This window comes from Eurypyga helias, unplaced genomic scaffold (genome assembly GCF_000690775.1).
Source record: "Eurypyga helias isolate BGI_N326 unplaced genomic scaffold, ASM69077v1 scaffold32068, whole genome shotgun sequence".
Classification (NCBI taxonomy): Eukaryota; Metazoa; Chordata; class Aves; order Eurypygiformes; family Eurypygidae; genus Eurypyga; species Eurypyga helias.
The window spans coordinates 17,771-70,331 of NW_010268113.1; the positions used below are offsets into that span (position 1 = coordinate 17,771).

Sequence of the window (52,561 nt, forward strand, 5' to 3'; positions counted from 1 at the left end):
TGAACACCTGCTGTCACACATGAAAGCTCATTTACTGAAGAGGGCAAAGGCAACTGTAAATAAATAACGGTCAGTTATTTATTTAAGCCATTGCATACATAAAAATGTATGCATGTATTGCCTCATAAAAATGTAGGAAAATCTTGTTTAAGGATTTCTTTTAATGCTGTGCTTCCAAATTTCTGCGGGAGGCATTAAATACTTTTTTTAATGTTAAGTGATTTTTGTGTTCTAACAACAGAAGTAATTTTCTCACTAAGCCTATATTGTCTGACGACTACGTTTTTTTTTCTCGCCTGGTTATGTTTTCTGTAGTCAGGTTGTCTTGTGCAGAGACTGAGGAAAGTGGATCTCAAGGGGAATCCTTTTTTTTTTTTCTCTTTCAGTGGTTGCAAAATGGCAAATTAATGCAACTGGCATACGAGCTTTAGCCAAAAAAATGCTTTTGTGTGCTAAGTATAAAATACACTTAAGCAACATTAAATTTTCAGATTTGATCAAATTTGCAAATGTTATCCAAGAATAATTTTAGCTTGTTTGATTTTTGAGTAACACTGATGCTGAAGTTTATCAATAGTGAAATTTATGGTTTTATTGTGTGTTAGTAGCCCATAGCTGAATGCTATACGTTTTTAATGTCCGAGACTTGCTCCCAGTTTTGTGAATTCTTTTGCAGGCCATATGGAGATAGTTGGCTTCAAATTTGAAAGTGTAGTAGGAAACACGCTGTTGGTTGCACAAGTCTGTGTTTTAGTGGAAAACTTTACTCATTTTTGCATTCTTTGCAAACTGAATTCTATTGGTTGCACTCCCTTTGTGAATTTTAGTAAATCAGTCAAAAGGCATTGCTGGGCTTTAAATTTTGGCCTGAATTTGAAGCTTGTACAGCTTGGATGCGAGTAGGATGTGAGGAAATGAGTTCAGAAATACTGAAGTTGAATGCAGTTATTTCTCACCTATATGGGGAATGGGAAGAGGTGTTAAAGGAAAGAAATATCCTGATGAATCACAATAATCAATAATAAATTTGTTGTATATCTTCATGCTCTTATTTGAAATAAGACTCGTAAGAAATTCTTCATCACATCTATTTAAAATTCTGAAGGTAAATAATTATTGAAGCAAATCATGCTGGTGAATAACTTGTTTATTAGATGGACTTTAAATGTTTCTTTTTAATATAGGGAAGTGAAGTGGTTTACTATTACTGTTCTGGGGTTTACTTATAATAATCAACATCAGAGATTTATTTGAGATTTGTTTTTGTTCTGAAATCTCAACAGTATAAAGAAATACTCATGACGAGTCAAGAATGTCTCTTTAGATGCCTTTAATTAAAAAAAGTTTTGTGGTTATAATTTCATAGTCTGGTTTCTTTTAAAATGCAGTTGCTTAAAGCTTCACCTAATTAAGTCTATAATCTTAAAAAGGGACAGTGTTCATACTGCAAATCAAGTTAAAATTCTGCTTTAGTGCTTGAAATAGGCAACTGGCATGTCTACAGCTGTAGCTGATGCAAGATTCATGTAATGGCATGAATTCCAGGCAAGCAAACTTGCGTGAAGTAATTGATAATTTGTACCTTTTTTCTCTGACCATTCTGCACGCAGGGTTGTGCATGTTAGTATGCCTTACCTCCAAAGGGATGATTGTACCTCTTCACATCGTGCTTGCATCTCATTCTGTAGTTTTTCTAGTAACTGAAAACCTCAGTCTTAATCAAAGTTCATGCTTGATTGATGGGGCTTTGACATTTCAGTAAGATACGGTTTTGGATGTTTCGGTTAAAACTCTGTTGTGATAGCACCTTAAATATAGCAAGCTTCTGAGGCTCCCTAGTCAGCAAAATCAAGATGACAGTTATTAAAACTTGCTTGGAGATGTTGAGGTCTCTACAGTGCAAAAGAAATCTACCTTGAAGAAGGCTTTTTTCTTTCTTGATTGTCTAGGAGTTGTAGACATTACTAAGTGCTCTGAAATGGCAAAGCACAAGATCATCAGTGGATTTTTTTAGAACTCTTTATTAGGGGAAGATGTGTAGCAAGGAGCTAATGCCTTTCAGTTCCTATGAAACAGGAGGAATGAAGTTGACATTTCTATCAATTATGTGTTTTCTACTTTAAGTTCATTGTGTGTCAGTCTTTTAATAGTAAACATTACATATATTTGAAATATCTGATCACTCTTCTGCTAGAAAGGAGTTTTTGGGGTTTTGTTGTTTCTTACTTTACACAATGAAATTTCTGGGTTGGCTTGAAAAAAACCCAAAAGGCAATGGGAAGGGGAAAAATCTAATAAGACTAAAGAGCAGTTTTTTAATTTGGCCATATTAAATATCTGATCTGTTCTTAACTCGCAGTGATATGATTGATAATTCTTAAATTGGCAGAAGTTATTAATGCAAAAAGATCTATTACCCATTATACCTTTAATACCAGGTATGCATTCCTATATCTAGACTTGCGTAATGAGAACAGTGGACAGCACAAAGGGGAAAATTAATGTGTTTCATTTTCTTGGGATGTGTTTATTTTCTTTTGTTCACTGCTTGAATTATCTTGCTTCTAATCTTTCATAGAAGTGACTTTCCTAAATTATTTTGTTGTTGTGGACCTAAAATAGGCTATATGCAGGAAAAGTAATGAACATCTCATCCATTTTTGCAAGGAACCCTGGTTTTGAGTGGAAATATGAATTTTAGTTAAAACCAGTTTTATGTAAAATAAAGAGCCAGCCGAGTAATTTCCCATCTTGATCCCCATAACTCACTATTTATTTTTATCTAATTGAATATATGAGTATTACTATAAGAAAATAATCTCGGACTTGTTTTAAATTTTCATGTTTCAGTGTATTCTGAAATAGTGTTTGTCTGACTGTTTTCTGATAGCTTAAATAATTCAATTTTCTGCAAGGGGGGGTATCAGGAGAGACATACTTATATCAACTGTGTTAGCCTGAAACAGCAATAATTATTGTTTCAGCTGTCAGAGCTAGTAAATTAATTTGGGCATAAGGCAATGGAGGTGTAGGTGTACAATTTATTTCTTCTCAAGCACCAGTGTTTCAGGTCTTGGTAGCATAAGTTAATAGTTGAGTAAGGTGTATTTCTTGTCTCCATGAAAATTGTTGTTAAAGAGGATCTCATTAAACGTATACCTGTTCTTTTTAATTTGGGTTATTAGCTGAAGATCAAAAAAGATGTATTTTTTCAGTAAGATTCACAGAGTGGTAGGGGTTGGAAGTGACCTCTAGAGACCATCTAGTCCAACCCCCTGCCAGAGCAGGATCACATAGAGCAGATCACACAGGAACAAGTCCAGGCGGCTTTTGAAAGTCTCCAGGGAAGGAGACTCCACCACCTCTCTGGACAACCCGTTCCAGTGCTCTGTCACCCTCACAGTGAAGAAGGGTTTCCTCATGTTCAGGTTGAACCTTTTGGTTCCCAGTTTATGCCCATTGCCCTTAGTCCTGTCACTGGACACCACTGAGAAGAGCCTGGCTCCATCTTTCTGACACCCACCCTTTAGATATTGATAAGCACTGATAAGATCCCCCCGCAGCCTCCTCTTCTACAAGCAAAATAGACCCAGCTCTCTCAGCCTTTCCTCATATGGAAGCTGCTCCAGGCCCTTCATCATCTTAGTGGCCCTGTACTGGGCCCTCGCCAGTAGCTCCTTGTCCTTCTTGAGCTGAGGAGCCCAGAACTGGACACAGCACTCCAGGTGAGGCCTCACCAGCGCAGAGTAGAGGGGGAGGATCACTTCCCAAGGCCTGCTGGCCACGATTTTCGTAATGCATCCCAGGATGCCATTGGCCTTCTTGGCAGTGAGGGCACACTGTTGGCTCATGGTCATCGTGTTAGAAAAATGGTGAGGAAAAGACTTTGTTCAGCAGTTGGAGTTTCAGCTTTTTAGGCTATTTCTTAACTAAGAAAGAACATGCTGTATCAGCTGCCATCTTCTGTTTTTATGGTGGTGGTCTAGTTTTATTCCAGGCGTAAGTAATTTCAGTTGCACTCCCCCAGTACAATGCAGTTAGAAAATCAAGGGGGGAAGGGTTTCTGGGACAACCGTAACAAGCTCATATAGAACAAAGAACATCACTCATTTGAAAGATTATTTGGTAAGAGATGAACTGCACAGTTAGAGAAGTCTAAGTAGACAAAACAGTATTTATCAGCCCGATTGGCAGCACTTCTCAGCATATTGACAGCTTACTGGTGTCTAACGGATTTTGTAGCCAGAACAGCAAAGGAAGGTCTTCAGGGAAAATAATGAGGTTGGTTTGCAGGTGAATATAAGGCGTGATGAACAACACAGAAGAAGGCATAAAACACCTGTTTAGCACAGGGATAATAGAAGCTGGTGTAAAGGACTGATTTGGCATCAATTTCTTGATACAGAGTATAAAATGATAGGGAAGAAGATTCCACATCATGATGGGGAAGTGAAGACCAATAAATGGTGCTTATCAGGACTGATAAAGGCAACATGGTGAAAGCCTTAGGCATGAAGGATGATTTTTGTTGTGAAAGGCACCATGAATAAAACCGGCACACCAGTGAGAAGTTGGGAATCTTATGGGCAAGTTCGCAAACTCTGAGAGTATTGGCAAGACCAGCTGATAGGAAAGTCTGTCTTATATATTGTGCAGGAAAACTAGAGATGGATCCAAGACACAAGACAGAAGATTCTTGATATCAAAGATGCCTGGATTACAGCTCATAGAACCTGTGTGTTATGATGAGCGTGAAATGTAAGAAGTCCTTGGAGAAAAATTGCCAAGGACTGTCGTACAGCCATATGGAACTTGAATTTATAGCTAGGCGTTCACAAGAGATCGTGGAAGATTGTCAACATTTCAGTTTCCTTAGCATGAGATCAGGTCTAGAAGGATAAAACTGTGTCATCTCTCTGGATGATGCCTATTGAAATTTTTGTAGGTGACATTATCCAGCTGTGGAAGGCAGTGACACAGTAAGTGAGGATAAAAGATTTTGTGGATTTATCCCTCTTTCCTGCCTCCTTGAGAAACTGCAGGAATGATTGTATCCTTTAAATAACACAGGAAATACAGTTGGAAGAGGAGAATTGGGCCAAGAATTGAGAAAGGGGAGACAACATACTAGGAGGAACAACTACAACTATCTGACAAGCATCTGTTGGGCAGAGATTTGGGTAGAGTACTGATTCTAAGGCTTTCCTACGAGGTGGTCATCTGTAAGGTGAGAAATGGGTGAGATGACAGAGTAGGAAGTTAGGCTGTGATGTTTTATATACCTTCTCTGCTACAGAAAAGGCCTGAACCGTGAAGGGATACACTAGAGGTTGGGAGAAAGTTACAAAGAAGAGAAAAAGAGATGAGAATTGATGAAAGTTGGAATAAAGCCATCGGTTTGGTAGCAGGAGCAGTAGAGGAGAGTCACAGGTAACATCCGTGACTGGGTTGAGGAGGAGGAAAGTGTAAGATCTGGGGCTTGGTATTCGTTGTGGAAGCAATATATGATTTAGAAGCACTGAGGTGAGTTGCTCATGAGTGTTGGGTTAATGCTGTTGAGTGACACTGTGTCCATATGTTAGAAGTTTTGAATGAGAGAATTGGGAGATGATTGAATAAATGCTACAGTGGTTGTGATTGCATTTTAAAGAATATGGGTTTTAACAAAATGGGCTTTTATAGTTGTTTCTAGTTAGGAATCCATTTAAAATGAAAACTCAAAGGATTTATCAGTTCTCCTGTGTCCTAATCTTTGGCTAAGAACATTTTTTTCATACAGCTGATTTACTGCAGTGGGTGGACTGTATTTCATGTGTATGTTTCACTCGTGTACTTCAGTAGCAAATTTCTAGGCTGCATCAGTGCTTCTTTCTATTTTATCACTATGAAATACCTCTGATTCTTATTCCACCCCCACCACAAATAGGGACAGCTATGGCACTGTCATGAAAATCTAATTAATATTGCAATGTATTAATAATGTTCAATATTTTGAGTCTTTCTTTGTATGTTTCAGGACATCTGTTTTGCAGCACATGTTTCAGTTCCTTTGGTGTTACTCAGACAACCTGTTAAAAATAAATCCTTACTTAACCAAGTTTTCTTGAGGAGTAGTATGGCAGTAGTTGGCTGCAGCAGCTTGCCTTCTCGTGAGATACCTTTCCCTCCAATGTCTAGCAGATGATACTGTGAGTGACACCCAGCTTCGGAGAAGACAGTACTGGTGCAGTTTGAGCTGAGGAAAGAAAGTGATGTGCTTGAGGTACATCAGATTTTGGCCTGGTCTTGCAGAGGGGGCTGTGAGTTCACGTAGTGATTGAGGCCTGAATATAGGGATAATTGACTGAAATGTATGGGATAGCTCACAACTCCAAGGCTTTTCTTTCTTTTTCAGCCTGTCTGCAGGTACAGACAGGTGACCTTGAATGCATGAAACAATTTTTCTGGGCCAGTGTTTACAGCAATAAAAAATTTAACTTGGAAACCATGTAAAACCACAAGATGTTAAGCCATTCTATTTATACTTAAATAAAAAGATAACAGGTCTTTCAGACAAATGATGACAGAGGCAGTATGCATCATCTCATGACTTCAGTAAAGCCAGGGTCTCTTGCCTTTTTCACGGTTTGGGAAACTTGGGGTTTATTTTGAAATAACTATTGTGTGTAATGAGAAAACTGTATTTAGAACACTGGCATTAATAATTCTCTGTCAAAATTGTGTTGTTTAATTTAACTCAGTTTACTTACTTATCATATATTCCTTAAACTTAACTGCAGAGAGAGGAAAAAAATTGTTTTCTACCCCCCTGTGCCTTGGAGAACTAGTAGATTTAAATAGTGGTAAGGAAAGCTCTCACTAGACTTCAAGAAACTTCTTGCAACAGGAATCCTGGATTTCTGGGGTGGATGGTTCAGGGAAGTGGTGGAATTTCCACCATGAAAGGCTTTTCAGAACAGGCTGAACAAGCACCTGTGCAGAATAATGTAGTTATAGTTGAATCTGCCTGAGGCCAAGAGACTGCATTAGATGACCTCTTAAAGTTTCTTCTTTCTTCTTAAATATGAGGTCAAATTCCAATACTAGATTCCACATCAGATATTTATTCTGGAAAAGATTCCACAGCCACTGAATAATGAGACTATGTCTGAATCTTCTATGGGAGAAAAAAATAACACTCTGAGCTGTTTACAGTAGGTGTTTACACACACTTTCATTATTATCCATGGCTGCATCTTGTAGCTTCCTCCTGGCTTCTGCTTTAGCTTTTACTGTAACTTTTTAATGCTGCTGTTGGAGAAACTGAGGGGTGCATACTGGTATGTTTACAGCCCTGGGTGACTGCTGCTTGCATTGAAGTGTAGTTACTTGAAAACTTTGGGATACAGCGCACAAATCTTACAGGCTGAGGGAGAGTAGAAACATGGACTAAAACAGCCTGGAGGACTGACAAGGAGACTGAGAGCTTGGAGCCTGGGCTTTCTTGGAATTTGTCCTGTGCCTCCTTCTGAAGTAGACAGACTGCTCAGTATCTAGCTGTTAGTAATGCAAATCTCCAGTTTGATATATGTATGTATCCCACAGATAAAAGTGTTATGAATGTTTTTAGGAATTGCCTATGCAAATTGAAACACAACTCTGTGTAAGTGGAGAGTGCTCATTTAATGAAGAGCTTTTAAATAATTAGGTTTAATCTTTGTGGTTCAATATATGATGCCACATTTTATTTACTGTAAAGATCTGAAAGAACTTTCTCTGCAGACTATAATTACTGATTTTGTCACATGCTTTAGGGACATCTATTATTACGGTATATTTGTCTTTTAAACATCATGTTATCTCTCTTCCATCCCCATGAGTTTATAGAACAGTATTGTGCCTACAGATGGGAAATTAAGGTGCAGAGGGATAAAATGGTTGAAAGCATCTGTTTAAGAAGGAGCTTAGGGTCAGGTATCTTTCAGAGGGTTTAGTGTAACGCTTTGAATACAACCTTTAGTGGTCCTCAACCAGTCTCCCTCAGGAAGAAATGAATCACTTCACTGTCATTGTATTAGGACTTTGTTTCTTGGTAGAATGTTTTTTATCCTTTCCTCTTTACAAGCCCCTCAGCTGTTAACTATACACTTTCAGGTTTTGCAGTAAATTACACAAGGGCCTACAGAACAAATCCACGGAGACTACTGTATAAGGCAGAGGCCATTAACAGGGGTGAATGTAGCAAATGAACATACTATGAGTGATCATATATCGTAATACGTATGCACCAAGGGGTGAGGTGGGTTAATGTGCACAGTTTTTGAGTGTTTAACTTTGCAGCAAGTTATACCTGCTCACATGAAGAGGAATGGGAGTATTTCTGGATATGTGTATTTGTGCACACATTTATTTAAGGTGGAGCAAAGAATTTGAACAGAAGCTTACATCGACCCAGATTAGTAGTAGCTCTTAGTGCTAGCTTTTTCCTTTAGTGATTTCATCCCACTTTTTCTTCTTTCTGTTTTCCTTGATGTTAAGTCACCTTGAATGTTGTTAGGGCGGGGAGCTATTTGCTTTGTTTTGTGGCTACTTTCCAAATGGAATATCTGGGAGCAGTTACTAGAGGAAAAGTAGTCTTTTGATGTTGAAACTTTGAGTGAAGAGAACCCACTTAGTACTGCGGTGGGAAGGTTGCATGTATGGTCTGATCAAGGCAGCAAGTCAGGGGGTGGGGCTAAGGTAGTACAGAAAGAACCAACTTTTCAGAGGCTTTTATCTTTAGCAAGTATACTAAAAAAATGCAATCCCTTGAAAAAGTGTGACTTTTTTCCTTTTTTTTTTTTTGAAGTGAGATTTACAGTTCAACCAAATATAACTGTGATTTCAGACATGTTGCGAAAATTACGTCCATCATGCAAAGGGCTGCCCACCTGTGAAGCTTCAGGTTACTTTGCCAAAGTATGCATTTATTTGCAACGCTTAAATGCTATGAATTCAAGCATGTAACATAGCCAAAACCCATTCCGTCCCTCCCAACCTTACTTTCAGACAGAGCTGAACTCTTTCAACTGAAGCTTAAAAAAAAAAGTCAATTCAATGCACTGTCAAAAAAATCAACACAAAGGACTAAAGCTTTGGCAGAGTTACAGAAAACTGGAAACTGCTTTGATGGATTGTGGTGACCAACCATAAGCATACATTTCCATTTGCAGGGGGATTATAAATCTCACCCATAATCTTATTCTTGTCCTTTTTTTAATATTCTGCTACTTTTTTTTTTCTTTCAGATGATATTAACTGTGTTTTTGAGCAACAATGAACAGATTTTGACAGAAGTTCCAATTACACCAGAAACAACCTGTCGCGATGTAGTAGAGTTCTGCAAAGAGCCTGGTGAAGGAAGCTGCCATCTGGCTGAAGTATGGCGTGGGAATGGTAAGTGAAACATTCAGTGGGAATTGATTTAAATATGTGTACCAATTATAAAAAAGGTAGGACTGATTTCTCAATATTAATGATTTCAAACTGTACTTTGTTTTTCCCTAGCAAACTTTGATGCAAAGCATGGTAATTTGATATCTGTAGAGATTAATGCAAGTCTTGACTTCTTTTTCCTTCTCTGTTTTCTTCTTCAGTGTGGAGTATTTGATAAAATGTGTGTGTAAGACACGTTAGTGTTCTGTATTTCAGTTTTTCAAATTATGTAAACAAAGTATTCAGTATCTTCATCTTAAAAGAAAAAAAATGGGGGGGTATTTTCACTTCTAGAAGCCATTTATTTCCAGTAGGCAGACGTATGTAGGGTGGAGGGTATTTGAATGACAATACGGAATCTCTGTGATCTTCTCTTACAGTAAATGGGTACAGATCACCACCTGCATTCTTTCCAATCCAGTTTCCTCACTATTAGGCATGTGAACACAACCTGAAACTTAAGAATAGATATAGTTGGGTTTTTTTTCCCTTTTTTATCATGAGTAGCAGATGTTCTGCAGACAGAATTGTGTCAGGATTGTACATAGTATCTCCAGCTACTTCATGAGCATTTCCTCTCAAAGATTTGACAACCTCCCTTGGGGCAGGTTAGTAGTGCCCGTATCCTGTTGGTGTTGCAATTGTTATTTCACAGAATAATGAGGTCGCAGTTCTTTTCAGGGTGTGTCAAAACAGCCCTATTATGGATTCTGTTTCTAGACGGATTCTTGCAATTGGGTGTCGTGCAAGCCCCCAGGTTATAGTATATCAGTGTATGGATATGAGTACAATCAGTGGATGCTGAGGATAACAGGCAGGTTCTTATCCCTCAGTTACTAAGGTCACCCCTGTTCAGGCTGTTTCATTCATCCATTTTATATAAAGACCTATGAGATCATAACTTAATCTTGAATTCTTAGATTTTGCATTGAGGAGTTTTATTTTGGTCAGGGGCTTTTTGTCAAACAGACAAAATTGGCATTATTGAGATGCCTTTGGAGATTTTAAGTATTAGTAATATAGAATATTTTCCTCCTGGAGAAACTATTCCTCCTTTTCTCTAAACTGTTGGAAGACTTTGTAGGGGGAAAAGGTGTTTCAAGATGTCGTTTCCTAACCAGATGGGAACCCACGGAGTTCAGGCAAGAATGAGCAGGGGAGAGGTGAAACAAGTCTTCAGCTGTAGGAGGAGAAATTCAGTTCATACTTAGGAAACTGTCTTTAAGGATAAAACTTACAGGAGGGTTAAAACTTTTTTCAAACTGGAAGTTTAGATTACAGAGGGTCTGCGATGCCAGTGCATCACATAAATTTCTGAAACAGATCTGCAGACTGTGTTTAAGAGCACTCAGATATCCCTAGTATATTCCAATCACTCGCCTCTGAAAGTGTTAACATACATGGTATTATTTGTTCTTCTGCTTTCACAATACTTTGAGGATATACTTCTTGAAAAATGCAGAGAATGTTGTCATTGGCTTCAAAGGGTGACTGGGAACCGTAGCCAGTGATCCACATCATCTTTCTGGGACGCTTAAAATCTCACAAACCTGGCAAGCGCAAGCATGCATTTTCTATAATAACTTCTAAGAATGAGAATATACTTTATCTGTGGATTTAATACATTATTTCTCAAAGTGTTAGACATCTAATGCTAAAAGTTTCTGTGAAGTGGGAAATAAAACTTATCCAGGAAGCTGTGATGGAGAGACTAAGTTTGGGTATCTGCCCTATGAATTATGCATCTTTGATCCCATTATAGTTGATGTCATAGAACATTTTGAACCACGTTGTGCTTTGTCAGTTTGAAGCTTCCTGTTTTTGCACGTATTTCTCATGCTTTAACAGGAGGAAAAAAAACCCACAGAATATTCTTCTTCATTCCTCAGCTATTGCTAATAGCAGTTGGTAAGGAGCTTGAAAGACAGGTGTGATACCAGGAACTTGTGGTATGTTTCAAGAGAGAATGGGTTTCAACCTTTAAATCCACCTGGTACTTAATTACTCACTTCACTTACATCTGGAATGCCCTTCAGCATTTGGTGTTAATTGATCTTCCTGAATTTAGTGGTAACATAGAGGCAAGTGACTGTGAAAAAAGTGGTTATTTACTACAAGTGTACTTCTGCAAACCTGAGGGGCCGAAGATGGGTTCCTGATGTTGCAGTGAATTTCCCCACCACCAGCACAACCCTCTTCAGACATACAGTTTCTTGCTACCTTCTTACCAAGAAGTGAGAAGGTGCCTGCTAGACTTACCTAGCAATTTTTCTATTTGGGAAAAATTCTGGAAGATTATCTTCTGTCCCCTAAAGTCTCTGAACTAAACCATTTAAATATTTTTACACTCTGTGATCTTTAAAAGACTCATGCTGCAGTTTTAGCGGTAATGCTTCTAAACACTTGAAAACTGACCTTACTTTAGGAGTTGAAAAACCTGAAATTCATGTTTTTAAAGTTCCTTTTCAAGAACTGAGTTGAAATAAGCCACTGACCTTATTCTTCTGTGCATAAACACTATTAATGCTTTTTGGAGTTCACTTGAGCGAGGAACATGGAAAAAGGAAAGAAAAGCATCTATTTCTTTAAATCCAGGTGGTGCTGGGTTTTTTGTTGTTGTTGGGGGGTGGTAGTGTTAGGGACATAGGTCAGCTGATGAATATAATTAGCTTGTGGTTTAAATGACCCTTCCCCATGGAAATGAGTTAGATCTAATGGTGGCTAAACTGTTAATCACTATGCCTATTTGACATGACAGATTTTGACAAGGCGCTTAGTTCTATTAAATGCATTGTGAATCAAGCAATGAAAATGTGTTGTTCTTTAAATACTGCCATTAAATATCCCAAGATTATGAAGACATGTATACATTTATGTAGTTCATAAGGCATATAAATCTAGGTAATTTTCATTATAAAAGGTGTATTTGTGATGTGGTTTTCCCAAGCTTTCCCCAAGATATCTGTTACATGTTTAAACCATTTTGTCTTCTCATGTCAAATGGGTTACGTATGAAGTGGATAACAAATTGTTAGCTGCTCTGCATTGTAGGAGATACTGTTGTTTGGGGTTTGGAGGCAGAGAGCATTTTGCTTTTGAAAATAAAGAATGCAAACTCCACTTTTCAGTTTGCATCCAAGCCTGATTTTCTGTAGTAATATTGGTTTGACATGGTAGTGCATGAAGGAAACCTAATTAACTCTCTTCTAGTATAATTTTATTCTGATTGGAAGATATCTTCTAATACTAATAATTGGATCTTAAAAGATCTTAACAAGGAGATTTTCTTACGTTAATGAAAATATTGAAAAATACATACAAGTATAATTATGGAAACAGTGAAAACTGCTTTTGGAATGTATTTTCTTTTTAAATTACTAAATATATAGTGTGCAGCCTCTTAGTAGTAATTGGTTTGGAAGAAATTACTACACTAAGAGAATGTTTTACATTTGTTTGGGAAAAACAAAGAGGCTGCATAGAACTTAGCCTTTGTTCGTTCAAAGAATTGCCAGTAATTCCACATATACTGGAAGTTCAGTCTGGCATAGTGTATTGGAGTGGGACAACCGCCGAAGTTCGTAGGAGATGAAATGTCAATATAATGAAAAGGCTTTTAGTCTGAGTGGAACCCTGGAGGTTCAGGTTGAATGAATTATTTTAATAACAGAACAAAATACCCATCTGGTGTGGGGGGGAGGGGGCAAAGGTGCAAAGACCAGCATTGGGAAAAGGTTGTGATGAAGAATCCTAAATTAAGGTTTCTAAGTGCTGGTATTTTTGGTGTGGTTTTGCAAACCAGTTATGAGCCGCTGTTCAGTGGTGAGCTATGCTATAGTAGCAGGCTAGCTTTTAGGACACTGCAACTATTGTCTGTTGGGGCCTGTTTCTTTAACTTTGCATAAAATATATTGGCTAGATTGAATTGCTACCAAAAAAAGACATTCTGATTCTTAATGAGAGTTTTGTAAAACTTTGCTTAATTTAAAATAGTGGTAATAAATTATTTTTTTTCTTGTACTTTCAGAGCGTCCCATACCCTTTGATCACATGATGTATGACCACCTACAGAAATGGGGTCCCCGCAGGGAAGAGGTGAAATTTTTTCTTCGGCATGAGGAGTCACCAACCGAAAGTAATGAACAGAGTAAGTACACTTATCCTGTAGTCTTGTTACCTAAACATGTTTAAAACATTTCTGAAGCCAGTTGGGTTATCAGTTCTTTCAGTGAACTTCAGTAGATACATGCAATACAACTTATACCAAAGCCATTTTGAACCTTCCTCAGAGGCACATGAATGTCCTCAAATTCCTTTCTCTAGAATAATTTCTACCAGTCTCTTGAGTAATATTTTTGTGGTAAGATCAGTTTCTGTTCTGCTTAATATTGATCCAAATATGTTGGTAGGTATGAGAGGCTTAATGCATTTTTTTTCTTGCTGAGAGAAAATCCCTACATTTTGAGAGGGTGAGATTGTTCTTTTTGACCTTCTGTTTTCTTTCAGTTACCCCAGAGAAAAGACTCAGTAAAACTACTTTATCTCTTGTAGAAACTAAAATCTAGTTTACAGACATCATTGGCAGAGGTGTCAGTGGCTGTACTTTCTCAGTTCTTCATGTAGGTATGTTTAATAGTGGTGATAATTTGCACACTGAAAAATGACTGGTCTGCTTGGTTCTACAGGAAGAAAAAAAAATATTAAGTGGGGCTCTCTTAAAAGACCAGAACAAAAAAAGAAGAATTTCAGTTTTCTGATCTAGCCAGTATAGACTGTACTTAATTTGAGAAGACTTTTGAGCCTGTGCACTACATACTTAATGGCTGTCAGACTCTCTGGAGGATAGGAAAGGTGTCTCAAAGTCAGATGTATATTTGCATGCGCAGATTATCCTTACTCATTCAACTAATCTGACTGCTTCTGACAACCAAGTTTCAAGTCTTGGCTGAGTCCTTACTGCTTTGAGCTGGGATTTCTTTTCGTGTTTCTAAGTGGTTCATGGTTGCTTTGAATGCCAGTAGTAGCAGACCAAATAATGTATGAAGGGTTTTTGTATTAGTCAGATACTTTAAATTTGTATTGCCCAAAAGATGAGTATTTTACAGAGTATGTCAAGAAATTTAAGGTACACCTGAAGCCATGGAGTTTCATTTACAAGGAAAATGTCACTTCTGAACCATGCATGCAAGGCTTTTTAATTAATCATTAACCTATTAATCGATCTGTAGATTAAATTTGTTTATAAGGCATCAGAAAAGCTTCCTCTACTATATTCATTTGTCATGTATTCAACCGAAACTACTGCTTCTTGTGGACACAGAAACACGAAACTTCAGTGGTCACACTCAGTACATTCCCTTTCGTGACATCATTGCCTAAACACAAGACAGAAAAGTAGAGCTGCATGCCTGTACTTCTAACAGATGTAGTCTGTGAAGTGAATACTTTATTACTCCTGACTCCACTGCATACAAAGAATAACCTAATGAGTTGGAAGTAGCAGAATAAAAATTCACAGGTAACAGATTTATATAGAGTTCATGAAAAGAACAGATTCAAGGGTGAAAATCATTTCTGTTGAAAGCTGAACTTTGCACTAAGAGTGACACTTTACTTTCAGGTGGACGTCAAGCACAAAATCAAAGAAATGGCATAAATATACCTGTGGAGAAACGTACAGAGAATGGGGTATGTAATAAATCCTCAAGGTTTTGGATCATATTCCACTGAAATATTTGGTATTTTTAAAAGTTTTGTTTTTCAAGACCTATTACAGTGGGAGTTGTTGGAAAATGTATAGATCTTGTTTGGTTTGGATTTTTTGTTTGTTTCTTTGATATAAAATTGAATGGCAGAATATGTTGGTTTTTTTTTTTCCAGACTACTGTAAATTTTCTGTCTAGAAAGAAATTTACCTTTGTGATGTGAGAAGCCCCAGGACTCTTATTAATTACTGCATTTTCTAATTAGTCTTCCTCTGTCTTATTCATCCTATGTGGAAAAACAAAACAAAACAAAAACCCAGCTATGTTATTCTTTCATGCAAGTATTGTCTGTCCAGACATCTTTTCTTGTTTGATTTGACTTACTGCTATTGATTCATGACATAGCCTGGTATGTTAAAACATGAGAATGTATCTGTGGATTGGGATGCTTTCAGTTGATGGTAGAAAAGGTTGCATGCACCTCAGAGACACCTCTTCGTACGTTTTTTATGCACTTAGTCCATTTCTATGTCTGGTTTTTTCGTTTTGGTTTTTTTTTTTTTCTTTAATAAAATATTACTATGTTTGATAGGACAAGTGGTAATGGGCTTACATTGAAAGCAGGAAGATTTAGATTAGACATCAGGAAGAAGTTCTTCCGAGAGAGGGTGGTGAGGCACTGGAACAGGTTGCCCAGAGAAGCTGTGGATGCCCCATCCCTGGAAGTGTTCAAGGCCAGGCTGGATGAGGCTTTGAGCAACCTGGTCTAGTGGAAGGTGTCCCTGCCCATGGCAGGGGGGGTGGAACTAGATGGTCTTTAAGGGCCCTTCCAACCCAAACCATTCTGTGATTCTATGAGAAGTTTCTAATTTAAAATACATATTACAGAAAATGGTGGTGGCATTCAGTGAACCTTGACTTGAACATTTTCTTTTTTACAAGTGAAAAGTAGTACATCTTTTTCAAAATTACCATGACTTAAAAACCTTCTACTCCTGAGCTGAACCTCACTTTACTTTCTTCTCTCTCTTTTCATCCTCAATACTAACGAGGGCTCTGCAGAGCATATTCAGCTCTTTGCTCAGGGCCATTCTGCTGCCTTCACTGAGGCACTATAGCTATAACTGACTATTTTAAACAATTTTAAATTTCAATAAAAATACTTGAGCTCACCAATTCATGGTTGTATTGTCTCTTAGGAAGCCTGAGAGTTTCTACATATGCATAGGGCTCTTCTTGGGTAAAATATTGCTTAAAAAGTTTAAAAGCAAACAAATTGGGTTTTCAAACTGAGATGTCTTAAAGAAATACAGAACTAAAATGTTAATAATTGTGCAAATTAAACAATTCTGTGTTTGTATATTGCTTTATAATTGGCATTTAAAATTCACTTGCACACACACACACACACTTAAATATGCAGCAACAAAGTTGTCCAGTCAGTTTGCAGCTCTTCACAGCTTGCTTTGTGAATGGCATGTCGGCTCAGTGGAAGGAATGTTTTTCCCTATTCAAAACAGTTAATCGTGTATTGCTTTCTGCGTTCCTTTTTCTGTAGAGAACACTAGCCGATATCCTCTGCTGCACGGCTCTGTTTATCCTGCTTCCATTGTCATATTGACAATGTAGTGAGATCATAGTGCTGTAATGTGCTAGGGGAATGTAACTCTTTCATGACCTCTTCTCATCTATTCCTCCATGTACATAAGTAGCACATAAACTAATTTTGAGACATAGTATCCTTGGAAATTAGGACTGGCATGTGCAGTATACATTACAATCTCACTTCTTGGCAACACTCAGGTTTGTGATAGCATGGCTTTGTATTTCATTCAGTTTGCTGTTAATTTTTATGGGTAAAGCTCAGATACGTTAACTTTATTAACACTGCTACCTGTGTGCCATTCAGTATATTTTTTTTTTTTTAAAAAAAACAATAGCTTGGCCACAAAATCAAAATTTATTAGGGAACTGATCACTTTAAGATGGGCTTTTACCAGGTTTAGGAAGTTACTAAAACACAAAAAAGACTAAAACCTGAAGGGGTTGTAGTACTGTAATTATGGTGGGTTTTATGCCAGAAATGGTACAAATTAGGTTTTGAAAGTGTATTAAATGAAGATATTATTGTTTTTTCAGTTGTACCAAGTTTTAAATCAGAGGGGGAGGGGGAAAAAGAGGTGGCTTCAGGATCAAGGGTTTAATCAGCTTACACTTACGTAATGCATTAGGCTTAATCATTGTTAGTGGCATACCGAACGTTAGACTAGCCCTAAAATTAATACAAACCAATGGAACACTGAAGACCACTCAAGTCTTACCAAATCTGCTGCATTCAGGTATATTTTTATTATGTGCACTGCTTTAATGATGAAATAATAGATTTTTTTACTTAATCTCTGGGTAGAGCTGAAAGTGTGACATGCATAGAAAACTTTAAGATGAATGTTTGCTTGTATGTTTGAATCAGTGTTCTTGGAAAAATAATGGGCAGTCTCTCTGGAGTTCAATTTGAGTAATTCCATTAATTGGTATTTTGTCATCAGCAGTAGGATTTTTTTTTTTTTGTCTTTGAAACTGTATGTTCTTGATCAGCAGTTGTTTAAATAATGGTTAGCTTAAAATCACATTATATAAATGCTTAAGTTTCATTAGATTATCTTCCAAATAAAGATTTAATGTTAAAAATAGGATAGGCTAGGTCTCTTCAACCAGTGAAACGAGCATTGTTGTGAGAAGAGAGCTTACCTGAGAGCCTTGAGTTCTTCATACAAAGTCTAAAGGAAAAACTGTGTGAGATTTTGTAAACTGGCTATTTCTCTTAGTCTGATGTGACCTTTCAGTGAAGTTTTGTTAACTTCCATGAAGGAAAGTTGTTATGCTGTAACTGGGACCTGGTCTCTTTCCACCTCTGCGTTCAGGTAAGTGGAAATAAGACTTACGTAACTCCTCCATACTGCCCTTTGCCAGGGAGATGGGACACACTGTTGAGACCCTTCTCTGAGAATAGCTGCCTCTTCATCCTCTTCCTTTTTTTTTACCTGTGTAACTGAGCCACTTTGGTTTAAACGCAAATTGTAACAAGGGAAATGCTCATTAAATATTGGCAAAAATGATTTCTCCATGAGAGTAACAGACAGTGGGACAGACTGCCCGGAGTCTGTGCAATTTCTAGCTAGCTGAGTAAAGCTCTGACCAATCTGAACTGCTCCGAGCAAGGGATGTTGAACCGGGTGACTTCCAGAGGCTCCTTTCTACCTAAATTATTCTTCGATTCTGTGATCAGTGACCATGAAACAGCGGTCATACAATGCTGGGTCTGTTTGCTTCCGGCTGTTTCAGCATGATCCAAGCTTCGTTCTGTAGAAGCAGCAGCGGTCTGAGCACAGTGGTACAGAGCAAATACAGCCGTAACCACTGGGGGTCAGTGGTAGGCAGCAGAGGGACTGGGAGCCGCCCGTCGTGGAGCAGCTACCAGTCATCAACGGGAAAAGTGGGTCAGAGAGGTACCTCAAGGAAGACCTTGAGAAGAAAGACAGACCTTGAGAAGGAAGACAGAGGACTGACCGGGTGAGAGTTGTCCAAATGAAAACGTAATCAGATAGCAAGAAACTTCTTGGACATGAGAAAACAAGAAAGCAGATGCAGCTGAGGAGGAAAAAAGGATGGGCTACAGGAACGTGATGGGAGTAAAATGTATTGGACTGAATAGAAGTAGAATAGTGTAACGAAGACAGTACTCGTTTGCTGTAGTTGCTTGGTGGTTCTACTTGGTAATTTACTTAGGGAGAATAAAATTTCAGTTTTTGGTCTCCTGAGAGACCTTTCTCTCTTTAACTTACTTTTGCTTTTTCTAGTATGAAATTTGCTCCCCCAGTTTAGAGAGACAAATATCAATAAGCTATTTTCTTGATGTTGACTGACACCATTGCTAAGAAATACAAAGTGGAATCTGATTTTATCTCTCATATTGGAACTCGTGTTAGCTTTAGTGTAAGAGGGACTCCTGTAGAGGAGGAAAACTTCACCATCATCCCAAACTGGAGAATCACACTCCTATAAATTTTCTTAGTCTTGAAGCTGCAACCAGTAGATAAGTTGAGCATTAAAATTTTGTGCTGATTAGACAACAGAACTGACCTTCACTATTACTGTTACAGTGGCTCAATTCAGGCCTTTAGTAAACATTTTACAGCAAGTAGTCCAACTGTTTCAGCTTCAGGAGACTCATACTTTCATTCTGGGGGATTCCTTGGGGAAGTTCCATTAACAGATAGGTTAAAACTTCTACATGTAAGTACATGCAAAGCAGGTTTTAATAGTACTGATTTAACATAGGAGAGCATGTAGTTGCTGACAGAGAGTGGATAGCCATCTGATGCAGTCAGTCTTTATAATGCATTCCATAGTGGCAGTGGTAAAGCTACACTACTTTTGAGTTCCTGTGTATGGCTTGTCAAATTTCAGACTTCAGAAAGATTTACAGGTGGTGCCAAAATCCTTGAGTAGAATTGTATGTTGTTCATTAGTGTTAATCATTTGGTCCATACAAGTGCAATTAGATAAAAAGGCATTAAACATCTAATATACGTTTTGTCATATATTTGTTATGATATGACAATTAAAACAAGTTAAATTTTTAACAGAAGTAGTAACCTTAGGAGAAGAGAAACAAATTATATGTACTTGCTTGAAATTTCTCTTTTGAAAGTTGAAGGATAAAGAGCTTAGAATGGAACAGGAGTTCTTCTTCAAGCCTAAGCTGCAAATTTAATTTAATATAAGCTTGTATTAAGTACTTTCTGTTTGGAACATTTAACAACGTACTTGGATGAGACTGCCATTCATATAAGACTTGTTTAAAATGAACAAGTAACTATGTCAGTCTTGGAAATCTAGATTCTTTCAGGGGTCTCATAGCAGAGTCTAGACAAATAATTCCATTAAAGGCTGACATAAAGAAATTGAAGCAAAAGGAATTCTGCCAGTTTGCAGATACTTTTTGTTTGTTTGTGGGTTTTTTGGTTTGTTTTCCTGAAGAAATTTTCTTGCAGGCTTCCTGGAACATTCTGACCATGTAAAAAAAATGGTAATTAAATAAGATCCAAGTTTTCCTAATTTTCTGCTGCAATTTTGTCTGTTGCTTTTGTTAAGGAGCCAAAAGAGATTGTATCTTCCATTTTTACAGTCAAAGGTGTCCCCTTGTTTAAGACATACATACCTAAAACAGTTTTTACCTGTCAGAGACAGGAGCCCTGCTGCTTCTACAGCAGCCTTCTGCACCGTCAGACTTGTAGCTCAAGCCCTGGCTCAGCTTAATGGAGTTTGGATTCTTCTCAGACTGATTCAGTTCTTCGTTAAGTCTCTCTGAAGCATTTTCCAGACAGCTGGCAGTATCTTGCTCTTCAAAGAATAGAAAAACTAATCCAACTAAAGGATTTAGGGGGGGGAAAAAGAAAAAAAGTAATTAGAAAAATACAGTCTAAAGCTAATTGTAATGCATACAAATAGCTTTTGAATTCTTGATGGACCAGAAATCCCAGTCTCTTCACGCCTCGGTAAAGGATAGTTATGTGGGATAACATCTCTACAAGACTAATTACTATGTGATCTCTTAGACAGGGCTTCTCCAAAACTGTAGGGAATTGGAATGGTCCTGACCTCATGCCTCGCTCTGAGGCCTCCTGTGAACTGTTTATGCAGATTCACATCATTCTTGGATGTGGAATTTCATGAACAGTGTTTTGACATGTCCTGTGCAATCTCAAATATATTTTAATCCGTAATGGGCGAAGTTACTAGACACTTAACATTCTATGAGAATAATTTGATAGGTTTCATCACACTTAGTCTGTGATCATTTTCCTGCTATAATTTTAATTATGATAGCATTAGTTTGATTAACACTAGCTCTTAATATCTGACTTCATTTGTTTTGAGGAGTCTAGAGACAGTTTGTCTAATTGGGAACAGGAAACACTCTTGGAACCCACTTGGAACATTGCGAAAGGACTGTTTTCCTCCACATATTCTCCATGTATTTATATAGTTTTTAATCTCTGTCACTCTAAATCCCAAATATCTATCTAGATGGGTATGGATATGAGAGATACAGTATACAGACTTCTAGTATCGCAGACACACACACACTCACTTGTAGTATACAGACTTTGTAGTTCTGCTGCTCTTCTGGGCATCAAAGATAGTTCTGCTCAACAAGTTAAGGGAACAGAGATGCGCTCTTCTAGTCCATAAGAGCAAACAGGTGGCTTCCCACTTTGCAGAGGAGGAAAGAATTAAACTGCATCATTTACTTAATCTACATCTTTAGTTCCCACTTGTACAGGTCTGACTTTGCTTTTCCTCAGGCACGGCTTTGCAGTTTTTCAGCAATATTTAGTTGCAGGTGTCCATGGAAGGAGGAGGATGAGAATTCCTGTCTGCTTGTTTGTTTAACCCCTAACTAAGGTACTTATTTCATATACTTGTTTTGTGACCATGGAGCGATGCAATCCGATCTTTTCCCTAGGTTTCTAACTAACTGGAGCATGTGGAGAATCGCCTCCAGTTGTCACTGCACATAGAGAACCCGAGTTGCTTGGGTCTGCTGTAAAGGTAGCATAGTTCAGAATAAATCAGTGCTTCAGCTGAGGTACAACATTATACACATTAGCTCATGAAGTAAACGTTACTTAAAGGATTCATTTGTTATTTTTCATGCAGTGTTGCTGTGCTTTCCCGGTCCTTACACAGGCACTGTAAACTTCAGTGCCAGTGTCACAGTTGGATCCTTTTGCAGTCATATTAATATCGTTTTTTGTTAAGCCAAATATTTTAATATTAAGTTGTTGTAAGGAAGATGGGACTTGTCCTGTACTTTGTTTCTGTAGTTCCTTACAGGAGACGGATTAGGAAATGCACTGTGTCAGTGCAGAGCTCTGAGAGCTTAACTGTGGAAGCTTGAGAGTTTAGACAGCTCCTCTGTCTCTCTGAGCAGCTTTCAGTTCTGAGCAGGAGACTTTTCTGGTACTTACAAGGTCTACTATTCCTTTTCAGGCCACCCTTAGAGTTTTCTTTTATGTAGCTGTGTCATTTAAAGATTAGTTTCCTCTCACCTTTTCCACAGTCTCTGTGGTTTTTCTTGTGCAGTATGGCTGTGGCCTCCTTTCTCTGACACACCTTTCCGTGTTCACTGACTTGGTTCATTAAGTTTCGTGTCCATCTAGCCTGTGGCCACTCTGCATACTTATTTCCCACCCGTATGTTTTTCCCAGGCAAGCAAACCTTTCCATTTCTCTATTGTCTCTGCAGCTGCCTCCAGATCCAATTGTTGTTAGGTTTGTTCCCCCTGCAGTCTTCCTCAGATCAAAGCAGAGAAAATGAAAGTCCCTCTGGCTAATTTAGGAGCAAGGGAGTTGAACTTGTTTTTCTTCTCTTATTCCTACTGGATGATCTTACTGTACAGCTCATACCTTTTCTTGCTTGCTCAAAATAAGCCTGTTCTTTATGCAGCCGGAATATTCACTGTATTATGCTTGGACATACAGTTCTTCAGTGTCCTTATGGAGACCCATTTGGCTGGATCTCTTGTGTAAGTGCACTGAATCATGCTTGAATTACTTTCTTGAAAGAACGAAGAGAGGGTGAACTTGCATGTCATACGTGAGTTTGATAAGGTAAATTACAGCTCTTTGGTTTTTTTATCTTCCACAATACCATAATTTTCAGATACATAAAAAATTATTAATGGGGTTGAATATTTTCTTTAATGTTTAATACTTAAAAATCCTTGTGTCTAGGTTTTGGCTTGCTGCAGTATTCTCTGACTTGCAGCTTCTCGATTTGTGCTATTACATGTTTTAGCTTTATTGCTGGCTCATATATTCATCTTACTGCATGCAAGATTTAAGAAAAAGCTGAAATACATAGGGAAAAGCCTATAGCAAACACTGGGAAGGTTATTTGCATAGAATTGTGGTATCTCTTCTGACTGTACTGTTTGCTTTTTATCTTTGGCAGTCTGTGTTAAAAAAAATGCTTTCTTAAATTTCATGTGGTAGGGATTTCTGTCACTTTAAACAGTAAAATTAAATACAAAAAGTAATGATTTTACTGATGGGTTTGGTATTCAGTTTTTGCACTGAGTTGGTTATAATGCAAAAATACAAATGGAACAAATATTTTATATGTTTTGAAAGCTAAACTGTCTGTATTCTTATATTTTCAGTTTAACTGTGAAAGAAGCATGTATTGCTCAACGTTTTCCATTGAATATGAAAAGTGCAATGAATCAAGCTGATTGTAGTTGACAGCTGGCTTGATCTTGCCGTGATTAGGTCTTTTACTGCTGGCGAAATCCACTAGCCCTTTCCGTTAGCTGATTGTTGATGAATGCAGACAGACAGACTTTCATATTGATAGAAGAATCTGGGGAACCCTTTATTTCACAATAAGATTAAAAATATCCTACCTCCTATTGATTGCACTGAGCCAAAGAGCCATGCAGGAGCTCCTAAGGTGTGTACAGTTGTTGATTTGTCTTGTTCACAGCAAACAGTTAAACAATTAGTGTAGGCAGAATATAACCGAAATATGGAGTTGAAGTGTGTTGAAGCAAGGCGAGTGTTTACAGCTGATGGGCAGTGCTGCAAAATAAAGATGTGCTCTCTTACAATTACATGGGAAAATAGTCAACAGGTAATCAATTACTTTTAAAAATTTGTTAGTTTTGCACTTTGGTGGATGTGTTAAGAGCTGTATAGGTTTTGCACTTTAAATGATTGTGGGTTTCGTTGTCATATGACAGGAATGCAGACCACTTTAGATTTTGTAACTACTACTATGAATTGAAATTCTTAGTTAATCAGGTTTTGTTAGATGCATTTGCTAGCATTTGTAAGTTTTAAGACCTTATCAGAAGCTCATTACTTCAAAATGTCACGGTCAACTTTTGCTTGTAACAACTTAGATTTTATGAGAATTGCAAGTCCTGTGCTGAGTTTTACAACATATCTTTCAATAACAGGATACTTATTTTTAGTACTTCTGTGTTTTGGAAATGTTTTATTATCCTGTTCTCATGCAGACAATATTACATCACCACAGAAAAACTTCATATTGAAACAATTACTTAAGGGAAAAGGAAACGCACATTTGAGGCTAAACATGTTATTCAGGCTAATAAGTGCATCTTAGGCTAGCTAAGTCTGGCTATCAGAATAAGATTTTGCTATTATACAAGACCCAGAAAAATACAGGTCCAAGATTTTTTTTTTTAAAGGAACTTGGACGGGATGTTTTCCACATGTATTGTAACATGTCTATTACTCAAAATTACTCTGGGTATAAGGATTGCTGTTGTAAACAGGACTGAAGTTTGCACAACTGATCTGTTGTTTCTATAAGAATGCGTAATTTCTTCTAAGGTAATTTACTTTTGTTAGGAGAATGAGGTTGACGTTTTGATTCAAATCAGCTACTGGGTGTTTTAGCCCACACCAAAATTAATATAAACATGCTTAAGATTTCTGTGGCTGTTCAGTGTCTGCAAGGACAAGGAAGAAAGTCATATTAAATAAACAAGTTCCAGATACGACTTTCCTATATTGTAGCAGTGATTTATAAGCAGTTTATTTCACATGTAGCAGATGTTCAATATATGCTTAAATCCATTTCTAATTTTAAAAATCTATTTTAACATTGTTTTGATTTTTTTAAGTTTTGCCTTTTCTTAGCTGTTCTGTGCAAAATAGAGGACAGTCTCACTTGTGAGATTTCTAAGAACCCAATAAGGGAAAACAGAAAATCTGGAGTCTGTCACTTATGCTGAATAGACTTTAAACATTTTATTATATAGAGTGATGTATTAGCATCGGCAGTTTGGAGGAATTGCTAACAAGGTATTGTAGTTTATGAGAGATGGTACAATTTTATCAAGTAGAGATAATATGAGATGTTTCAGTAAGTTGTGATACAGCTGAAGCACATTTATTCTAAGAAAGAGTTACTGTATTTGCACAAATAAACCAACACTTTCATTATAAATTTCTGAGTAAAGTTACCAGATTCTGTTTGTAATACTAATTTAAAGATTATTTGATTATCAGGAGATAGCACAGACAATGTATATTTTCCCTCAATTCCCAGTATTCTGGCTGCCTTTTTCTGGGGTTAATTAGCTTGTTCATTGCTATTAAGCTAAATTTAAAATGGATTTCTGCTATTGGCATACTTCTGACCCAATTAAAAAAAGTGTAAAGCAGAGCTGTGGATGAAGCCATTAAACTGGAAATTGTGTCATCCATGTCAAGATCAGCAAAACCTCTTACTTTAGTTTAAATAAACCCAGATATTTTCCTTTGTCTTTTTATAGTCTTATATATGAGTTTTCACACAACATTTTCAAGTTGTTTTTGTTGTGCATGGCACTGGGATCAGGTTTTATGGAAAATGTGGTCGAAAACTCTGAAATTAGGTGATATGTAGGGTTAATATGTTTCAGACATGTGAGTAAGTAAGAATTAATAATCTTCAGTACATGCTCTATCCTGTGTTGTCAGCTCATGGTCCTCAGGTAGCACAAGGAGGGCACATACATTTCTTACAAGACCTATTTGATACAGAACTGGTATAATGAACTCCCATACCTTCCATCTGTTTTCCCCATCACTGCTGTTGTGCTGAGGGCAAGTACCCAAAGTGTGTGCTGGCTATTCTTAACCAGCAACCTTTAGAGCTTTGTTGCCATCTGGGCTAGTTAGAGCATCCCCTAAACTCTAACTTTGAATGAGGCTTAAGGCAGGAAAGTGTGAGTGATGGGTTTCTGCTGCTCATGTCCCAGTTCACTTGGGAGAATTAGGACATCTTTTGCTAGATTCAGCAGGCAAAGAAAGCTGTTCTTTCTTTCCTGCTCTGGCGGTTTGGTAGGTGTGCAGTCACAGCTGTCGCCCTTCCTTAGCTGTCAGTGTGGCAGAGGAGGAAATTGCAGGGATAACCCACTGTGGTGAGACCTCCTGGGTTTCAGGAGGCTGAGAATTGTCAGAGCCCTGATCCCAGTCTAAAATTCACTGGCTGGGGAGTGCTCTGACCTACCCCTGTTTGTTTCATGGTTGTCAGTCTGCTTTGTTGTGGGAAAATGCTTGTTCATATAATATGCTTCATTTGTCCACATACTTGAATACCTAGTCCCAGGCCTGTCAGTTCAGCGTTTGACATGTAACTATCTAGATTTCTGGGGTTTTGACAGCTCTACAAAGGTAAATTTTTAGTCTGGAGGTAAGTTTCATATTCCCTCATTTTCCCTAGAAAGGAACAGCAGCTTAAAACTGCTATAGATTATGGAAACCATGTGTCTTTTAGTACGTGCAATGAAACCAAAATATTTACTTTGTGTTTCCATGTAGGTATTTTAAGTCTCAGGAGCGACTTGCAGTACCTTTTTGGCCTTTGCTGTCCTCCCCTATTAGGCTGATGAAGATGATGTGTTTTCTTTTTGCCATGGCAGAGTTGCGTGCTTCGTTGAGGACTCCCATGTGGAGGAGTAAATTCTTTAAATCATGGCCCCAAAGGAGTTGTTTTCTTCGATCCCTCTCCCCCTCTCTCTCCCCCCTCCTCTAATTCAGTACTGATGGTGTCCTCCTCCTGTGTTCTTTGGGCGGGTTGTGCTTTTGTTCCTGTGGTGGGTGTGTGCCCCGTTGTCTCTAGCCTTTGATATGCTAGTGTTTTTTCAACCCTGGTAAAGAGTTTTTTCTTTTTTTTTTTTTTTTTTTTTTCCCACCTTTATTCTGGCTGAAGATATGGTTACCTTTAGCATCACAGATGTTTTTGGGAGGGGAGGTACGGAGGACTTTAGAGAAGGTTTGCCTTTTTTTTTGAAGCTAAAATGGCCATTTAGCTAAAACATTCCTGATGTGTACTACGGTTTTAGAGTGGCAGCCTATGTCAAGAACAAGCAGCATAGCCAGGTTGCGGGTGGGATATATGCTGCATTATCTTCAGTAGCTGCTCTGTATTGGCCTGTCAGTAAATTAATAGGTCATTGAAAGTAATGGGACACAAGCAGAAAACCTTTCTGGGTAGTCTGTTCGGCCAGGGTCAGAACCAGCCGTTCTGGGTTCCAGGGCAGAAGCCAAGAGGCAGACTTTCTCACCTGCCTGCGTGCTGGTTGACTGCATTTTATCTAGGATGTGTTGAACCTTGGCAGTTGGTGGTTGAACCTCCGAATCATCTCTGCCTGTGACGAGAGGGAAGGGTGGACCCAAGTCCTTAAAGAGAAGTAGTAAATGAGGAATTAAGGATAGCGGTGATGGAGGTGAGTGATAGGAAAAAGACTAAAAAACATGTGAGAGAGACTTCACTGAACATGATTCATACATGCATAGGAGAAGGTGGAGCTTGGCTAGTTTCAGGAGGCTTGAGGTGCCTGAGCCCTACACTTCCTAGTGCAGGGCATTGGGAAGGGAGCTGAAGGATTGTGTGGGAGCTGGGTGTGAACACCTATCTTAAAAAGAGGGAAGGAATAGATAAGGGAAGTTAATGACATGGTGGCTCTTGCAAACCTAGAAAAAGATCCGAAGAGATAACGTGCAGGAAATGATTGGTAAATTCCTGTACTGCTCTGGTTTTCATTTTCAATTAATTGGTTACATTATGCTTTACACGGGCTGTTTGAGCAGCTGGGCGTTGCCAAGCCTCAACATGAGGTTGCCAGTCATTAGGGTGGCCTGTAAAGTTTTTGAATATTTGTGTTGCTTTGAAGGTCTTATTTCTGGAATCGGTGTGGGTTTGCTATAGGTTTCATTGTTGTTTTCAAAGTAACCTTCTGTTCTTACTAGTGCAGACTTACAACCCGATCCAAAATAAGTGTCTTCGTGGCTTAGACATGGAGGCAAAGAAATGCATAAAACCAAACCACATCCTAATTATCATCTTTTAAAATATAATCTATTTCAAAAGGTCAGTCTCGTGGGGTTTTCATTTTAATGTTGACATAATTAGATTCCTCTCAAAAGATAGTTTTTGATGGGAGTAAAGGCAAAAAACCACTGGAATCTGTCCTTATTGTTTAGATGTCTTGACTACAATACATTCTGCTTGACGAAGAAATATTTTGAGTTCAGGTGAAATTTTTCATTTATTATTGTGGGTTGCCAATGAGTAAGGAATTTCATAATAACTCAGAAGCATGTAGACTGAGGAGTTTGATGGTAGGCAGAACAGCATAGTGTGAGGGTAGAAAGGAAGGAAGGAGGAACAAGAAAATGAATTTTCAGAGTGACAAGACTAATGTGTAGAATAAAATATTAAAGGAGGTTCCTTGTCTAAATTAAATGCCTAAGGTATGACTTGTTTTGAGGTAGCTTGTAAACTGGTTCCCAAACTATTTAATTATTACTGTACCATTCATCTTGCCTGCCTCAAAAATATTAATCATTAAATGGTAAAATACTAGTCTGTAGTGGTAGGGTAACGTCAGAAGCGGAAACTGCAGTTCGTAACAAATTCAGTCTCTCATCATGACCTTGATTTTGTTTAGCACTCAATTTAAATCTTTTTTTTTTTTAAGATTCTTGTCGATGTTAAGAAATTGGGAATATAGGTGTTAAGTATTCTCATCTGTATGAGACATACATAATACTTCCTTAGTGCCTAGTAATGCAGTGTTTGCTCTATAGCATTTTATTTAGGAGTTCATCTTGCGGTGTAAATGCTTCTGTGAATCAATGAAAAGAAATTTACAATTCAGCAAAACTGTCTGCTTTGATGTATCACCTTACAGCAAATGAATCTCTGGAATCTGGAGGAGTAGGTATTTGTAGTGGCTTTTTAGTACCGCCTTCAGAAGGCAGTTCTACAGGAGGCAGGTTTCTCTGGCTGCAGGAGAAAGGAGGAGGTCTGGACCTTAAATGTGATAGGCTCGGGTTTGTTATGAGAGTTGAGTGACTTCATGGACAAAATTAATAACTACTATGAACAGCACAAACTCCAGAATCTGAGAAACCAACAACCTCATTAAAGAACTGAGAAAATGCAGCGCTGTCTTTGTCTTGCTTAACCTGAGGTTCGGAAGAAGGACAGAGACTTGACTTTCCTCGGTGGTACCTACAGCTTATTACAAGCAGACTCAACTAACACGAAATGCTCTAACTGAATTGATTCAGCTGCATCTTGGCAAGAGAAAGATTCGGTGTTTTTCATACGGTTTCATGAATGATGCTGTCCTGTTTTGGAGACCTGAAATAAGCAACAGTCTGTTTGAAAATAATTGATTTGATGTCAGAGAGGAATTGTGCTTGATCTGGTCACTGCTTTTGCCATGTGGATGAAAAAGAACAAACTGCGAGTGAAGTTACAGGTTTAAAACTTTGTTTCATCAGCTGCCTCTTCTTTCCTAAGTATAGTGTAGTTACTTTAAGTGAAAGGGGAACTTACTGGTGTTCAGGGAGGTAAATGTTAAAAGATTTCTCATAGAGCATTTATATTTAAATGGTTAATTATCACTGTTTCCCATGTTGTTGTGCTTCGCCATGTACAAAAGGTTTTTAGACATTACACCTTCTAAATGTAACGTTTTACAATAGTTATAGCTTCTTCAAGGAGCAGCTAATATTTGCATTCATCTTATAATTAATCTTCTATACTCTACATAATGCAAAATAATGCAGTTCTTTTTCCAGGCATTATAAGGTACACTTTCAAATATGCTTATTTAAAGCAGTAAAAGTTCTGAGCTTTTGGATCAGACTGTTTTTATTTTGTTTCTGGTGCTTTTACAACCAGTTTCTTATTGTCATTGTGCATTCTAGGTTACATACTTAATTTAGAAAATCTGCGATTTTCACTCAGTGAAATTTTTTTTGTTTGTTGCTTGTTTGTTTGTGGTAGATTTTTTAGTTGGGGTTTTGTTCATTTGTTTGTTTGGGTTTTTTTACCTTGAAGTATGCACAGCCATACCACTTGTTGCATCTTGGATATATTTTTGACAAGATTTCTTAGCAGAATAAAACATCTCTTTCTTGGACAGCGTTACACTGAAATTTACTGATGGAAAGAGAATGAGCTGTTAGTGCTGTTAACTTAAACTGACGATCAAAGCAGAAAGGAGGGAAGCCTTGGGAAGACTTTGCATGGTCTGATTAGAGTTGTAGATTTTTGAAACAGAGCGTATGTGTGTTGAGAAAATAATTCACACACGTGCCAAGTCTTTTTACTTTTACCACCAGTGATCCAGAGGGAACCCTCCAAGCCTTTTAAGAATTACCTACAGAATCCAGCAGAAGCAGATATAGACGTTTAGGTTTTTCTGGCAGAAGGACATGCCAGAGGAAGTCAGCAGAGCCTGAACATGTTCTGGGAGCAGCATCTGGTTTCTCTGTGTTATTTTCTTGTGTCCACTGAGCACATTTTGGTTTGTGGGTGGCACTTGGAAAAGCTTCCTTACTTTCTTACCCAATTAATGCCTTTCAGTCTGTACTTAATAATAAGATGTCTCTCTGACTTGTATGCACTTGTGGCCAACAGCTAATAAGTTATTTGGCCTTAAAGAATACCGTGAAGTACTCTTGTCTGTCGTAAGTCATACTAATAAAAAAAGCACACGCTACTAAGTTCAATCTTTTTTTTAATTAGTGTATTCACTAACAAAGTGTTGAAATAGAGAATTAGTGTTTTGGGTGGATTTTGCCTTTTATTCTAGTTCCACTATTTTATATAGCTATAACTGTAAATAAATATATAGACTTTTTTTTTTAACTAACTTCTCTACCATAAATAGTTTTCATTATGGTTGACTAGTAAGAGGAGTTTCAGCTGTTGTATCAAGTAAGAATTATCCTTTCGCTCCATGATCTGTTCAGTAGGAAGCATTCAAAAGGGGACAATAAATTTGTCTAAAAATTTTAGTCTTAAATGTCTGTATTATACATCAAAAGTGCAGCAACTTTAGAAGTTAGTTTTCCCAATCTGGCTTATTTTAATGATGGGCCTTGAGGTGTGTATCTTACCTGAATAATTGTGTGCAGAGACATGAAATATTAATTGGAGTTCGAGGTGGGGGGGCGAGAAATCGGTTATTTTATAACAAATATTATTTTCCTTTCCTGACTGAAGCCTAAAGAAACAGTTCTGTATTATGCATTGATTGGAGAACTGACACCTAATTAGGAATTTGATGTAGGAATATGAAACAGGCTATTCACAGTGACTGAGTTACTTCGGTATCAACAAGATGTTAGCGGAGAATTTTACTTTATTCTTAGAATGAAGTACAAGTGTTGCAGGGGACACGCTGTCAGACAGGATCACTGCAGAACTGCTTTGGAAGTCAGCAGTCTGGGCCCAGAAAAGCAAAGCAGCTATGTCTGCTTTCCTCTGGGATCAGGTTTGATCGCATCCACAATCTGATGCTTGACTGATTGGGGTGGGGAGGTGTTTGGTTTGGGGGTTGGTTTTTTGTGTGTGTCTGTAAAACGTTCAGACCTCGTTCAATTTTGTAAGCATTAATTTGAAACAGAATTTTATTTATCAATATATCCAGAACATTTAATTATCTTTTCTTTTTCAGCAGTATTGACTATATTTGGGATAGGAAATGATGTAATTTTAATTTGTTCTACTGCTAGTGTGGTCATTTGGTTTGGTAAAAATACTACATTGTTTATTTAATTATTACAGTGTAGTAATCCACCTTCTACATTGATCCAATAAATTGACAGAATTACACTTAAATACCTTGAAACAGATGTTGGGCCATTCTGGACTTTGCAGCATAATTTTTCTAAGGCTGGTATTCTCTTTCTGTGCAAATTCTGAGGTTGTGGGTTCTGGTTTTCTGAGTCACAAAGCAGGTATTGGGCAAAGTGTCAGCCTCTGGAATTTGTCTTGCTACATGGCACTGGTTCCTATGATTACATAGTAAAAAATGTGATTTAAGTAATTAAATGTGTAGATTAAATTATATTTGTTGATAGAACTATGAATATACTGAAACAATGCATTAATTTAAAAACACACAATACTTAGTCACACAGGGTCAGAGCATCATATAAATTTAAATAATCTTCAGCAGTTGCCTCTCTACCCCAGTTCTGTAAATTATCTGTTAGTTTTGGAATGTAAAAGCCCCACTAATATCTTGTCTTTTAATTCAAAGTTTGCTCAGTAATAGCCACTTACTTATCCAAAGGGATCAAGTTAACTTTGCTTCACTTTGTACTGGCTGTTTTTCACTGATTCTTACTTTAAATGCTCCAATCTGCTAGGAAATTTCACCGTCTTCGGATGTGAGCTTAGCGACAGCCTTTATCTAAGGGTTTTCCTGTGGCCTTGTCCTGTGCTAGGTAAATAATGCCAATTGCCAGCTGAGGCTGCCGAGCCAGTTACACTGAAAGTGTTAGGAAAGGAAAGAAGCTTCAGATTCCAATTACTGCTTAAAATACCCTGCAGTTAAAATTACTGTTTAAAATAGCCTGTGTTAAAAAACATTGCATGCGTGTTATCACATGTGGCATACCAGCGCTGTGTACCAGTTCTGCAGAACGTGGTCGCGGAGCAGTGTTAAATGAAGTATTGAGGGCTTTTTAAAATCTCATTTGTTTTGTCTCTCTGGTGTTTTCCTTCCATCAGCTTTTCCCCCGTTTGCTTTTTCTGTCCCCAGTATGTGCATGGTCTGTGTCCTTTCTTTCTGCACTGAGGTTCCTTACTCTTCCATAAGTATCTATCGTTGTTATTCCCCTTGAGGACTGGGGAAGAGGCTTTAGCCTTCCTCTGGGAGCAGGGATTTAGCTTCTCCAGTCAGAACACTTCATCCACGTCAACGCATTCATGTAACGTTTTGTGTTCTGCAGGTTGGAAATCCACGTGTTGAGCTCACTCTTTCTGAACTTCAAGATATGGCTGCCCGACAACAGCAGCAGATTGAAAATCAACAGCAAATGTTGGTTGCGAAGGTAATAATTATATACAGATCATAATAAACTCAAATTTCCTTCAGCGTATACAAATATGTTTCATGGATACAGAAAAACAGGCTAATTCATTCTAGATAATCTCAGGAAAGAGTTTGAGAAATCCATTGTTTTGCCAAGTTAATCTGGGTAATACCCAACATTTCAGTGTAAAAGATACTACAGCAACCTATGTCAAGCCAAGTGATGTGTCTTTATAAAAATGCTGCTGGGTTTTGTTTGTCTCTCTTGAGAGGCCCACTGCATGATCTGTGATAGACCATGCTTGACTCTGCTCTCCTTTAGAAGCTCGTTCACTCCGGTATAGTCACAGTGATGTGAGATGAGAATCTGCCCACTTCGTATATATTCATGTATTACATTTCCAAAGTCTCTGAGATATAAGTAACCAAGTAGGTTTTCAAAATGTGGAGTGGGTTTGGTGTTTTTGACATTGCTGTAGGTGTTGTAACGTACAGTATGCTTTGGATGCTTGGAGTACCTAGGAATCAACCTATCAATTCTGTTGTTCTCTTAATGGAAATAATGGAGAAAAATAAATAAAAAAAAAACCTTTCCTTGTGTGCCCAGAGGAAGGACTGTAATTTAGAACTGGAACGTTATCTTACAGTAAAATGGTGCATTGGACAGATTTTGTGGTTTTTGGAAAGCTGGATATAACAGCATTGGAAGTGCATTTTGCAACAGCAGGAGAAGTGTTAATAGCAGCAGAAAGCAAATGCCAGAGGATCCTTCACAGATCTGTTTGAATGAGTGTTCAGGCTAGGCTTGTGTTTGCACATGCATGTAAGTGTGGTATTTGGTCTAAAAGAATCTCTGCTCTAAAACAGAGTCATTCAATTAATGTTAAGAGTTTTTCTGGGAGAACTGATACATATTTTAACTAGATACAGTTTTTTCTGATTTCTAGAAATAAAACAAACCCACTGATCATAGTGATGGGATTTTCTAAGTTAGTTGGGTTTTTTAAAGCAAATGGGTAACCGGTACTTATTGTCTAAAACCTCATTTTGTCAGGAGCAACGTTTGCGTTATCTGAAGCAGCAAGAACGTCGTCAGCAGCAGTCTGTTTCTGAGAGTGAAAAGCTTCAAAAACTTAAAGAACGTGTTGAAACCCAGGAGACAAAGCTGAAAAAAATCCGTGCCATGAGAGGACAAGTGGACTACAGCAAGATCATGAATGGCAATCTGTGTAAGTGGAATTTTAAAGTAAATTCAATTTATTTTACTATTCACTGCATGACTAGCAAATAAATAAGCAAGATTTAAGATAGAATGGTTTTTATCTTACAGAGGATTCTGTATTTCTAGAAATTTTGTGCATGACGTAGCTTTTCCCTTGTTCTATACAGTCAGTCAGAATATTTATAACTATTAGGATATACTATGACTGTTAGCAAATTCCCAACACATAAATATTTTATATGTGTATGCATAGACTAGGTTTAAAACTAGTGTGTTGTGTTTATAGATACCTGTAGAATTAAAAAATTAACAACTTCTGCTTTACTTACTATTTTTTGTTATTTTTATCTTGTTAATTTTAGCAACTGAAATTGAGCATATAAGTGCCATGTTCCAGGAGAAGCAGCAGGAGCTACAGGCTGCAGTGTTAAAAGTGGATCAGCTTACTCAGCAACTGGAGGATTTAAGGAAAGGGAAACTGAATGGCTTTCAGTCTTACAACGGACAGATGACGGGACCTGCAGCACTAGAATTAAAAAAGTTGTATCAAGAGCTACAGGTAAGTAATGGAGACATGCTGTTTGGATGATAGCTGTAGATTTTAAAAAGCTCTGTGATGCTCTTAGGGGTGGCCACATGGTTCAGTGTGTGGTTCAATTCTTATAAAGTTGGTGGAGTGGAATGCTGTTAATGTGTGATGTAGTTAGCATATACCCCTCTGCAAAACAGAATTTCATTAGCTTTAAAAACTATTTTTATTGTTGTTCATAACTCATAGTAATACAAAGCGTGCAAGTGTCCTGAAGGGCATTTCTCAGCCCCTGGTACTGCAGTACTGTGAAATACTGAATATGGACATCTCAAGTGTAGTGCTCACAAGGGTCATTCAATGTTCCATTTAAACTGACGTTTTGTCCTGTTGTTATGTTTAGAAGTTATGGAATACTTAATTGTGTGCCAGTGTGGCAGGATTTGAGGGTTTTTTATTTTTTCATGTACTTTATTGTGATCAAGGCAACACCTCTAATATATATTTAATATGTCAAAATTATTTAAAATTTCAAGTTTAATCTCACTTATTTCTTTATATGAGCAAATGCAACGTACAGATTAATCCATCACATGAATTCATGTTTCCGTGACTTAAGGATAAAGATCTCTTCTCCCTCTTTTTCCCTTTTCCCTGCTGATAACAAGGCTTACAGAATCGTAGAGTGGTTTGGAAGTGACCTTTAAAGGTCATCTAGTCCAACCCCACCCTGCAACAAGCAGGGACATCTTCCACCTGATCAAGTATCTTTCGAGTATTTGTAAGTGTAAAGATGCTCAGTAGATTAAGATTTTGCTCTTGTGCTTCACAGTGATCCCAGACATGTTAATCAAGACTTAAATTTGCCTCAGTTTTTTTCTGTATGTAACATTACCGTGAAAATTGGAACACTGAGACAATACAGTCAGAGTTATTGAAGATATGAGCAAATGCCAGAGGGAAAGCAAGAGAAATAATTATAAAGAGTGTCATGGTTGATTTAAACCATGAAGGCAGTCCGTCCCCTCATCTTACTGGAAACCTGCTGTGAAGGTTTCAGTTTAATTCCCATGTAGAGGAAAACCAGTGCCCAGTCCCTGCACCCCCCATCCAGACATCAAGAAGTATATCATGTGGAACTGAAAACAGAATCAATAGCATGATTTCTGTTACAAGTTTTACATCACTTAATTTTCATGATATTCAAACTGTTTTGGTGGTTAAACGTAACTTTTAACAAACATTTTCTGTGACAGTTTGTCACTGTGTGATTCAGTTCTGCAATGTCTTTATGCCTAATTCTTCAACCCATTTGCTATAAATGGGTTGCAGTCTATCTGTATTTAATAGGTATCCACTACTTTATTAGGACATTCTTTTGCTGCTTTCTTTCAAGGGTTGTTCATGGTTGCAAATGCTTACTTGAGAGGCTGTGTGGAAGTGTAACATTAGAGACATCAGAACGCAGCCGAATCAAGTCGCTTTGGGTTTTTTAACACTGTTAAAAAACAACTTGACAACAGACAAAATGAAGTAACTGTCCTAACAAGGGCCTTTTCTTTTTTAGATCCGTAACAGGCTTAACCAGGAGCAGAACTCCAAGCTTCAGCAGCAGAAAGAACTCTTAAACAAACGTAATATGGAGGTGGCTATGATGGACAAGAGAATCAGTGAGCTGCGTGAACGACTTTACAAGAAAAAAGTTGAGGCACGTCAAAAAGAAAACATTCCTGTAAGATAAACTGTTAAAAGGGCCACGTTTTAGTTTATCAAGAGCCTATAAAAGCTACATAGAGTCTCACTTTTTCCCAGCTGAGTGGGAAAATACAATTACATCTAAAAAACCTATTTGAAAAGTGGCAGGCTTCTTAAAACTATTTTAAGGTTTTGCATAGATATCAGAAAACTGTTAGAGAGAATGTGTTTCCTTTTTATTTTTTCCTTTATGGCAGAGACCATACTGTATTAAAAACTACCGTAGTTTATATTTCTGGGAAGGAAAGTGTGATTATAGGCTGTTTTTCAAAATGTGAAAGCTCAAAAAGTTTGGGTTTTATAAAATATTGATCTTCTGGCATGGAAAATTGATAAGAATATAGATGGTCTGATAAAGTTAGTCTTAATAGTTGTCTGGAATTTTGAAAATCAGCTGCACAGTAGAGCATTTGTCTAAGGATTATAGGGATTAGTTCTGGATTCCCATTTGTATTCCTAGCTGGAAATATTCTTTTAAAAAATCCAAAACATATATTTGATCAGTTAAGAACTCATTTTAGTCCATTTGCCTAACAAAAGCACAGTGAAAGAGACCTTATACGGATTAATTTCTACAAGTTTCTACAAGTTTCTACAAGAAATTTATGTGCTATGGCTGAGGAATTTAATTTTTGAGGTGTTGATGCTAGGAAGTACAAATTTTATTCCCTACTGTTTTGTTGTTGTTGGTAGAACCATGCAGTATGGCAACTTAATTATTAAGGATTCTTAGCAACAGTGCAAGGTTCTAGGTAATGAAATCTAGATCTCCTATTCATGCACAAATACCTAGGTTAAATGGAAGTTCACATTTCAATGTGTCTGATGTTTTTTTAGTTGAATCGTATTAATGGAACTTCATCACCCCAGTCATCCTTGAGTGCTTCGGGAAGGGTGGCAGCAGTAGGACCTTACATCCAAGTTCCGAGTGCTGGCACTTACACTGTACCAGTAGATCCAGTTAAACCACAGTCTCTCACGATTGCTTCTAGCTCAACGCATGGAAGATCAAAGTCTGGTAAGCACTGAAGTGTGTTTATTAAGACACATGTTTTGAAAAGGCGTAATCTCTGGAGACCCAGTGCTGGCATAATCTCTGTAGTGGAAGGGGCAGGTTTTAGATGTATTGATACTGTTCTGTGAAGTGGACATTAGTCATTTGATATGAAGCATTTTTGCTTCTTTTCATGAATTTCTCTTAGGGGACTGAGTGTTCTCCTAGAAATTTTACTATCTGGTACACTGTTAAAAGGAGCACATATTCCTTCACAGATTCTGTTCTGTCTTTAATCGCTTTTCAGTTACGTTCTGTTCTGAATATAATAATGAAATCAACTTTGCAGCAAACTGTATTATAAACAACTATTTACGGTATGTTGCTTTTGGTCAAGTAAGTCAAAGCTTGTCAACAAGTAAAAATAATATCGCTTCTGCAAAAGAGACTACATGGGAAAATAGTATAGAACTGTGGGAGGGTTTTGCTCCAACTGTGGTATGAGAATTTGTAGTGCTTGAAGCATTCCTGAAATGGAATAACCCTAGCTTTCATGCTCTTTACTTGTTTCTACCTTCATTAGTGAAGGAGTTGCCCCTTCAGAGTATTCCCCAGAACTTGATGTCCCAAATTGGCTCCCATGTCTCCCATAATTAATAATACCATCTACACTGGAAAATAGCTGGTTTTTTTAAATTTACTTTGGAAGCTGAAGGAAGTAGGTCATGACATTTGTGCCTCAAGTTCTCATTCTGGCAAAGCTCACCTCTGCTCGCACCGTAATGAAATCGGAATTCTGAAGAAATGGGTAGCTAGGAAAAGATGCATAATACAAATAAAAATGCACGATCCCCTGGGTCTGCCCACAGGATGTAGCTTACCTGGTCCCAGGAGAGATCTAAAAATGATAAGCAGTGACCATTGGAGCAAAGGTTCTGCAGTATTCTCGTATGTTCCAGTACTTAAAACTGAATATGCCAGCAAAGCTTGCAGCATGCTTCCATATGGAGAGGAAGAGATGGAGGGAAGACAGTATTAACATCTCTGTAGGAAAGAATTGCACGAATGCTCCCCAAAAAGTCCCCATGGTCAGGAGGTGAAACTATCCAAAGAGAACTTAAAAAAAGACCCAGTCTTTTCCATTGGTAATAGTGATTTAACAATACCTTTAGTTCAGTTCAAAGCTGGACAAACCCCATCACTGTGGTTTTATGGAAAAGCCTTAAGAATATGGAATGACTGAATTGCAGGGTGAGCTGACAGATTTCCAACAGTTTTGTCTTCAGACATATGGATTCCTCTTCGACATATGGGCAGTGGCAGCTCATAACTTTAAAGTTCACCAACCAGAAGTAATTCACTGTTTTGTAAATACCACCCTGGGGAGCTATATGCACCCGCTCCTAGATCTACCTCCGGAGGTTACAGGATCTCTGAATGCTAACTTCTTGATTTTATGAAAGTAATTATTCTACCTTAGGCCTGACTTGTGTTTATTACTCTGACTGTATTCGGATAAAGTCCTGTAAGATAGATTTATGTAGGCAGAAGCTCATATACTCCCAGGAAGAAAAGAAGTTGATAATTTTTTTTCAACTGTCGTGCTTTTATTTCTCATTATCTGAGTGTTCCTGTTCTAATTCCTCCATTGTCATTGTTACAATTTTTCCACCACTTTTTTTTTTTTTTTTCCTTCTTTCTTTTTCTGTGTAACTGGATCTGCCTTGGTGTGTCCGGTAGAGACAGACTGTGGGTGTGTGAAAAAATCTCCAGACACCTGGAAGGTTTCTGATTTAGACATAATAGTGGATCCTATTCTGTTACCTCCCACTTCTCTTCAGTCTGCTGTTCACAATGTCATCCGCCTGGCACCTACTCTCTTTGACACCCAGCACTGTGAGTCCGTAGATGATCTCTGGCTAGCTAAGAACTCAGTTTTTAATATGGTCATCTGAGCTCTTGTGTACAGATGCATATTAAACAGCATCTTCAGAACTTGCCTTGTGTTCTGGCATGCAGAGGATGCTGTCGAAATGGGAAATTGCTGAGAAGTTGCTTTTCACCTTTGAAGGAAACAGATTTGCAGCAAACTCATCCCTGGAGTACTGGAGTAGTGCACTAGGGATGGGTTTTCTTCATTGAAAAACCTCGACGTTTTCTGTTCACTGGAAGATCACGGTAATCAGCAAAGCATGTTTTGGTTTATCTCAGACCGGACAGATATATTACATGCAGGTTTAGTTTGAGCTCCTTTGTGGGAAACTGTTGAGTTTCCATTTTGCAGCTCACTCTGTCCAAGTCGGTAGCAAGAACCTTTGCTGACTTCGTTGGACAAAAAGGTTATGCTGGGTTTGAGCTTCAGCTGCTGTAGTAAGTATCCTGGATGCAGACCTACAAAACACTTTAGGTAAAATCAAAGAAAATGCACAAAACCTTTTATCTCTGTGCGTCACTGTCCTAATTATGTAAATGCCAAACGGGGTGGTGGGAGTTGAAATACGCTGGGTGGTAGGTGGTCTGACACGCGGCAGCAAAGGGGGTAGGTTTGGAGGAGAAAAGCTGTCGGGCTGAAATGGCTGTGGGGTCGCTGAGAGCAGGAGCTGGTGAGGGCTTGTCAGGAGGGTGTTGCCATCAGATGGGCGAGAGCCTCTGGGACCTGTTCGGTGTAAAAGATAGCAGAAGGCAGACGCCCTTTGGTTGCCATCTCTTTGCACCTACTGCTCAGCCTCTGGCACCGTATGCTGCAGTTGCAACAGCAGCTTCATTAGGGGCACAAGAGCCAGCTTGGCTGGGGGAGGTGCACTCCCAAAAAATGGATGGAAGTTGGCATGTCTGCCAGATTGTAACACGCAGGACGTGACGGGGGGAGCAGTTACATCCTGATGTTTATACAAGTAGAAGGAAAAAGAGAAATTAGAGAGGAGAGAGAATTTGAATTTACTTACCGCAAAAATTTGGGGATGGACATGCTAAAATTTGGAATTGGAAGGGTATAACTATCTAATAGAAGAGGGTGAGCTTGTATTTGCAAGTAAGATAATAAAATTCTTTGGGACTTCTGCTGCTGTTTCTCTAAGTGTCCTCTTTAATAGCTAAACTTATGACCAGAGATGCTTTCCTGTTTAGGGTGAATCAGTTATAACTCCTTTACTGATCTTCAGAACAAAAGTCTTACTGAACCAGCACCTTACTGGGGTTATGGAACATCCTGTGTATTTTGTACAGTAAATGTTAATTCAGTGCATACTTGGAATATTTGCCATTTTTTAGGATCAGAGTGTTTAGAAGGTCATGTTTTCAATCTCGCTCTTGATAACCAGATGATTTAAAAACAAGCAAAAACCCCAGCATGTCCACTTCTTGAGTGTTGCCAGGACTAAAGCTGGGCCTCATGACTTCACTTCCTGGTAGTTTGCAAGTGTAAAAAGGGATTTCTGGACTATATCCTGTGTTTTCAGTGTAACATTATGCAAATGTTAACCTTATTTAAGTGACTAACCACAAAAATACTCTTGCTCTGAAATAATTCTTAGAATTCAATCACAGTTGATCTAAATTTGAAAAGTTAATAAAACTGTGTGGAATATCAACGAATGGTCTGCACATATAATTAAAACATAATTAGTTCACATACAGTGAAAATGTTGGGCAGTAATTGTCAAGAAATCTTCCGGTTGTCATTTCCATGGAGGGAAAGAAAAGGATAAGGCTCATGGGTAGAAGGGAGAGTGGCGATGCTAAATTCACTGCAATTGGAATATTCCTGTGCAGCTTGTTCTTAAGACTATCTGCTGTGCTACACAGGGGATGGCAAAGAATTCCAGAATGAGCCTTGCTGATTCTGTTTTCTAGTGGTTTAAAACTGAAATGAAATGGGAAACTTTGCCATTAAATACGTGATTTTCGTTTGATGTTGTCTTACTAGGGGCTCCAGAAATCTCAGTAAACACACACACACACACACAATTTTAGTTGTTATCCTCTAGTAAAGTTAGTTAAATGTTACATGTCATCTTTATGGATTCTGCGTGTTTCACTAATATTTCACTAACAGGCAGTAGGGAAGGAGAAACAATCTCTGGTCTCCTTAAAGTGAGAGAAACCTGAAGTTTAATCTTTTAAAAGCAAATCAAAGCCTTAGGATCTAACCAAGGATCTCTCTAGTTACGATAAGACAGGTATAATGATGAAGCTATTTAGACTCTCTGGCTTTCTCAGAGAACAGAATAGTCTCCTGCAGTTAATAAAGTAACATCAATGCATCTAGGACTTCATTAAGGATTTGTTGCCTCAGTTTATGTGCAGCTATGCATGATATTTTTGCATATGATGAAGGTAAAACCCCCTGACGTGTCTTGACACTGTGAGTTGAAGTTGACAGCTGACTTTATAAATTTCTTTAACAATAACTCTCTGGAGCGGTTGTGGTGAGGGAAAACAAAAGGTAAGTCAACTGCCACTTCCAGCAAAGGAATGTATGCTTTTGTTCCACCCCATTGCTGAAATGAGTTTTTACATCCTGTTATGAGTAAATGAATCTAGTAACCATAGTTTAAATTTGGAGTAGGTCCACTCAGAGCTCGCGTAGACTTAACATTTAGCGTAATTTGATAATGTCTCCCCGTAGTATCAAACAAAATACATTGATGAAGCGTTCCTGTAAGGATTTTTGTTCTGAACTTGTTTGCCTTCTAATAGCAGAATATGCAATGCTCAAACCAAAACTTTAACTGTCTTTTTTTCTATAGAAATTTCTAATACACTTTGAATGTCCAAGGGTAACGAACAGCACATTATATGCAGTGATCAGGCCTTCAGTACTGATTTCTGAATCATTCGTAGTGATTTATCTCATTTCTGGAATCAAATTAATCCTGTTGTAACGTAACAGCATCTCACGTGTTGTTTTGCTTGTTTACATTGGTGGTGTGGATTATCTTCAATATGGGATTTTTGTCTGTTTTCAAGCTAATGATGGAAATTGGCCAATACTTAAACAGAGCTCAACCCCTGTGGTAAAACCCCCTCAGATTTCCAACACAGACTGGAAAGAATCAAGCATGGATACTGCTTTAAAACAAGGAACTATATCCAGCCAACCTTTGCCGACTTCAGTATTAGGAAGCACGGATAAGCTGGTGGGTTTCATCTGTGATACGTTTATAGATCTGTTTGGTTGAAATTATGAGCCTTTGGCTTCCATCACTGAACTCTCTTCAGTTACATACACATTTTCCCACCTGATGATTGTTTAAAAAGTCAGAGAGAAAATGACCTCCTGTTCCTTTCTGTTCTTATCACATTACAGTATTTCTTCCCAACTTCTGTAGTTTGCCTTCCTTTCTGTTCTTTTACATATCTGATCTCCCCTTTTCTCTCCCTTTGCTTCTCCTAAACATGTCCCGACACTCCTATTTCTCTAATCCAAATCTTTGTTACTGTTTTTCCTTGGTGTAGATTAACACTTTTTCAATGTGCCTTTTTTTTCCCCCAAAAAATCTCACAAAAGATGTTATTAAATCCATCCTTGAGTGAGTCCACTGGTGTCTGTCTGCACTGCTGGTCTAGTACTTTATGAATTCTTTAGGACTGTAATCTTTAAAGCATAAGGACCTTGTCTTTAAATAGTTTTGGTTAACTCTGTTATCACACTATATATTAGTGTGATATATTATCAGCTGCATCCTGAGATCCAGAACCTAGAACGAGTTATTCAGGCTTTGGGATAGATTTGGATTCATGTTAATGTTTTCTGGCCAAAGATGCCTTTAAGGAGCGGCCTCTGTCTGGCATAGGATGGGGCCTTCTGATAAATTTGGATAGAATCGTATCTGATGATTAAGGAACACCCACTGTTTATATTGACTCTCTTGCCATCACCCAGATTATTGGCATGTTTTGTTGAATAAGGAATATTCTTGTTCCCAAGTAGTTTATTTAATTACATGGTATACACATTTCTGTTGTTCTTGCACAGGGTCTTGACCTGGGGAAGGTGCCACCAACAGTTCCTGGTGTAAGCAAGCAGTTGCCTCAAAACTACGGGACCTATCCAAGTCCAGTTCCCTTAGGAACAGGTTCTACAAATTCTCTAGAAAGAAGGAAGGATGGCAGTCTGCCCAGACCTGGCACCAGCGTAACAAATCGGCAAAGACCTGTTCCGCTTCCGCCGCCAAGCAACGTACACCAGCCCAGCTCTTCACAACAGATCCAGCAGAGGATTTCAGTACCTCCCAGCCCTACGTATCAACCCTCCGGTCCCCCCTTGTTTCCAGGAGGAGATGGCAGGCCAGAACTCCCTTTAACTGTGGCAATCAGACCTTTTCTAGCTGATAAAGGATCAAGACCTCAGTCTCCCAGAAAAGGGCCACAGACCGTGAACTCCAGTTCCATCTACTCAATGTATCTTCAGCAAGCAACACCACCAAAGAATTACCAACAAGCTGTATACAATACCTTAAATAAGTCAGTAAAAGCAGGTAGAACATATTTTGCTTTATTTTTGCCTTTGAAATGGACTGTTGAGATCTACCTACTGGGCTTAGTTTACTTTCTGTATCAGGTTTAAAAACTTGTCTAAATCTGTGAGAAGAGGAAAGATTGTTTCATGTATGCAGCGTGGCAGAAACATTATCCCATGTACTTTTGGGATTATAAATAAGTATACGTTCAATTACCTTTTATTTAAACGAAGATGCAATTAGTACAGGCTGGATACTTTCAGAAATAAGTTGAAGAAACAGTGTCCAGAGAGGAGAGTTTTTCTCCTCTTATTCTTTCCTCATGAAAGAGAAAAAACATTCCAGGTATTACTTGTAGCTTATACTTGTAGGATGCATCACAGTCGCCAACAGGTGAGTGTTTATTTCTGGTTTGGTAGGTTGCAATATCATTAATTTGGTTTTTTTTCTGTCTGTATCAGTGTCAGGTAGCAACAGAGACATACACTGTTTATTTGCAAGTATTTTATTATGTACTTTGAGAACAGTTCTTCACTGTTTTCCATCTTTCTTTTCCTCAGTTTATGGAAAACCCGTATTACAGTCCGGTTCAACTTCTCCCTCACCCTTGCCATTCCTTCATGGTTCTTTGCCTGCCCAGACTTCCCCTCAGCCACAGTCTCAGCCTCAGACTGAGGTCCCTGAAAAAGATCAAGAGCTGGAAAATGCTCCACCACCCAGTGAAAACAGCAATGTGGAAAACATCCCTCGTCCCCTCAGTCCTACTAAGCTCACGCCTATTGTGCATTCACCCCTACGGTATCAGAGCGACGCTGACCTCGAAGCGCTGAGAAGGAAACTGGCCAATGCTCCTCGGCCACTGAAGAAGCGTAGTTCTATCACTGAACCAGAAGGCCCAAGTGGACCAAATATACAAAAGTTGTTGTATCAGCGCTTTAATACTCTTGCTGGAGGAATAGAAAGTGCTCCTTTCTATCAGCCAGGCAACCCACAGGACTTCATAGGCATCTTGGCTGATGTTGATAATGGCAACGCTAGTACCAACGGCAACATTGAAGAGCCTGTTTCTGTGCAACCTACAGTTCCTCTTCCTGATGAGCCACCCCCTTCGTCAGATGCCAATGACAATGAATTACCTTCTCCTGCTACTGAGGAACTGATAACCATGGAAACCACAAATCAAACACCTGAGACCACCGAAGATAACAACAACAATCCCGCTATAGTTCCTTCTACTGAACAGTCCCCCAGTCCCACGCCTGAGGTCAGTTCTCCAGTAGAAGAGGAAGCTCCTCTGCCACCTGCTGTTCCTCCTCCACTTCCTCCAGTAAGTAACAAAGCCAAAAGGCAATTTTTCTGAGCTGTATCATTAGCTGTGTGTTTAAAATTAACTGGAGGAGGGTATGCTGCTGCAAACTGCTATGTCTGCCCTTCAGGTTTCATGATACCACAAAAAACAAAACTAGGGGAGGCTCCAAGAAGGACTCGCATGGATTAGTTTCTTTGCTAATATAGCTGGTTAATGATGAAAGCATGCACTGAGGCAATGAGAGAGGTTGTTCTTCCAGCTGTAGAACTCTTGCAGGATACACTCTTGTTGTACATTGAATTCTGGGATCTGAGATTCCATTACAATATTTTTTTCATTTCATTGGGCCTACCAAGTAACTTGTTTGTATGGGACTAAGGGTAAGCTATGGCCCTGGGAAGCGCTGTAACTTGCACACAAGCTGAAATGAGTGTTCTGGGAGATGTGCGCTCCTTTTCCCCCTGACAGAGAGATGTGAGGCCAGGGCGGCCAACGCTAACAGCAACACAGCTGACTCGTTAAAAGAATGTTTTTCTCATGGGCTTGTCGCATAACTTGAATTGCTTTCAGAGTCCCTCCTACAGCTGCAACAAAATCCTTCCAATACTTGACATTATGAAAAACTGCAGCATATGGAGAATTGGAAACAGGAGGAAAACTGGATTTTATTCTTAGTTGTTGCTATGACTCACTTGAACATTGGTTTCAAAGAATATGTCCACTTTCTGATTCACGCAGGGACCTGGCATTGCTCTTACGGCTTGACTGCAGCGTACACAGGACCTTGTATGCATTTTCCATGAGCGCAAGCTGGCCAGGATATTTCTGGGAGAATGGAATATGCTAGCAATAGATATTATTCTTACTGAGAGAGGTTTATTTTCCAAACGGAAATAGCCATACTAAACAGGAGCTTAAATGAGAATGGATCTCGCAGTGCTAGAGACTAGAAGCTCTCTAAAAGCTGTCATTAATAACAGATGCTCTTCTGGAAAGTGACAAGGACACATGTTCTGAGAATGTTCTCAAAACACATTTAAATACATTTCAGATCTTGAGAATGATTCTTCTGATAACCTCAGCTAGAACGACATGTAAAAGAGCCCCCTCCATGGTCTGTACTTTTCTTTCCCACGGCAAAACTCGTCACTTTTCCGTACTGACCTACAGCAGGTTCTTTGCTAATGCAAGGCAAAGATCCCTCTGAGTGGAGGCTGATCCTCAGGCTTGACTGTGTCACGCTTTCTGGGCTAAGCAGAAGTTCTGACAGTGTCTCAGCCAATCAACCAGAAATACATTCATCTTCTGTTGGACACAGTTTAGATTGTGGCACTCAAAACCCACTGACTTAAGTACTTTGTTCCTTGTACTCACCACCTTTTAACTAGAAGCCTCTAAATTATATTGGGATGTTTTTTCTTTCTCTTTTTTTTTAACTGAATAGGATTAGTAAGATATCAAGCCTTTTTTTTGGAGACTTTATAATAGAAATGTTGGCTTAGTCCTCACTACCATTTAAGGAGGATGGGCTCCTTAATCTAGTTCAAAGTAACTGAGTTGTCTGTAATACTTACACAACCTGAAGTGATGCCTTTCAACCTTCATCTCTGCTCAGACAAAACGTACCAACTTGAAGAAGCCGAACTCGGAAAGGACAGGCCACGGTTTGAGAGTGAAGTTCAATCCATTGGCACTCCTCCTCGATGCTTCTTTGGAGGGAGAATTTGATCTCGTGCAACGAATCATATACGAGGTGAGCTGCCAAACAATGGCAACCTCTTGGAAGATTTTGAAAAGGAAAAAGAAAAGCTGAACTAATTCCTGATGTTTTCAACAGGTTGATGATCCCAGTAAACCGAATGATGAAGGAATCACACCTCTGCATAATGCCGTGTGTGCTGGTCATCACCACATTGTGAAGTTCCTGCTCGATTTTGGTGTAAACGTAAATGCAGCAGATAGTGACGGATGGTAGGTGTCAAGATTTTTAACTTGGCATTTGGGAGAAACACCGTTTGGATGCACATTCAAAATTTAACCAAGACCTGTTTGGGGAACAGTTTCCTTCCCCTTTACCCCAGCAGATAAGCACTTTATAGTCTGTAGGCGGTGATGAACTCTAATCATAGAATCACAGGATGGTTTGGGTTGGAAGGGACCTTTAAAGCCCATCTAGTTCCACCCCCCCTGCCATGGGCAGGGACACCTTCCACTAGACCAGGTTGCTCAAAGCCTCGTCCAGCCTGGCCTTGAAGACATCCAGGGATGGGGCATCCACAGCTTCTCTGGGCAACCTGTTCCAGTTCTTCACCACCCTCTTCGTGAAGAACTTCTTCCTGATATCTAATCTAAACCTCCCCGCTTTCAATTCAAACCCATTACCCCTTGTCCTGTCACTGCAGGCCCTTGTAAAAAGTCCCCTCCCAGCTTCCCTGTAAGGCCCCTTCAGGTACTGGAAGGCTGCAATAAGGTCTCCATGCGAGGTTACACTGTGTTCAGCTGATGTACAGGCATGCCGACACCATGAAGTATACTGCATTTGGGGTTTACTGTGATAGAAGTTGCATTTCTTGTTCACATGCTGAAATAACTGTGAACTGATAAAAGTTGTTTCATCTTCACGTAACCCACTGCAGACCCCAGTGTTCTCGACAAATCTAGCTCTAGATGCAGCACTTCGAAGCACTCAGAGGGTAGTGAAACCTCGTTGTGCTGATGTCTTTTGCCCTCACCTTATTTTACCCTTCAAACTCCCTCCTATTGGCAAATACCCTGTGATACCCAGCAGCTTTGTAAGCTACGAAAATGGACATTTTTGCTAACATGTGTTTTATGATGTTTGGCTTTACTGGGGTCAGGTAAATGCTGGAATCCACTCTTGTCGTTTGACAGGTCTGGAACAGCTCACACATATACTATAATCACAAAGAATTATTTCCTTTAAAAACAGACAAGCTAAACTCTATATTGGAAGACAAAATTGTTAGGATCCCTGGAAGTTTGGTTTCTCATGTGTACATTTTTGCTTTATTTCAGGACACCCTTGCATTGCGCCGCTTCTTGCAATAGCGTTCATCTCTGTAAACTACTGGTTGAATCTGGGGCAGCTATTTTTGCTTCCACTATAAGCGATATAGAAACTGCTGCAGACAAGTGTGAAGAGATGGAAGAAGGTTATATTCAGTGTTCCCAGTTCCTGTACGGTAAGCTGTGCCACCACTTCAACTTGTTCAGCTTTTCTAATATGTGTCCCTTTCTGCGTCTGGTCTGCATGAAACGCCTTGACAACACTGCCCATCTCCTCTGCTTTCAGAGGCCTAAAAACAGAACAGGTCCTTTCGTTACTACGTTGCTCATAGTCCTACTGTTCCTCTGAGTTACTTCACGGGCTCCTTCTAATGTTACAGATTTTAAAAGTTTAATTGGCTAAATTTCAAGGAAATATTTTCATGGGGAGGTTTTGACAGTGAGTTGTCAAGTATCTTGACAGATACTCCAACTTCCAGATGCACAGATTTGTCGCAGATCACATGAAGAAACACACATACTTCAAGAATAATTATTCAGTTACTGAGAGATATCTTGCAAAAAAGTTACCTTGATGGAGCAGACAAGTTTTTAGGTTACATCAGAGGATACAAGCTTCCTTAAGGTTCTGTATACCTGACGTTGTGCGGGTTTTCAGAGGCTTCAAGTGTGACCGCATAAGGCAGAAACCCACCGCAGCCTCCAAAGCTGCTTTGCTCAAACATTCATTCAACTGGTTTTGTCCTCATTTGGATAAAAGTGAGATAGCGAAGTTTCTGTCGCATATGTCATAAAAGAGAAAAAGGTGACACTCTAACTTGGTTTTAGATATTCAGTAAAACTTGGGTTACTCACACAGTTAAAACTCTGAAAGCATTTAATTACGAAAGTGCTGAAATTTGATAATGTTATTAATAAGAGACTAATAGTTGGGTCCCAACTATTTCAGTGTCCATACTGAAAATCTCAGAGGGACAACCAGGCTATTTTTCCATCTAGTGTGTTCCCTTGATTTGTTGTTACCAGGAGTGCAGGAGAAGTTGGGAGTGATGAATAAAGGAATGGTGTACGCTCTATGGGACTACGAAGCCCAGAATAACGATGAGTTGTCGTTCCACGAGGGCGACGCCATCACTATTCTAAGACGCAAGGATGACAACGAAACGGAGTGGTGGTGGGCCCGCCTCAATGATAAAGAAGGCTACGTGCCTAAAAACCTTCTTGGGGTAAGTGCCATTCTGTTTTTAACTTCCACCTGAAGTAGGGACAGAATCTCGCTGTGCATCACCTGGATACGCTGCCACGGAGTGCTGCAGAGCAGATCATGCTTACTCTCTCTGAACTCTCTGTCGTTGTAAATAAAAAGGAGAGGCTGTGGTTAGGAGATGAGTGCTGGTTTTGATTTGGCAAGTTTGTATATCGACTATATCTTGTGCTTTAATCTTTAAGATTTTCTTTGCCCCTTGGCTAAAACGTAGGGCTGCTGCACAAAGCGTGGTGGCTCCATTGGGCAGCTCCAAGCCTTGGCCCAGAAGTGTTTTAGGAAGGTTTTCAATACCTGGCATGAGATAAGCAACATATAGATAAGTACAAATTTAAAGTAGTGAAGGACATAGACCGGTTGGAGGGAGTCCAGAGGAGGCCACGAAGATGCTCAGAGGGCTGGAGCACCTCTGCTATGGGGACAGGCTGAGAGAGTTGGGTTTGTTCAGCCTGGAGAAGAGAAGGCTCCAGGGAGACCTTATAGCACCTACCAGTTCCTGAAGGGGGCTACAAGGAAGCTGGGGGGACTTTTTACAAGGGCCTGTAGGGATAGGACAAGGGGTAACGGGTTTAAACTGAAAATGCGGAGGTTTAGATTAGATATCAGGAAGAAGTTCTTCCCAGAGAGGGTGGTGAGGCACTGGAGCAGGTTGCCCAGAGAAGCTGTGGATGCCCCATCCCTGGAAGTGTTCAAGGCCAGGCGGGATGAGGCTTTGAGCAACCTGGTCTAGTGCAAGGTGTCCCTGCCCATGGCAGGGGGGTTGGAACTGGATGATCTTTAAGGTCCCTCCCAACCCAAACCATTCCATGATTCTATGAAGGTGACAAGTTCAGGCAAATTGTTTATGCTGCGCTTGGTCAAACGGAACCCTGCTGTCTTGAGGAACATGAGGCTACCAAGTGGAGAGAAACAGAGGACAAAGAGAGCAGGAGAGCGGTGTGCTCTAAGGCTCAACAGGGGATTCTTGTACTCACAGAACAGCAGCCTTTGGTCTGGTCTGGGAGCTTGAGCTAAATGAGCCAAACCCTTCCAGAGCAGCAGTTTTGCAGCTGTTGGCAGGAGTAAGTCAGCCCTTGGCCTTCTCCTGTACCTTGGTTTCATTTTTCAGAAGTTACCCAAGAACAAGCTGTAGCTTACAAAACTCTTCGCTCCCCAAACCACCTTGCATCACCCCGTTGTTGTTAATAAGTACCCCTTGGTTATAATTGAATTGATTCATGTTTAACTCGTTGTCAGCCATGCAAAGTCTAATACGTTTGTTCTGTTTTTACAGTTATATCCACGAATAAAACCTAGACAGCGAACCCTTGCCTGAATTCAGTTGTCCAAGAGTGCAATACCGTGCTGGTAACTGGAAACACAAAACATACACTGGAGCCATCGTTTTTGATCATTTCACACAGAGAAATAAAACTATGCTATTTAGTTTTAATGGTGCTTTCTCTTGTTAAATGGACAGCATCCAAGATTTTCCAAGATCTGCAGTTTGTAAATGAGGATCATTTTTATGTGACCCGCCACTGATGAGGAGAGCGATACCTCCACTACCTGCAGTGTTGCGCTAACTATCGTCTGAAGCGGTGTTCTAAGTGCAAAGTTCCGTGGTGGGAGCTTTCGTGTGTTAGATGTTCAGAGGTGTCACTTGCGGAGTGCAGATACGCTGTCCAGTTTGCTCCAACCCCACAGTAACTGTCCCACGTCAGGGTTTTGGCTATTCTGTTCGATACCAGTGAACGTTGAGTTCTCATTACTGATCAACTTTTTGGGTTCTAGGATGTGAGATCTTCACCTGTTACGTGCATCATTAAGTAGTCACCAAAGCTTTGTGAAGGCTAGGATTTTACGGGGTAACAAACCCCACACTTAAATCCTAGTCTAGACCACCCCAACGAAAGCTTTACGTAGTCTAGCATCTAGTATTATTTGTGTTTAGATTCGAGCTAGAGAACTAACAAAACAACAGTATTTGTACACTTCTCAAAACCCCTACACCCTATTTCACTTGGTGTTTTGTTTTTCTTATTATTCAGCCTACAGCACCAGTGTTATCTCCACTAAGGTAAAGGTTCCCCTACTAACCACCTGAGTGTGTCCGTTCCGGACAGAGAGTCGTTCGCACCAAACTTGCAGCAGCTTAAGGGACCGGTACGTCAGCGTGGATGAAAGTGCAATAGTTGAAAAGGGTAAGAGTCCGGTAAGGGTCACATGGTGTAGTCTGCAGTCTGCCTGAGTCAGCCTAGAAGACGGTGTGAAGGACGGGATAGAAGTAGGAAGCGGGTTGTGTAGAAGCTGAGTCAAGGAAGAAGAAACAAGGGTTAGGGAAGGATTTAAGAAAGGCAATAGCTTATTCGAGGACAGTTTCTGTGGTTCTTGGCAGCCTACACCTGTTGCCGAGGCAAGTTATGCAATAACCTAATCCACTACGGTGTAGTTCCAGGCAAATAAAAAAAAAAAAGGAAAAAAAAGCACTTCACTGGAATTTTAATTGTACATGATTTTATATACCAAAAGTATATTTTGAATTTCCCATTATGTTTTAGCCATATTTCTTGTATTTTTCTCCCATTTAACAGTATGCAATTTGATTAATTCTCCATGTACAAGTTCTGTGTATAATTTATATATCCATTTCTGCAGTGCTGTAACTTGCTTTTACCACAGGTTAGCATTAACTGTATATATTGTGGTGAAAAGTGAAAGGGTATTACTGTTGAAGAACTTGCTACATGAATGTGATGATTTCAAGAGCCTATGAAACACTAATTCAGAGAACGTGTACATGTGCACAATAAAGTACTGCTGAGGCATGGCTGCATTCTCCCGTTCTTACAGAGGTAGCCCCACCAGCTGTGCCTCTGCTCAGAGCCTACCGCCAAAGACTCATGCCAGCTTCCCCTCTTCTGCTAACACGAGCTT

General features: G+C 39.0%; 1 protein-coding gene across 1 annotated transcript; it reads left to right on the forward strand.

Annotated features, from left to right (window-relative positions):
* Positions 1 to 9,266: 9,266 nt before the first annotated feature.
* Positions 9,267 to 51,753, forward strand: PPP1R13B (protein phosphatase 1, regulatory subunit 13B). Its single transcript, XM_010157651.1, has 16 exons — positions 9,267 to 9,414; positions 13,481 to 13,600; positions 15,074 to 15,141; positions 33,002 to 33,103; positions 34,139 to 34,313; positions 34,669 to 34,865; positions 36,403 to 36,543; positions 37,428 to 37,608; positions 42,553 to 42,722; positions 43,562 to 44,063; positions 44,606 to 45,372; positions 46,970 to 47,107; positions 47,192 to 47,325; positions 48,391 to 48,557; positions 49,408 to 49,607; positions 50,919 to 51,753. Exons 1-16 carry the CDS (start codon positions 9,267 to 9,269, stop codon positions 50,958 to 50,960), a joined length of 3,252 nt encoding a protein of 1,083 aa, XP_010155953.1. The 3' UTR covers positions 50,961 to 51,753.
* The last annotated feature ends 808 nt before the right edge of the window (positions 51,754 to 52,561 follow it).

Excerpts from the sequence above, each read along its gene's own strand:
- PPP1R13B (XM_010157651.1), top strand. The coding sequence starts at position 9,267 with ATGATATTAACTGTGTTTTTGAGCAACAATGAACAGATTTTGACAGAA. Across the intron at positions 44,064-44,605 it reads AAATAAGTCAGTAAAAGCAG|TTTATGGAAAACCCGTATTA; the intron begins GTAGAACATATT and ends TCTTTTCCTCAG. Across the intron at positions 48,558-49,407 it reads GTGTTCCCAGTTCCTGTACG|GAGTGCAGGAGAAGTTGGGA; the intron begins GTAAGCTGTGCC and ends TGTTGTTACCAG.